This window comes from Boleophthalmus pectinirostris, unplaced genomic scaffold (genome assembly GCF_026225935.1).
Source record: "Boleophthalmus pectinirostris isolate CB_2022bp ecotype Guang Dong unplaced genomic scaffold, ASM2622593v1 HiC_scaffold_21, whole genome shotgun sequence".
In the NCBI taxonomy this organism is placed as follows: Eukaryota; Metazoa; Chordata; class Actinopteri; order Gobiiformes; family Gobiidae; genus Boleophthalmus; species Boleophthalmus pectinirostris.
This window is the reverse complement of record NW_026571175.1, coordinates 7,650,159-7,716,917: the sequence shown is the minus strand read 5'-3', so window position 1 is coordinate 7,716,917 and position 66,759 is coordinate 7,650,159. Positions and strand designations below refer to the sequence as shown.

Here is a 66,759-nt window from a genome sequence, read left to right as displayed (position 1 = left end):
CCGTCATCTCCATCACCAGCGTCCCGGGTGGAGAGTTCTCGGCCACGTCGCCATGGCAGCTGGGGGCGCAGGTGAAGATGGGGGCGTTGTCGTTGATGTCCCACACGTTGATGATGACGTCGGTGAACCCGGTAAGGCCCTCGCCGCTTTCGTCCGTGGCCAGTACGACAAAACGCCACACGGCCCGGTCCTCGCGGTTCAGAGTTCGCTGGGCGTAGATTTTCCCAGTCACCTCGTCAATTATGAATTCGCTGTCTGCACCTTGACCGTGGAGGGAGTAGCGCAGAGCCTCCTGGTCGGCATCCTTGTCCGGGTCAGAAGCGGTTACCTGCAAAGATGGATTTTTTTCTCAGTGTTGAATTATTAAAATGACAGCACATAAAGAGCATCCCTTGACTTCATTTTCAGCGCAGAGAGACTCAAAGGTACTTGGCACTGGCTCGCATCCAAGCCCCCTCAACCCCTCGTGTCTCACTCATTCACGGCACATCAGAAACAATTACGAGCCAGACAGGATAAAGATGTTCCAATTTAGAGTGGTAATTGAGGTTGATGTAGATTGAAAATGAACTTTGATTCCTCTAAAAAAACATGTTTTCAGCTTGTTCTATAAAAAAACTAATTTTCTGCACCTTAGTCTGAACTCATTTAGAAATCCAATCTAAGCAATTATTCTGACAAACAACAGGGCTGCCACAACCATTTCAATCTAAATGCCATCATATAGATCTTTATTTAAGAAATGTAAATAATCTAATGCATTAGTTAAAAGTGTTTTTGCAAAGTTAAATTTATAGTGACTTTTCTACTTTCAAATAGTGATACATAGAAGGTTAAGCATTATTTATTATGTTCAGTGTTGGGAAGGTTACTTTTGAAATGTATTCCCCTACAGATTACAGATTACATACACCAAAATGTAGTTTGTAACGGAATCCATTAAATTACTTAAAGTGAGTAACGTAATCTGAATACTTTGGATTACTTGATTTGCTGTAGAGAAGCAAAGACGAGGATACTTAACTGTATAAAACATATAATTGATAGAGGAGGAGACACGTGTGCGCAGCATGGTTTAGTCCTGTTTAGTCCTGGTTTAGTCCTGGTTTAGACCTGGTTTAGACCTGGTTTTAATCCTGGTTTTAATCCTGGTTTTTAATCCTGGTTTAGTCTTGGTTTAAACCTGGTTTAGAACTAGTTTAGACCTGGTTTTAGTCCTGGTTTAGATCTAGTTTAGACCTGGTTTAGGCCTGGTTTAGACCTGGTTTAGTTTCCAGCAATGAGTGGAATTACCAAAAAAAATAAAAAAAAATTAAATAAAAATAAAAATTATGTGAAAACAGGAAAATACTGCCATGTAATCCATTCATTTCAACAAAGTAACTGTAATCCAATTACCACTCACTGAAACAGTAACTGTAACTGAATACAGTTACTCATAATTTGTACTCTGATTACGTAACTCCAGTAAATGTAATCTGTTACTCCCCAACACTGATTATGTTATAATACGCACATTAGAGTATTAATATAACATATGCCTAGACAAGTCTATAATCCTATATAAATTTATAATCTCTATAAAGGTCCTATATTACGCAAAACTGACTCTTGTGAGTTTTTATCCATGTTGGAATGTTGTTGCCTCATCAAAAACAAACCTGGATTTGTGTTTTGTTTCATTCACACATGTTTGATTCATCTTTCATTATTAGCCTGTCAACATCTCCAAAGGTCAAAATGCTCTGTTCTACCATGTGATGTCATGTAGTGGTAGTTTTCAAATGAACAGCTACCTTTTACCTTTAGTTCAGTAGAGATCAGCAATTCCAGGGCTGAAATCATCCAAATTATTCGAGTGAAGGTGCATGGAGTTTAAAAAACACAGTGGAACTTTTCCTGTTTTACCGCATAATATCACAAGGTGGACTGTTTTCTGTTTGAAAGAAAAACTCAGTCTAAATATGCAGTCTTTGTGAGTTAAAAATATGTAACTGAAACAAAACAGAACACCAGGTATGTGTGTGATGAGGAACAGAGGTACACACTAGAGGGCATTATAAAAATGCACGTGCGTAGTGTTATTGGGATTGGATAATCTCAATTGAAACTAAAGACTGGATAGTACATGGGCATTCTTCCCACTCTAAGGTACATGTAATCACTTTCTTCGCAGTTCCTAAAAATACACTGTCTTCAATTGTTAAATTACGGTATAAGACGTTCTTGCTTTATATAGAAAAGGTATCTCCATATCTTCATCCTCATTATTATTCCATGGTACTTTATGCTATTGCTTTGGCCCGTCGTCTTCTATATGTCGGGGCTCTATTATCTGTTTAAATAATGCATGCTGATCGTCCAATCTATCTTGTTCTTAACCGTAATATCATCACATAAGCACTGAATTTGTAACTAACTTCTCATTGGTCAATTCTGAAGAGCTATCTACGGTAGCAATATAGAAATATGTTAACTTGGGGCCTACATTATATTGCAAGTTTCAGTCTAACTCCTAACAATTGGAAGCATAGTAGGGACTGGGAACTGTACTAGCCAGACATAAGCAATCAAGGATAAAGAGACAGAATACACAAAGTTCAGTCTTTAGATTGGTTGCCTAAATAACAATTGCATCCACTACGTATTCCTACTGGGGTTGCTTGAGTCTGAATGCTAATGTAAATTACAACTGCCAATGGAAAACCTGCCTGTGGTTGTTGCTGTAACTCGAGTGCCCTATTAGCTCAGTTCATAGCCTCTTTCCGTTCGTGCGAGGGTCTTCTCCTAATTGAGGCAGCTCTAGAGTGCAAACATTGTTTCGCTAACTGGTACAAGAACAGCCAAAGTTTAACTCCTGGGCCGTTTCTGTGGTAGGAGTTTGCATGTTCTATAACCGACAGGCCCTCAGTCCTCCAGCTCGTCGGGGTGTATTCCTTCGCATGGCGCAGTTTCGGTGGTACCTAAAGTAAAAATCGGTGGAAGCGCGGAGCTGATCGTTCGCTCCCTCCTCAGGTTAACGCTGTGCCATCTAGGGAGGTTCGCACGCTCGCGTTGTAGTGCTGGGGGTCCAAAAATATCTGGTCATGTTGAAGTGCACAGCACACTGACACGAGTTGTACGCTCAATATGGGCAGAAATACCTATGTTCACCACACTATTAGAAGAGCAACTCATTTAGATAATAGAGTATCCCCTCTACCATATCCCATTATTATATAAACTTGTACCTCCTTTTACTCTTTATTGTTGGGTTTTGGCTCTTGTTAGTTGGAAAAGACAAGCGAGTACCACCTGGGAAGGAGGGAGAAATTACTAATCTCTAAAAACATAGAGAATATTGAGATGTATTTTGTGTGGCAGCTGAGATGGAAAGGGTGAGGGAGGATAAAGATAGGAACAGAGGAACTCATTCAGTGGAGAAAGGATCAAACGCAAAGCAGGAAGCCGAGGGCGAAGGGAGTGGAGAACCACGGATGAAGATGAGACGCATATTCAGTTATCAACATGGGACGAACGGAGCAAAGAGCATGTGATGGTAGGGATAACAAGGTGGGTAAAGAATGCGCCATATTTGAATAATATAAGAAACGATGTTTTTTGTGAGTTAAAACCACAGGACTGTGTTCCAACCCACATAAGTATGAATAACATAAAAAACGCCTGCATTAATAATAGACTAAAATCACGGGTCCTATACATATATTACAATGCTACTCGACCAAGACTAGATCAAGATATGGAAAAGGGTCAAATGTCAACAGACACTTTTACCTACAGTGGACAGCATAAAGGTGGAACCATATGCGAATGGCACGTCATAGAGACACTGGAGAATTATACAGGCAAAAAACGACCGCAAAGACACAAACACAACTTTAAGATATTATGATCTTCTCAATGCAGGGAACAGGCATCTTATATCATGCTTTCTTACAGAAAGGCTTCAAAGTAGAGTTGGGCATATTACATGACGCCTTAGGCAAGAGATGGAAGAAACAATACAGTAATCAAAACATTAAAAATAAATGCTTTACTTTTCTTTATATGGGTTGTTTCATTTTATCATCAACTTCAGTGGGAGGTGGCCATTGCTATATCAAGTAGTTAGTAACAAAGCTAATCTAATAAATGAACTATATCCCATGTATATTCATAAGTCCACTATGGTTCTATGCAGCTTTAAAGAAAGAAAACACTCATTAGTATTTTTATAAACTGATGATATGAGCTACTTACTATGAGCTATATGTAGTGAAAGTTAATCACTTTTTTTTCTATTGGATGATGAGTTGACTGTGTCTAAATATATGCTTGTCAAAAAGTCTTTTTACATTTTAATCTCACAATATTTTATGCAGAACCATTATCAGATGTTAGCACGCTGCTCATTTATGCAAAAATCGTTCCAGGCAAATGGAAGATTAGTTATTGGATAGCCTTTAACCTTTCTAGGCTCCTCGGGTTTCCCACAAATATCTTCCGGCTCTATGATCCGAGAAACGGAACCAATTCAAGATGTGGTTTAGGTCTCAAGTTGTATCCGATGTATTTCACTGAAGAAAATCTTTGGGCGGATAGACGGGTAATTGGATACGGAGTTTTTTTGGGGGCAGGAGGTGGAGGAGTCCATGCCTCTATGAGGCCTTTTTCCAGACACTGATGGACGTGGGGACAGGGCAAAATCACGGTTGTGCCTGGCGAATCTCGCTGGCATGCATCTTCGGTCCTCTCTAGAGAGGTCAGTATTCCCTGCTTAGCTGCTTAGTCTGTCCCTTCCCATTCACCAACAGAGGTATACTACGTGTTATTTAGAGGACTCACTATCTGTTCACCTGTCAATACCTTTTCTGTGCCCACATATACTACTGAAATTACCATATCACGCAGGGTGATAGGTCTAACGACTCTGGGTATGCCTGCTCGCTCGTCTGGTGTAATGACGACTGGCTTCTCTGCTAACACGAGAACCTCGGGATTTAAGTATGTTGTCTCGATAAGAAACTGCGAGGTGACTCAGGGATCGTCACTTACCATCTAAGTTATAGTAAGTGTTATGAAATGTTATAGTGAATAATGTATTGATATAATTTCTAATCTTTTTATGTAATTATATTTGTTAATTTGATTAGATCTTTTTTCCAATTTGGCTGGATATGTTACAGACTACATTGCGGAGCCAGACAGACTAAAGACTATTTAAATATTGATATATTTATGTATCCAAATAATATAAGACGCCTGGTTCAGTTGTATTAATATCCTCCTACACTCTACGTCTTGGCAGTGGCAGAGGTGGGAGAGTTTGAGGCATCAAAGGAAAAGCTGCTGGATTACGCTCGACGCTGTTACAAAACAATGGATGAAGACACTCACTCCAAAGTCCAGACTATGAAGAAGACTCACAAGCTGCTGCCCATCTCCTACAGGTTCAGACACTGATCGCTGCAGAGAGGAGATACATAGTCCTAAATGTATTATGTTTACTGAATGTTGCTTTATTCATGTATTTTCTTTATGCCAATGGTTGATATAATAAGCACAGTTTAAAGAATATCTGATTTTGACTGAAATGTATATGGTCAAGATAAGTAATAGTTATTTATTTACTTACATCTTTATGTATTTAAGCACAAACTTGGGGGGAAAAAGAGAAAATATATTTTGTAAATTAATGTTATATAACCATAACATTAATTTACAAAATATATTTCCTCTTTCTCCCCAGGTTTGTGCTTCAAGTTATGTTTTGTTAACTTATTAACACGAGATACTTTTGATTTGTTTTGAAAATTAAAAACTGCAGCAAAAGAAATGATTTGCAAATACTTGGGTTGTATTGAATGGACCTCAGCGCCCCCCAGAGGAACTAAAATTGATTGCGCCATCAAAAATCCTTCCATCATTTATAGAACTTAATAAGTGCAATTTTCTTGCATTTTACTATTTTTTTGGCAATGGATTTGTTTCATATGAATGTAGGCTAAATTTGACAATCACTTAGCATCAATGCACTTACATCTTCAATGCTATTTTAAGTAAGACAAGACAAATTGTAGCAACAGCCGCAAGTAATAACAGGTCAGACAGCAACAGTATAATGCAGTAATGACAATAATTCAATTTGGAGATAATTTAACAATTGACAATAAACGTTGACAATTGAACGGTACTTCATTTCCCAGATCAACTTGCTGCACGCCCTTTAACCCTCCCTCTGAACCAATCAGAATTAAGAGTTTAGCGGGAAGTAGTAAAACTCGTAAGTTTTAACAGACAGTAGGGCTTGACCAATAGAAAAGCGGGAGAGGCCCTCTCTGTCCAATCAGAAGAGAGGAGGGCGGGGCTCCTGTCCAACGGGGCATCGGAGGAGGAGGTGTTCCTGGTAGCCATCTTGGATGGCGGACTGATTGTTTAGCGAGAAGAATTGACATTTTATTAAATCTAAGCTTTTATATTCACTCTCTGAAGATTTATTGCAGCCAGACCAGTAAAGAAACTGATCGGGGAAATTCAGGTAAACTACTAGTGGACATAAATGTTCCTTTATGTTTGCATGCACTGCTCTCCCTCTGCCTCTCTCTCTTTTCCAAATTGTCTCTTCCACATCAAACAGCGCAGCCGGTGGGATCTGCAGCGCCTCTCCAAACTTCACTGCTCTCTGACTCACTTAAAGCCTTCAAACTCGACATTTACAAATATTATTAGAGAAGTTAGTTTGAAAGCAAGCGCGCAGAATGCTGGTGACCACGGACTGCTGCCACGAAAGATGCCCGCATTGTTTATAAACATCCCGGGCTGTCCAGTCCGTGACACTCGGTCCTGTGGGGTCTCCCGGTGCAAGGCTCTGACCCGCTTTTACAAAAGAGACAAGAAAGTTGAAATAAATCCAGATTGATGCTCTTGTTTACATATCCCCTTACTATTGCACTGTTGCACTTGTCTCTGGGTTGTAATATTATCTAATAAAAACGGGATAGTTCTTGCATCATCTTACATGCTGATGCAGTCTAATTATCAGATTGTGTGGACAGTTTTAAATATAGAACAAGCATACGTAAGTCTGTGTGGTGAAGATGTTGCAAAGATCTCTGCAAATAAATAGATTTAAATAGATTTTTTGCATGCCCTGTAGTGAATCTTGTCCATGAGATGAAGAGGCCTTCCTTAAAATAGTGCAGGATACTCTGATGTCACTCTGCTATACAAATGATTTCCAGTTTGAACATGCATTTTACAGAACATTGCACATGCAAATATTACACCTAAACAATTTCATAATATGTACGTAAGGTCAAGGTATTAGGTGGTATTAAAGTGCTACTTAATACCAAGGTGCTGCCCAGTTAGTTTTGAAAGATAAACATTTGGCCATAAAAATGTAATTATGTCAACAGGACAACAGATTAGAGTGACAGAATTTACAGAATTGTGTTTTCTTTTTGCTATGGTACCTAAAGACTGAGGGATTATACAGAGATTTAATGTGAATGTGTTTTAAAATTTGCATTATGAACTCAGTCAGCAATACATCTAAAAGTGAAATCTTACTGCATTTGAATTAGTCAAAATTGAAATACTGTGTGCACCTCCATTTGCATGGCCATATGTACATCTGTTGATTGTGCTCTGATGTCGTGTGGATTTGTGTGCAGGTTGTTTTCCGGCCCGACCTGCTCCTGTTTGTGAGGGACAGCCTCATGTTACAGCTGCAGGCGCCTCCGCTGGCTGTGTCATAAACTCCTATTGTTATTTATGTGGAAGGCTCTGTCATAGTTTCTGGATATTATAATGATATCTATGAGTTAGTATTTGCTTGAGTTACAGCACTTTGGATCAATTAGGTCAAGTTCAAGTGTGGCTGTGTGCAATGCATTCTAAAGAATTCATAACACATGCCTTTTTCAAGCTGAAGGTTAAAAACTAAATGCATTTTTTTTTTCTCTACAAGACACATAATTTCTGATCCATAACTTGGCCTGTATGCTTGTCCCCAAGGAGATGCTTTTAATGTCATACTGAGGAATAGTCCAGGTAAAGCTATAACATCTCTATAGCTAAAAGTAGGTGGCTACTAGAAAAGTTACACAGTGAGCCTTTAAGTTCAGTGAACATGCCAGGTGTAAAGTTCAAACTAATTTTGCAGTGTTCTGGATTATGTTTAGGTAGTACAGTATTTTAAAGCAAATCTCCTGAAGCTCTATAATTTGTCTACTCTTATGCAACAGTATTTTTCCACACGTGGAAAAAATCTGAAAGATCTGAAGCCATTCAAATGCACAGAAATACTTTCTACTAGAACTTTTATATTTGTATAATTTAGTAAACTGAATGGTCAAAAACGTATAGTGACTTTTTAATAGAATTATTCAAATCACCCTTACATAGGGGACTTTTACTTTTTTCATTTTTCATACTTTCATTGACCACCATTTCTACTGTATTTCTATGCCCAAAGCCTTTTTACTGCACTCTTTTTGATTAATGTAAACAAAAACAAAACAAAAGCAAAAACAAAAAACACTGTAAGGATGCTGACAGTGCATATGGATGTTTTTTTCCTAAGAGGTGACAGGGGATATGTATCACATACAGGCACTGCTTTTGTTTACATGTTGAAACAAGTCTTTTCCCAGCATGCATAACAGCAAGTTCATTAGGAATTAACACAAAGTTTAAACTCTGTGTGTGTGTGGCCTCACTCACAGTAAAAATACATGTTTTTGATCAACAAAGACACCTGTAAATGAGTAAGTTTCATGCCATATTGTCAAACATCACAGTCAAAACAATGTTTCCATAAAGACAAAAGTTACATAGTGTTCTTTAATATATCTACGCACCAATAACAACCACCTCTTTTTTCTTTCTCTTGTGTTTCAGTGAAAGAGGCATGAAGACATCATCCTAGTCGTCAGTCATGGCCGATAAAAGGAAACTCCAAGGTGAGGGCGGCTCTGACTTTATTCAAATGAGCCATCATTTGTTGTGGTTCGATCATGTGTCTCTGGGCGAGGTTCACCACAAATTCAAACATGCTCTGTATCTTATATCAAAGTAGGCGCAGTTGTCTGGTCAAAAATATGCATCTAGATCAATGGTCCTCTTCAAACTTTTCACAACAACCACCTAGGAGAATATCTTGCTTTCAGAATCTAAACCCAGACAATGCAGAGCCTAAATATGGTCTATAATGTTTATGTTATAGGGCTGACCCATTTGGGAAAAATATGAAATTGAGATTTTTCGGACATGCATTACAATTGCGATTAGATCCTGAAGTTCACATTTTAAACACAATAAAGAAACTTGACAAAGACACTAAAATCTGAAGTGACAAACTGTACCAAATGGCAAAATTACAGGGTGGGCAGCTTTAATGCAGAGGATTTTTATAATATGATACAGATTAGAGAGTATTCTAGTATATATGGTGCAGAAGGACAGGGAACATATGGGTACAGAGGATGGACAGTGAATTTATGGGTAGATGGAAACTGAGGTTAGAGCTGCTATGAAACTAAAGACCAAAGAGAGATTTATGGATGCAGTGATAGAGGACGTGCTCAAGGTGGCAGCTGTAGTATTTGCAGTTTTAACTGTAGTAGCAGCAGTAGTACTAGAAGCAGTACTTGCAGCAGCAGTAGTAATAGTAACATTAGCATTAGTAGTTGCAGTAGCAGTAGTAGTAGCAGTAGTAGTAGTAGCAGTCTCACTCTAACTGCCAAAACAGAGATGCTCCAGTAGCCTGTTGTTGTTGTTATGAAAGCTGTCGTCCTGCCAGGTTAAGTCTTGCATAATGCTCCAGATCACATTGTGATTTTCTCTGCTGTTTTTCTGTTTGTAAAATGCTGTTTTGTGCACAATGTCACCAGTGGATTTGCTCTGAAACGGTCCACTGTCATTAGAATCAGCTTTTATGTCCACATCTGTATGTAAGAGTCCACTGTTTGATTTAACTACTGTTTTAAAGGCACGCTATGGAACTTTTGTGGTCTAGGGCTTGTCATAAAGATGTTATTGCTTTGTATGTAATGTTCCACAGTATAGCATTAAATTTAAGTATCTAGTAGTAATATAACAATAACTGAAATATCATGATATCGTATCTTCAAAAGTCTCACCATCACAATATATTGTAGTTTAATTGCTTAAATCCATTGTTATGGCACAGCAATAGCTAAAAAACAGAAGGAACTACATAGACCATGATCCTTTGCACTTTTTCAGTCAAACTACAAAATACTGAAATAATGGTTATTAAGCACTTTTAAATCTTAATTATTTGGATTATGAGGAGACAAAAGTAGCATATTCACAATTTTATTAGCCTACATAAAATATCGCAATAAATATCGTACTGTGAGATGCATATCTTGAAAATATCGTACTGAGAGAGTTGGATATTGTTACATCCATAGTATCTAACATTTATATTCAATTACAGATAGTTTTATTGTAACAGTATGCATTCTTACTAAGACTGTGGTTGCCTTTCTGCAGTTTAGGGATGCACCGATACAGCTTTTTCTATTCTAATACCGAAGTAAGTAAGTAAGAATAGTTATGAAAAAAATATATTTAAGTTCAGTATAATTTTTGGCACATTGGCCTGTAAATCTTATTAATTACACTCATGTATAGACCAGAATGAGATATTGGCTGAACTGATATCTTGGAACTGATGTCTGATCCATCACAATTTTTTGTGTTTTAACTGCTATCACATACCAGTTTTGTATCGGTCCATCCCTAGATCTGACCTGTTAATTTGTAGTTTGGACGTCACCCTTTTGACAATAACATTATCTACAAGGAGACATACTGTGGAACTAGACAAAGCAATAACATCATTCTTCATGGAGACAAATATGTAGGGACCCTCCAGCAGAAAGTTGACATGACAGAGTACTGTGTTCTTGAAAGATGCATACTATTTTGTCATACTAAGAGATGTAGACAGGAGTATTGTCATTGCATAGCTGTGATATCTGTAGTGGACACGTCAGAGCCATCAGCTGCTGACTTGGTAGAATGTGTGTGTTTCTCTGTTTGTCAGCGCTCTGCTCCTTCTGCTCTTTTCACGGTAAAATATTCAGGCCGTGCGAGCCACTAGTGAAGCTGAAGCTGACAGGACAGAGCAGAGGTGATGATGGTGCAGCTAGAACCCTCCACACTATCCACAAACGGAGCACGTAACACAAGCAGGATCTGTGCACGGGACCTAAGACCCCACATATTCACAGTCTCTCACTATGAAGCTCCTTTTGACATGGCATTTGTTACTCCACGCTGGAAAAAAAGGAAAAAGGGTTTGGATAGAATGCAGTTATGGGGATGGGTGATATGGACAAAATTCCACATCTCTGAATGTTGCGCAGAAACGTTCTGTGATATGAAGAAGAAATAATAGTAATAATAATAGAAGAAGATAATAGTACTGAAATGCTGTCCCTAATATGTTTACTATTTGAAATATGCAAAAATGTGCCTGTAAATGTCTTTGGTTGAGGTCCTAGACTGTATAAAGAAGTGGACTAAGAGAGCTTGAGTCCACCCATAGCGTTCGGCTCACAGACCGTTTATATGAGTGGACATAGCTAATGCGCTAACCGCCGCATGCCAAATAGGAACTTCGCCAGGAGGCTCTTCTGGCTCCTTCTGACCCTGGCTCCAGTTACATCCTTACATTAGGATCTCGTCACCCCTCTCTCTGTAACTGCTGCAGTGAGCCTCCTCATTTTAGTCTTAAAATGTTCGTATTAACGCGCTCTACATGATCATGAGCACTGAACGCTATACACTCGCTGAGTCCACTTTTTTTTATACAGTCTATGGTTCGGCTCCAGCCAAATGAAGCTCACTGAGGCTAGCCATTATGGAGCGAATTTGGCGCCCAGTTCCATATTAGGAATTGGAAAATAAAGGAAATTTTATGGTCAGAATAGCGAAATAAAAACACCAGGGTCATGTAGAGTGAACATTTTAAGCTAGCCTTGCTCACTTCCTATTTGGAACGCAGCATCTAGCAGGTTAGTCATGTCCATATTAGAGCTGAGTATCATTAAGAAGTTGTGGTATGGTAGAAGTACGTTTCAATAAAAATAGGTAATGGCTAAATCATGGCAAGTCTTTGTTAAACCACCATTTGTGCAAAGTGAATATGAAACACACCCATTTCAATAATCACAACAGTGAATATGTCAGTTGTGTTGCATAAGTGAATTTACTTCCACTAAACAAGCAACAAAACTCTAGCACTGTAACAAAATAATTTAGTTAAATATGCCAATATATCGATACAGCAGCCCACGATATTAGTAATGTATCATCACATTAAACGATACGATATTTCTGCATGCCCCTAGTCCATATATACACAGTTTATGGTTGAGGTTCAACAAAAGTGCAGGAATGTCACCATTCATTCCCTGATCTGTTACCTCATATTTGCTTGTACGTCACTGCCTCTCGTGCAGTCAGGTCAGCAGATCAGGCTCTCGTCCAGGTCCCGACGACCAGGAGAAAACAGAGGTGATGGTGCAGATCCTTCTGCACATTAGTTTGTCCAACTCACTCCCTCCACTCCTAAAGACTCACTTCTTGGGTGTTGCCAGTGTTTGTTATGTGTTTTATTTGTGTACTCTAGAAATAAAGTTGAGTTGAATCACCTCGGCACGCGTGGGCTGGGCACCGTTAAAAAGTGCCACAGCAGCAGCCTACTCCATGAATGATTGTAAAGTACACAATACACAAATACACACAGACACAGTATGTAATGGAATTTATGAACACTGTTATTCTGTTTTGTGGTTATAAACAATGATAAATACAGTAAGAGGTACCAAAAATACAACATCTACTGGCACTTGGTTATATTGGTACTGGCAATGGTAACAAAAAAAAAAAAGAAAGAAAAAAGGTACCCGGCCATACTTTTCGTAGCCTTTCTCAGAATTGCATTATTATTGTCCTGTCCACAATACATCGCCTAGATTGAGTCTGTGTCCATCTTTTTCTCACAAACAAACAGCTGTCAACAGAAACAAAGCTCGCATCTTTCTCCCAAGCCCGGCTCCACACGAGAGCAGATCAAACACAGTTATGTATTATTACAGAGCAGCACTTTCATCTAAAAATACCATGGCGACGCAGCGGTGTCTTCACATCACGGCTGCGGAAGGTCAGGTCCTGCCCCTGTCGTGCCTGTCGCTCCTGTTGCCCCTGTCAACACTCTCCATTCAATGTTGAGGATTTTATCACTAAGAAAGAAGCGCTTTTGTCAAAATTTGTGTTACTGACCTAATTGTTTTATTAAGATTATAAGGATTTTTAAGGGACATCAGCAGAAAGGAAGGCTTAGACCCCATTTACACTGAAACAAATCTGTGTATCACCCTATCACCGTATCGGAAACGATCTGCATCCACACACATCGTTTCTGTGTCCGCAATCCTTTCTTATCCACACAGCTTTGAGCATATTTGTTTACATTTTACAGAAACGAAACTTAAAACCGCATGCCTAATTTGCATAAACTAAGTGCTCAAAGCAGCTCGCTATTGTGCGCTAATGCGGTTCAGCTTCTGTCGGACTAAAGGACACGACTCAGTGGATTATATGTGTTCTTTCTGTGACAGAGGAGTGTTCTGCTAATGGTGAGTCTGTTCTGTGCTTCTATCTCGTTGGAGACCGTTCATGTTAAACTTTTCAGAGATTATACGTCTGCAGGTCATATGCATAGACCGTATATATGAATATATTCTAGCCTCTTAGCGCTTTGGTGGGGAATTAGCTACTTCGCAGTGGATAGACCTACATCAGTGCATCAGCGTTTTCTGCCATGCACACAGTGCTGGATCAGATCTGCACTCAGATCTTTCAATCAGATTAGTGTGGACCAACCCTGCATCTGGAACGAAAATGATTTGAATACGTACTAGTGTGGACGGGGCCTTAGTGAGTGAGTTAGCTGAAGATGTGGTATTTTTTGGTATTTATTTGTTTAAAAAAAAAAAAAAACAGGTTTAACATACATACTGAATCTGTATAAATAAATAAATAAAGAGTTGTTTTTTGCATGAACTCCCTCTGCAGGTGTAGTCTTGTGAGTTTTGGGTCAGATGCACAGTTACGTAATAGTTTTGAGAGTTTCTGCCATGCCAACTTAGTCGACCAAACGATCGGCTTTAGGCTTAAGACTTTAGTCTTTAGTCGATAAAAGCCCTACAAGAAAGTCCTGAGCCAGTAGCAGCATTCTCTCATCAAATATTATATTGTGGTTTTTGAAACTTTGTCATGGATTGTACCAAAAAGACCCATTTTAAAACTAATAATCCTGTGTAGCTCCAGGCAGAGTAATAACTTTTGAATGGGGGAAAATCTGATGGCTGCAGTGCTCACCTAAAATTTTCACAATATGCTAATTCAGGGTGCACAGTATCTGGATCGAATTGAAATTGTGATTTGAGATCTCGCGAAATTTAATGGTAGGGCGTGCGGTTAAGATAGAATGTCCTCTGCAGAGAACAAAATCTTATACATGTATTTTAGAGCTCTGCAAACGTGTTGGAAATGTAAAGATGCATTTTGATTCTTGTATTAGTTTGTCACTTCATTTTTCAATCTTCTTTATAATGTTAATGTGTCTGGAGTTGTTTACAATGTGCACTCAGGACAAAAATCCTACTTTTTAAAGGTCCTATATTAGGGATGGGCATTCGATGAAATTTTATTAATCGATCATTCGGAGAATTAACGATCAATTTTCGATGAATCATTAATGTTTTATATAATAAGTATCATCATTATTATTACTATTACTAATCTGCTTGCCTGGAAGAATCCAGACTCATATGGAGCTGTATAACAGATACAGAGAAATATCCTTGTGGATTTCCAGGCAGCTAATCTGCATAAATAAACTCAACTTTACAACATATAAACTATAAAGAGCCACATTAGCCTGTTTGAGATTAGAATGTGTTTAATGCAGCTTTACACAAGTAGAAACAAAACTTTAAACTGCATGGCAAATTTTTCTAAACTAAGCAGAGAAAAAAAAAAGCTCTTGTTCGCTGATGCGGTTCAGCTTCTGTCAGACTAAAGAACACGACTCAGTGGAATATATGTGTTCTTTCTGTGACAGAGGAATGTTGAAGATTATTATGATGATGGTGAGTCTGTTCTGTGTGTGTGTCACGTTGGAAATGGTTCATGTTTTCAAAGATCGTACGTGTGCAGGTTTAGCGCAGCTCTTTATGTTGCAGTAACCGGGATACCGCGTTTACATGCACCATGACGAAACCGGGACACAGATGTGCATGTAAACGCACTCATTGAGGGATATATTGATCTTCAAGGAGGTGCCAGAGCAGAAATATGGGACTGAGGCCGCAACTCCAGGGTTTGCGCTGTCAGACGCAGCTTCATATCTGTGCACAGAAATCTACATTCAGTTTGTCAATTAGAAACGAACGTAATCGACGAAATTCTTAATGAGCAAGTCAACTAATCATGGCCATCCCTATCCTATATTACACAAACTGGATTTCTGTCAGCGTTAAGCCATGTTTTAATGCTGTTACCACATCAAAAACATACCTGGAGTTTTAATTTGTTTCATTCACACATCTGACTAATCCTGGTGTATTAGTCTGCCTACATCTCAAAATGCTCTGTTCCACTTTGTGATGTCATGTAGTGGTAGTTTTCAAGTTAACAGCTACATTTTACCTTTAGTGTAGTAAAGATAGGCAATTCCAGGACTGAAATAATCCAAATGATTCTAAAGAAGGTGTATGGAGTTTAAAAACAGAGTGGGGCACTTCCTGTATTACCAGGATTTCAGTCTAAACATGCAGGATTTGTGTGTTAAGTTAATCAATCAACCACAACAAGTTAATTATTGAGATAATGATCAAATTCAGTAATGGAATAATCGTGTGTGGACTGTACACACACTCTGAAACGTGCCATGTGCCAAGAGAACAGGTTTTATGACTCATGCAAAGTTGCAATTACTTAAAAATGACACAGGGAACATTAAGTTTTAGAGTTTTAATGACGCTTTTGCAGTTTGAACAACTTTATTAATTGCAAGAATAATCACTAGACTAATTGATTAACAAAATAAACGTTACAGCCCAAAATTGGAATACTTGGAAAAAAACTATCATTTTATTTTTTTTTTTTAGTTTTTGCCAAAATTGTGCAGCTTTATTCCACACAAATATATAAACCCCAAAGTAAAGTGAATCCTTTTTTACACAACTACAGAACTGTGTCTAAACTATGACTCACAGTGTTACAAATGGTGTTTTTTCTGAGTCTGGCCCAAAACCGCAGCTCTCACATGATGCAACTCTTTGATTTATCATTTCATTATCACACATCCACGGCTGTCAGAGGAGCGCAGTATTTTTAGCTTTTCGGGCTAAAGCGTCGACCATTAAAAAGTCTGAGAAACACAAAAGATTAGCATCAGAAAGAGAGATACAGTGTGCGTTTGCGTCACTGCTGCTGTGTATATCCAGGTCAGAAATGATAAAACGGGACTCACATACATGCTTCCTGTTTACTTTGAGCCCATAAGTCCTCTGTGTCGCACAAATCTGGGACAAGGCTTCAAAACAGTCCACTTTGGTTCAGTTTTTACTTTGTTGCATTTTCTCAGAGACGTTTCTCCTTTTTGATCATTTGGGCGAGAGACGCACAATATTTTGTAAAAGTATCAATGTAGTAAGCAATATCTATTTAGCAAAACAAATGATTTTAACATTGAAATAGTGTCATAGTTTTCTATCTGACAGATTTTTAAAATGTTTTTGAAAATGTAAATAAAAATGTAAATAAAAAACAAGTTTCAGTCAGACTTTTCTATATAAATCCTTGTTTTGGTTTTGGTCTGTCAGGGCCTACATTATGTTTTCTGATTTATGCTGTAATGTTGTAGCCAGGCTGGTGTCACCTAGTGCCTCCACTCAGTTTCATATCTCTCTAGTGACTAGGTCAGGAATCCGAATACACTAGACGGTTCACAAAAACCCCGGAAGTGCGAGTTCGGGCCGTATAGTCTGTGTTGGCAACAATTCCCGAGATTGAGGATTTAAAGCCGGAATAAAGAGAATGTTTGGTGAATCTTGTCAAGGGGAAAGACGTTATTGCCCTTCTTCCTACGAGATTTGGGAAAAGCTTAATATACCAGTTAGCCCCGTTAGTGGCGCATTACATACGTCACAACTAAATAGCAGCAATTGGTTAAATGAAAAAAAAAAAGTACCCGCCTACCATCGAGTGATTAAATTCTAATGCTGCGAGGTCAGACTTTCACGTTGTAGAAACCATCTGATGAATCAGGCTAATAATGTTGTTTTCTCACCAAAAACATACCTGAAGTTGTGTTTTGTTTCATTCACAAATGTTTAACACACAAACCCTGCATATTTAGGCTAAGCTCTTCAGAAAGCTACCTTATGATGTCATGTGGCAAAAAAGGAAGTGCTCCCTGTGGTTTTAAACTCCATACATCTTCTCTAAAATCATTTGGATGATTTGTAGCTCTAGCTGGAATTGCAAATCTCTATTTAACAAAAGGTAAAATGTAGCTGAATGAACTGAGAATTTTGAGTTTTGGAGATGTAGACAGACTAATAATGCAAAATTACTCATGAAACAACAAGCAAAACACATGTGAATGAAACAAAACAGGCATGTGTTTGACTTAACAACATTCTAAAGCTCACGAGTCAATTTTGTGTAATATAGGACCTTTAACCCATGCATAGTTACTTTTACAATATATGCACACTCCCATTTTCTATAATAATATAATATTTTCCTCTTAATACCAATACCAAAAAAAAAGAGCTATTCAGTTTGCAGGTTTTGGGTCATAGCAGCAATAAAAAATGAAATAAAAATAACTTGTTACAAACTTGTATTGTGTATGTACATGGATCTATAGGCATGGATATTATCAAACACCTTTTAAATGTAAACTCTATTACTCTATGATTTTGACATATTTCCCATACAGAAATACGCAGATGCTTTTCTTTTGTGTTTTTTTTCCCTCTCGTCCCAGCCTGCCCCTCCCCTCCCCACGCACTAATGGAGCAGCTGCTTAAAAATGTTGGGCTTTTTGTCAAAATGAGTAAAAGAGTGAACGCCAGCTTCGGTGGTGGTGCTGCTCGTGTAAATAATGCACTTTTCCCGGCTTAAATATTTCATGATAAACAGTTAAAGTGCTCCAACCAAGGAAAGCCATTTTATAAAGTAACTTACCTGAATGTGCACAAAAACAGCTGGTTTTATATTTATTTTCCTGCTAGAGTTGAACCTTAACTGAATTTCTGTTCTTTTTTGCTTCAGGGGAAATAGATCGATGTCTGAAAAAAGTAGCGGAGGGAGTGGAACAGTTTGAAGACATTTGGCAAAAGGTAAGATCTAATATAACTTTATACAAATATATATTTTTCAGAATTAATATAAGATGTTTAATGGTTTTGTTTGATCTCCACAGCTTCACAATGCAGCTAACGCAAACCAGAAGGAAAAATATGAAGCTGATCTCAAGAAAGAGATTAAAAAACTACAGGTGATTCTGGTGGTGGATGTTTATCGAACCAGGCAAATTTTTCTGATTAAAAGGCCCATAATACGCTATTTTCTAATCTATTTTCTAGTGTTCCTCATCACAAACATACCTGGAGTTGTTTTGTTTATTTCACACATGTTTAACACACAAGCCCTGCATATCTAGGTTGAGTTCTGTTACACCTTGTGATGTCATGTGTTAAAATAGTAAATGCTACACTGTGTTTTAAGCTCCATACACCTTCACAAGAATCATTTGGTTGATCTCATCCCTGGAATTGCCAATCTCTTCTGAACTAAAGGTGAATGGTAGCCGTTAAGTTGAAAATGATCACTTCAGGACATCACAAGGCGGAACTGAGCATTTTGGCTTCGAAGAAGTAGAGAAACTAATAATGTAGGGTTATTTAAACCTGAATGAATGAAATAAAACACATCTCTAGATATATTTTTGATGAGGTAACAACATTCTAACATGGCTCATAAGCTCATAAGAATCATTTTTGTAGTAGCAAGTCATTAGTCATTTTGGGCAGTCTCATTATTATAGATGGATAAGGTTAGGGCTGGGAATCATTAAGAAATTGCCGATAAGCAGCATACCAATTATCAATACATATCTCAATACAGTGCACTTTCGAAACAATATGATGTATTCCAAATTGATTTGATATGGTTCAATAAAAAATAAAGGCTAAATCATGGCTGTGATACTAAAAGTCTTTGTTAAATTACTTTTTGTGCAAAGTTCATATGAGACAAACTCATTTTAATCATCGAAACAGTGAATATGTCAAATTTGTTGCATAAATAAGTTTCCTTTCTCTAAACAAGCAACAAAACTGTAGCACTGTAACAAAATAATTTAGTAAAATACACTACAAAATACTCTTGACGATATATCGATACAGCAGCTCGCGATGTCGATACTGTATCATCACATTAAACAATATTTCAATATTTTCACACACCCTAGATAAGGTATTATTAGATTATTATTAAGTTGGGTTATAGATAAGTAATTACTAAAGAAGATGATTTCTATCTTACATTTATCCAATTACAGTTATTTTATTGCTTAAAAAAGTGTAACTATAGGCGAGTGTCCGTTTCCACAGACCTGACCTGTAACTAGATTTGGTTGGCATCACCTCCTTTTCTCCATGGAGTATTTACTGCCATATTTCAAGCAAAATAACATTGCTGTAGAAAAGTTAAATAGGGTACATTTAAACCAAATAAAACTTCTGCTTTTTCGCCAACCGCCATTACCGTAATTATGTTATTGATATCAAAAGGAGAACTATGAAATGGTCTTTTTTGATTCTGAATTTGATAAATGAGCTCAGACCATTGAACTGCCCACTGGTCAATATGTGTTTATGTTTGGGTCTATCATATTTCAGCCAGTCAGCCTCCTGCAGCCTCCAGCGGGGACCAAACCAAGCCAAAAACACTCACATCATCTAAACTGCTTTAACAAGTCCACACTGGCTCCCCTGCCTGATGTATCTGATGTGTCTGTATTTTTCTTTCTCTTTCTTATCATCGTGTTGCTCATGGTCGGGTCCTGCAGCGTCTCCGAGACCAGATCAAAACGTGGGTGGCATCTAACGAGATCAAAGACAAACGGCAGCTAGTGGAGAACCGCAAACTTATAGAGACGGTGAGTAACTGCACAGAAAGGAGCGATAAAGAGCAGGAGGAGGAGAGAGAAAGAAGGAGAGACAGAGAAACAGAGACTGATTCTGGCCCTTGTCCCTCGTTCCACTTATTTAGAAAATGTCCCACTTTTACATTGATGCCACATGAATTATAAAAAAGTGAGATTTCCATAGAAAGCACGATAATATATTTTGTATTTTTGTAAACTATAGAGTAGCAGTTAAAACTCTTTCTTCTTCTTCTCCTTTCATGTTTTTAAAATCACGTAACCTAGTGAGTGAGAGTAAGAAATGGTTTGGGGTAGCTACTATGCAAGAAAGAGTAAGAGCTGTAATGTTTTATCTATAATATGAAGTCATTTGTAGGATTAAATGATCCACCGATACATACAGTACTGGTATCGGATCTGGATATCGCCTCTGATCCTGGTGGATTTGCTGGATTTCCTCAAAGCTTTGAGCAAAGCTTTTCAGTAGTAGTCATTAGTGTGGACTAAATGACAGGGACACATCACAGTTAGGTCCATTTTGTAACAATTCAAATGTGTTTGGATAATATCTGAAGGAGCAATACAAGAAACATTTCATATTGTCAATGTCAATATAAAGCTTTGGTTATTTGTACACTTACTCACAGTGGGAAGAGGAACCAAAACTTTTCCTTGAGTAAGAGTACTTACTGTTCTAGCCTGATTCATCAGCTGGTTTCACTTCATAGAAACCTTCTGACCTCACAGTTTTAGAATTTGTTCGCTCGACCAATCGCTGCTATTTGATCGTGAAGTATGTAATGCGCCGCTAACAGGGCTAACTGGTATATTAAGCTTTTCCCAAATTCATTAGGAAGACAATAATTTGCAATTTCCCCTTGATAAAATTCACCAAACATTCTCTTTATTCCAGCTTTAAATCCTCCATCTCGGGAACTGTTGCCAACACAGAATATATGGCTCTTTGCTGATTGGCTGGTGCCTGAACTTGCACTTCCAGGGTTCTTGCAAACAAACCGTCTAGTGTATTCCAATTCCTGACCTAGTCACTGGAGAGAAATGAAATTGAGCGGAGGTACTAGGTGGCTCCAGTCTGGCTAGTACTGTTCCACTGTAAAATATATTCCGTAAGTAGGAGTAAAGGCATAGTATGGTTCTGAACTGCTAATTCCTTGTAGACTGTAATAGGCTGACTTTACATAGTCCATGACAACAGTCCAGAAGCATTTCCTCCTCTGGCTGTCTGCTTAAACCCCTGAGCTCACAGACACACAGTCGTGGATGTGGTGGATTTACAGCACTTGTCCTCTGCACCTGTCCCTCCCCTGTGTTAGAGACATTCCATTTCTGTGCTGTGTTGAGGGCACTCACTGCCAACTCTGCCCTGTCTGACACTTTTTTACAATGTTTTTGAGAATTTAAATACAAAAATCTGGACTTAGTCATGACTTTCTGTTGCTGGGTTTCAGATCACGTCACAATATTCTATGGGCCTATAATATTTAATACAGAAAGTGGCAGGTAAAATTATTATTATATGAATACAGTGAGTTCTTGGGTCTAGTTGCAAATAGAAATGATCAGGTTCAACATTTGTGCATTTAGCTTTTGTATATTTCTTATGATAATACAGTGTAATCAGTAGCGAAAACTGGCCCTTGCTCTGCTTCTAAGAGAATAACAGTGTGAAAATCACCATTATTGTGTCCTAATTTAGCCTCGTTTTTGTTTTGGTCTTTTCATTTAACGATCAATCAATTTTAAAAAAATCATCCTCGCTGTATTTTGATAATCGTAATCAGTATCTGGGCTACTCACATGAAAAGAACATTTTATTACAAAGACAAAGACAGTGGCATTATTAAATCAAAGTGTCAAAAACAGCAAACAATTTCTCCTTTTCATCAATAATAGTTTATTCACAGAACAAATCTCTTGCTTGAAGCCTTCAGTCGCATATTTCAACCTTTATTTGGTTGATAATGCATTTGAAAAGTCTCAGTGTACTTTGCAGCCGATGTCATCTACATTCCCTGGGGGTGTGATGCTAACAAAAGGCACTGCACTGTCAGAAGCTCTATTAGACTTTGATGTGAGCTTTAATATAACAAAATATAACCAGAAAGAGCTGACTAACTTGAAACTACAGCAGTTGAGATTAGGTTTGATTAAAATTTCTTAATCGATCGTCAGGAGAATTAGACATCGATTATCGATTAATCATTAAAGTTTTTATATTAAAATTATCATCATTATTATTACTATCTGCACTACTAATCTGCATAAATAAATTCAACTTTACAACATATAAACCATAACCACTATAGAACCACATCAGTCCGTTTGAGATTATAATGTGTTTAATGCAGTTTTGCGCAACTCTTACAGAAACTAAACTTAAAACCGCATGGCTAATTTACATAAACTAAGCGAAGAAAAAAACAGCTCTTGTGGCTGATGCGGTCAACTTCTGTCAGACTAAAGGACACGACTCAGTGGAATATAGGTTAGGGTGACCATATTTGCTTTTGTCAAAATCAGGACACCGTACGGGAGGTGGGAGGTGGGGCCTCGTAATCGACATTGAGCGACTCTCACCTGGCGAAGCTTTTTAATGTTTTTGGTGTCCTGGTGAGCTTTGAGGTCCCTGGCACTGCCACTGGACACCGAACCATATGTGCCTGCTTTGTACACTGTCCACATGGCCTCCCACTTGTCCCGACTGGGATGGAAAGCGCGGAATTTCTTGTGCAAGTCATCTTTAAATGTGCGTTTGCGCTTCGGCATGTTACAGACTGACCAACTTTGTGTCTGCTCGCTCCTTCTGAGTGCAGAGAGCTACGAGAGACGCTCAGTTTAATGGCCCAAGGAAAGATCATGAAAACCCGGACATTTCCATCACTTTATAAAAAAATAAAAATAAAAACCCGGACGGCCAGGACAGGATGTGGAAAACGGACATGTCCGGGGGAAAATGGACGTTTGGTCACGCTACACACAGCAACCTAGATTTGGTTTGTCGATTAAAAATTAACGTAATCGATGAAATTCTTAATGATGAATTATCGATTAATTGACTAATCATGCCCATCCCTAGTTGAGATGATTTGTTTCAATCAAATAATCAAACTCTGAAACACTTATTCATCAGTCCCGAAAATGTGTTGTTTAAATCCATTTCTTTTTTTTTTTTGAGTTTTCACACCATCTAAAAACTTTCTTAATAGCGTTTGCTAATGTGTACATTGTGTCTCCATGGTAACTGCTGAACATTCCACCACAGAGATGCATGTAAAACACCCCCATTCTGATGTCACTGTAAGGTATCAATAGAAATAATAGTTTGACCAGTCAACTAATGTGAAAATGAATCACTGACTAAGAGCCCTAACGCTTTCTGATGATCTTTTCTGTAACAATATGTATCGTACATCTTAATGTATTGTCGACCTAGTCCTAAGCACCCATCCAAAGCACCCATAAACACCCATCCCGCTGCGGCTCTCTGGCCTTTGATGAGTCCCATTGAGCTGCCGTGAATACCCAGCCACCTGCCCCACAATGCACCAGCTCTGATCCTCCCTCCGCTCCGCTCCTCCTGATCCAAACGTTTCCTGTGGTTTTGGGACGGACTGCCCTGAAATTACATGAAGCCTTTGAGGAAGTGGACTCTTGAGGGCAGCTTGGAGATTCAGAGAGAGAGAGAGAGGGGGGTAGAGAGGGAGAGATGTTCAGCTCTACTTCAAATCAGAAAAGTATTTAGTTGCATTTTTTCAGGCAAATGTTGCACTTTGATTTTTGATGTACGTAACTTTTATCAAAACAAAGGTTCTCTTAATAGTGCACATTTTAAACCTGTCCAAAAGCACTGAGCAACAGCTAAACTTATCTGAGAATCTTATGTAGTGCTGATTTAATAGCAATTTTTTCAGACTAAATATTGCAGTTAGATCAGTAGTGCTCAAACTTTTCACACTACGTACTGGTACTTCCAAACAGAGCTCATTTTTAACAAATCCAGTATACTGACTTGAAGACTCAACAATTTAGGAACAAATGAAGATTCCATTGCATTGGTGATATATTTTTAAGTAGATTCATTCCTAATTAGACTTACCAGTGTTAATATTCGAGAGAAAGTATTAAAAACTGCTAAAAACTGATTGAATACAATAAACTGTAGAGATCCAAACTTACAGGGTTAGTGGGTTTTGTACAGAATAAACCATCATAGAGACAAGATATTTTGTTCTCTGCAAAATACCTTAATTAGTAATTAATAAAGCACTTTCCATATAGTTTTTCAGTTGTTTTCAGTCAGCTTTAGCTTGAAACGTTGATCAGAGGAGCACATGGAGCACTGGGGTCTGGCCGGGCTCTGAATAGATTAAATGTGTGAAAACTGTAAAGTGACACACAATATGGCCGCTGTTCTGAGCTGGCACAGAGACATGGCCGATTGTCTGTGCCATCTGTGATCACACTCTGTCCATCCTCTCATTCTCTCAAATCTGACACAACATGTACAAACCAAGAGCTGTTTACATGCACCACAGGAGGACCAAAAGTATATTGTTATTTTAGCCAAATGTTGCAAAGTACACTTGATGGCATACTGTATTCCACTGTTCAAAGACATTCATACATTTGGAGAACTTGTTAAAGTTGGAAATAGTTGAATGACTCACTAAATTGGGCAACCAAGGAAAAGACTTGAAAACTAGGATTGTAGGGGTGGGTCGATATGGATTTTTTTTTAGCAGATATGTTATTCGTTATTTGGCCTACTGCGATAGTAGATAACCATTATCTGCAGATACCAGAATTTTCACTTTCAAAATCAATATCAAGGATCACAAATGTATCTCAAGTTGAAGTAAAGACCACAAAAACAAAAACACATCTTTTGAGTTATTTACATTAACTCTTGACTTTGGCTTGACTTGACTATTTAGGTGAAATCTAGAGAGAGCCATTTACCTAGGAGGACTTTTAGCGTGACCTTAACTTTGCACTACTTAGTAATTGCTAGTCCTGCTGTTTATTGTTTTATGCCAAACTCTTTCCTAAAAAGTTGAAAGCTTGTATTTATAATGACCCAGAGTCCCAGACTGGTTTTCTATTGAGGCTGCCCAGCGTCTAATAATACTTTTGGTGTTGTTTGATGTCTGCAGCAAATGGAGCGGTTCAAGATCGTAGAGAGAGAAACTAAGACCAAAGCGTACTCTAAAGAGGGGCTCGGCCTGGCCCAGAAAGTGGACCCGGCGCAGAGGGAGAAGGAGGAAGTCGGCACGTGGCTAACGGTCAGTACACTCTCATTTGTGTTTTTGGGCAAGACATTATATCCACTTTGGCTTCTGTGTCTGCCTAAAATAGTATGTGCATTGTGTGCTTTGAATTACTTTGTGAATGAATTGTGCTATACAGAATGCCTTGCCTTGCATATATTATGAATTTAAAGGGCCCATATCATATTTTCTAATCTATGCTGTAATGTTGTTTCCTCATTACAAAATACCTGGAGTTGTGTTTTGTTTCATTCACACAAACCCTGCATGTTTAGGCTGAGTTCTCATCTCAGACAGAAAACATTCTATTCAATGTCATATGGTAATACAGGAAGTGCTCCATTGTGCTTTTACACTCATTTGAATGATTTAAGCCCTGAAATTGCCCATCTCTAACTAAACAAGCACAATCAGAGAGAGCAACCTGGTCCCCCGTGAGACATTGGTGGGGGCAGTTCTTCACCATGGAAGCCAGATTATGAGGAGCCCAGTCCATATTACATGATCATTATATCCACAATGCAATGTGTGTATCTGTAAAGTGCCCATGAACATTTGTGTGATATTGGTCACACATGAGAATGTCTGTGTTTACTTTTTCTGAGATTTTGACACCACTCTCGTTGCTCTAGCTCGATCCTTCGCGGAGTTATGACCAAAAACACATATTTGACCTTGGTTACCTTGACCAGTTTCAACCTGCAACATCCAGTGTACCCCGGTTATGTGTGTGCCAACTTGTGTGATGATTGGGTGAATATTTTATACCGCAGATTGTTCAGAAATTGCCGAAATTGCCTATCCTTTATAATTTTTTCGGCATTGGGCATGGGGGCTTGACCCACATACCAAATTTGGTGACAATCGGTCCATGAATGGCGGAATTATCGCAGGTGGACAGACACACAGACACAGACACACACACACAGGGTGAATACAAAACCTGGTCAACCCTTCGGGGACCAGGTAACTAAAAGTTAAAGGGAACTGTCAATTTGAAAACTACCACTACATGACATCACAAGGTGGAACGGAGCATTTTGAGCTTTGGAGACAACGTAATAATGCAGGTTTACACAACTCGACACACACATTACAACATGACTTTAAGGTCACAAGAGTCAGTTCTGCATAATGTACTGTAAAGTATAATCTGTGGGCTTTACATTGCATTTTTAACTGTTCAACTAAAGTCCACTCAGGCACATTGCTACTAAGAATCATGGGAAACCAACTACCTGACACTTGACTCTCTGCCATGGTGCATTTCTAAGGGTGACAATAAATCAAACAGTTGGCAGAGATTGGAGAACTATGTAAACAACCACATGACACTGCCCGAGACAGTGTTTTCTCTGTCATGTTGCAATATCACATCAACAGGAAGGACTAAGGGTAAAAGTTCAAACTAAAACATGCTCCTGAGTCATGGTTTAAAATCAGATACAGGCCCTCAAAACCTACCATCTGTAAATATATTTTCTCATTCTCTATTCTCGCTTCCTTCTCTTTGATTCCTCTCCTCGATCCTCCATTTTTCAGCCGTCAATCAAATGTGTCATATTAAGTGATGTCCCAAAGAAAAACACGTCAGGAAGGAGTAAACATGAGGGAGGCTTCAAGATACAGACATCAGATAAAATAATCAAACTTTATTGTCTCAGTGAGGAGTTTATATCCTCTCTTCTCCCTGTGTCTTCTGTGGTTGGGACTTCCCCACCGACTTCCTGCAGATTCGAGAAAAGAGAAATGAGACGTGGCCCTTGTCAGACCAAAGCTGGTGCACTGTCAGACAGCAGTAACGTAGATAGCATCTAGTGGTGATTTGTGACAATAAATAAAACAAACGGGTACAAATTGTGACTTACTGTTGAACTTTAAAAGGCTGAAATGTTATATTTTGAAGTTGATGTTATATTTTTTTGTATTTTTTTTGCTGTAGAATACGATAGACACGCTAAACATGCAGGTGGACCAGTTTGAGAGCGAAGTGGAGTCTTTATCGGTCCAAACCAGGAAAAAGAAAGGCGACAAAGAGGTGAGTGCCCACAATGCACCTGTCCTGCCTCCGTCTGCTCCTCTGTGGTCCTCAACACTATCTCATCTCTGCTATCTGCTGCTCTGCTCTCCAACAGAAAGGTTAGAGGATACAGCTTTAGAATTCATCTCATGTCAAGTAATGATAACCTCACTGACCTCGTCCTATCAGAAAATCTATTATGTGCCCAGGTTGAGATGGTTTGACATGGACAGAGGAAGGACAGTGAATGTGGGACAGAGGAGGGAGAGTGAACATGTGGTCATTTTTGTTTCATTTGATTTTTTTACTTACTTTTTGTTAAATTAAATTACATGTTTCTTAAATCAAGTTAGAATAAAATTATTAGAACTCTGTCTTCTGGAAGAGCAACCCAAGACATGCGTTTTCTCTTCTCTTCTCTCTGTATTATTCATGTGGCCTTCATAATCGGATCAGACTTTACCATGATACGATGATTAAGTTATAACATGGCTCAGGCCTGTGTGCGTGCATGTGTTTCCTGCATTAGCACGTGTGGTCAGAGTCATGCCACCACACACACTCGGGCATTATTGTGTTAATATTGACGCAAATGAAACGCATTACATGGTCACATCTCACTAATGCAGCTGCTGGTACACATGTCCACAGCACAGGGGTTTTATAATGTCATATTGACAACATGATAACAACACAGAACAATACGAGCCAATTTGTGCCTAAAATTGTTCTCCATGTGACGTATGTAGCCTATAGGATGTTTGTGTAGTTATCTTGAAACGGTTACATTTCTTGATTTACTTGGGAAAACCAAAGATAAAGGTGCAGTATGTACGGTAACTTCTAAAGTGGAAGGTCCGTTACTTGCTTGTCTTCATGGAGATGGCCTAGAATGTTCCAACTAGGGCATTAAATATATCTGCCTTGCATTTGTAAATTACAGGTGTTTTATTAGCCAGGCTGGCACCATCTAGTGCCTCCGCTCAATTTCATTTTCTCTCCAGCGACTAGGTCAGGAATGAAAATACAATAGATGGTTTGCAAACACCCTGGAAGTGCAAGTTCGGGCACCAGACTATCAGCGAAGAGCCATATATTGAGTGGTGTCAACGATTCCCGAGATCGAGGATTTAAAGCCGGGATAGAGAGAATGTTTGGTGAATTTTATCAAGGGGAAAGACGTTATTGCCCTTCTTCCTACTGGATTTGGGAAAAGCTTAATATACCAGTTAGCCCCATTAGCAGCGTATAACATACATCACGACCAAATAGCAGCGATTGGTTAAATAAAAAAAAAGTACCCGCCTACCGTCAAGCGAACGAATTCCAATGCTGCAAGGTCATGTTATTGAAGTGAAACAAAGTAAAACCGGCTGATGAATCAGGCTAGTGTTTTATAGCTCAAAACCTTAACAAACACAAATTCTTACCATGTGCAGACTTGTTTTTCCATAGATCTAATCGTTAACCCATCTCCAGTGTGATTAACCAGGTTATGAAAAAGTTACGTTGTGCACTATGTAACTTTTCTGGTTGGGGGCCTTGTCTCCTCTGAATCTGTTTTGCAATTATTCAGTTATGGATGTTTTTATAGCTCACAAATATGTATAAATTATGAATTGGCTATTGTGAGTGGGGTCATCTCTCCACAGATCTGGCCTGTAACTTGGCCTCATGGTGTCAGTTGCTAGTCACCATGAAAATAGATGAGTTTAATGCCATACTGTGGATAGCCATAACATCTCCATGGAGAGAAGCAGATGATGAACCCTCCTTCAAAAAAGTTACCGAGTGCATCTTTAATAAAACAAATAAAGAGAATGTAATGGTTTAACATTGCATTTTATATAGACCTTAGTGTTGTGATGACTCTAAAATTTGAAACTTGATTTCTGCTAAGGAATCGTTTTGGTACCACTTGAATACTAGGATAAAAAACATTCTCTTTAGACAAGAGAAAATGATTAACGAAAACATTAAATAATAGTTAAATCATGACTTTCTATTATATTTCCATGTGGTATCTGTGTAATCCTTCAGTCGTCCAGGGAAAGGTTCCATAGTGGTCCATGGGTGTATAGTAGTCTATGTGATCACATACTTGTTCTGATACAGCTCAAGACCATTCTAAAGCTATTCATGAAAAGTCAATATCTAATTTTGATACTAAAGCTAATATGTTATTTCCAGTACTTTTGACAACCCTAATAGGCCTTGCGTCACCTATAGACCTGATTAAGCCTGGCTTTAATCCTGGTGGAACTTGTTCAAACACATATTTCATGAGTTGGTACTTGGCATGACAAGTTTAAGCCACTGGTATTAAACATAAACAAAAGCATGTATTTGTGCTGTTTAAAGTGCTATAGGAAATGTATGAAGGTTTATTAAATATTGAAGTCAGGAGTGGCTGTGACTGTGCATTAGTCCATTAGCGGTACACCTGCTCCTATGCTGCTGTACCTCACCTGTTTAAACTTTAACACCTGTGTTTTTGAGCTGTCGGAAGCCTCCTCACGATGAATAATTTCCTCTTTAATTATTGATGTCCAGTGTGTTATGTGTCCCTGTGCCCCCAGAGTGTTAGAAATTACAATTACATAATATTAGTACTACATAAGTAATGTTATTATAGAGGGAACACTGCTCTCTGGACATTGAGCATGAAATATGAATACTTAAAGGAGACATAGTGATGCTATGTAGTTATAATCTGTGACACCCATGGATTATGTTATAATTTGGACATTTTGAATCACAGTATTCATCTGAAATAACTTTGTAAAAGAAGCATTACTTAACTAATGAAACAAATCCACTGACTGCATTGCAAAACTGTGGTGCCCAATGAGAGCTGACCTTGCTGTAAATGTTATTATAACAAAGAGCTGTGCAGTTGTCAGTACCTCCTATGGATAACTGCAGAATTCTTCATGTATGACTTTGAATGGAGAAAGATGTAAAGAGCAGTGGGTGTATACTGATGGTGGTCAAAATGGGGGTAGATCAGAGCAATGACGTCTTGAATACAGGAGAATAAGGATTACTCAAAAATGCTTGAATCGCTTTAAAAACAGCTTTGAGGGTAAATGAGAAGGGAAACAACCATAACAGTTAAATGCTCTGAAAAGTTGATTTTGCATAATAGGTCTGCTTTAAGTCTAACTGTCTGTTAAGTTTATCTATAATGCTTTTTTGAGAGATCTGACTGACTGAAGACTGAAATTAACTGTTGAAACATTACAAAAATCACTTGCCTTTGAAAGAATGCAATAAACACTTTTCATTTTGTCATGTTTGTTCTTTATTTTCACTGAATGTTGAATGGTATTAGATGGTATAGATGAGTAATGACCTTTCCTTTTTGCAGAAACAGGACAGAATCGAGGAGCTGAAGAAGTTCATCGAGAAGCACCGGTATCACATCCGAATGTTGGAGACGATTCTGAGGATGTTGGATAATGACTCGGTGCAGGTGGACGCCATCAGGAAAATCAAGGTACTTCAGATGTCATTGGTTAAAGGGAACATACTGTGGGCTTTAGTTTATGCTACAACTGTGTTCCGTTATCACGAGTCTACCATCTTACAGGTTCTTGGTGTATTTTTTATTCTGAATCCTACATTTGAGGCTTGAGTACTCAGAAAATTTGAGCTTTCATAATAGATTGTATGAAGAAGAGGACTAAGGGAGTGTGGTGTCATCCCTAGTGTTCATCTGCAACCAAAGGAATCTTTGGTTTTCACCTATCTCCCATTCCCACACACATCTCTACTTAAAACTTTTAAAACATTCAAACTCACTTTAAAGGTACACTGCAACTTTGACCTACGTGTCTCCATGGAGATTGCGTTGCCTGGAATGTCCCATGGTATGACATTAAATATATACATCTAGTATTTATTTATTCTTTACAGGTGTTTCTATTGCTCAAAAATACAATCATTTCCTCTGTGAATAGGGGCGACTCTCCACAGATCTGCATTGTAACGGAGCCTAGTGCTGTAATCTGCTTGTCTCCCTTATGACAGACAAATTTAATCTAGATGAAACAGTAGCATTAACACGGAGACAAGCAGGTGTCGGACCCTCCATTAAAAATACTACACAGTGCACCTTTATGGCTAAATGTAGTTTTTTATGTTGTGTTCTTTAAAGCTATTGTTCATATTGACTCTTTCTCAGAATAGATTCATGTATCTCAGTAGATCAGGTTGTGCAGGTTTTGTATTTGTTCCTGTTCTAAGCTCCTCTCTCTCTCTTTTTGTAAGGATGATGTGGAGTATTACATCGACTCTTCGCAGGAGCCCGACTTTGAAGAGAATGAGTTTCTTTATGACGACATCGATCTGGAAGACATTCGTAAGTGCAATATGAGTGAAATAATCAACACTGCTTTACAATTACAATTACATTTTCGTGGGCGATAAAGTTAAAGAGTTAAAGAGCAATGTGTGTGTGTGTGTGTGTGTGTGTGTTTTTTTTTTTTTTAACACAACTTATTTTCCTGATTTCAAATTTCAGAATAATTTCAGAATAAAAACTATAATCATCACTAAAAAATATAATTATTATTTGAACATGCATACTTGAAATGTGGGACAGCTTTCATCTGTTGGATTGTCTGTTGCAGCTCCGTCGTTGATGGCTACGTCTCCTCCAGGACACTCGCACTTAGAGGACGAGATCTTCCAGCACTCGAGCAGCACCCCCACCTCCACCACCTCCTCCTCCCCCATCCCTCCTTCACCTGCTACATGCACTACAGTAAGTACACGCTAGACTCATGCACTACAGTAAGTACACGCTAGACTCATGCACTACAGTAAGTACAGTAAGTACACGCTAGACTCATGCACTACAGTAAGTACACGCTAGACTCATGCACTACAGTAAGTACACGCTAGACTCATGCACTACAGTAAGTACACGCTAGACTCATGCACTACAGTAACTACAGTACGTACACGTTAGACTCATGCACTACAGTAACTACAGTAAGTACACGCTAGACTCATGCACTACAGTAAGTAGAGTAAGTACACGCTAGACTCATGCACTACAGTAAGTACACGATAGACTCAAGCACTACAGTAAGTACAATAAGTACACGTTAGACTCAAGCACTACAGTAAGTACACGCTAGACTCTTGCACTACAGTAAGTACACGCTCGACTCATGCACTACAGTAAGTAGAGTAAGTACACGCTAGACTCATGCACTACAGTAAGTAGAGTAAGTACACGCTAGACTCATGCACTACAGTAAGTACACGATAGACTCAAGCACTACAGTAAGTACAATAAGTACACGTTAGACTCAAGCACTACAGTACGTACACGCTACACTCTTGCACTACAGTAAGTACAGTCTAGCCTAGGCATCAACTTTAAATATCTGCTGATACCCGATATCAACCAATACCAGTGCAGAGACTGATAACAGTATTTATTTTCTGTAAACTAAAATAAAATGAGACATAACTGCTCACTGCTGGTTTTATTACATCAATTCATATCTCCAACAAGGATATTGACTGAAAGGATATTTGAAAGCCGATATCCGATCCAGTGCATTTTTCAGTAAATGTGGCGATATCTGATACCAGTATCAGATCATTGCATCCCTCATGTAGAATTTATTCTTCTCCTCTTAGAGTTTAAACAGAGGCTATCCTTAAAATCCTTACTGTGTTGTTTTCAAAGTTACAAAAGTACTTGAAAATACTTTTCATTGTCAGTGATAGGGTGTGCTGTAGGTTGAGTTAACTTGACAGCTCAACATTATTAATGTCTGTGTAATTACTAATTATCTATCTCAAACAAAAACTGGCAAAAGTTCAACATCTTCTTTATGGGCACCAATAAACAATGGCTTCACACGTTGGTGCCATTACACAACAAATAATGACAGACAAAAACATAAAATAAATGTATAGAGTCCAAACTCAGCTCCAAACCACATGCTTGTGACAGAGCATTGGCTGTAGTCCTGTCCATTATTAAGACGAAACACCACTGACCATTAGACATGCTTGGATCTATACCTCTATTTAGACTTGATGAATGGCACAGCCCTACATTATACACTTCAAAGGTCTTCCAAACAGCCGTGTCTTTTGCCCCCTCTGTATCATGTCTCATAATCTTGACAGTGTAATATTAGTAGTTGAGTGAACCGGAGCTCTGTGTGGAGCCAGGTCAAACCGTTCTTTAACTCTGTGTGGGATAATTGCACATATTGTCACGGCCTATTGCCTTTATGTCACCTGCTCTTGAGTGCCCGCCCACACGCACACAGACTGAAGAGGTGTTATAGCTGCGATGACAAAGAGGAGGAGGTGGGATGGGGTTCAAGTTAAACTCTGCTTTAAAACTAGTTTAAGTCTTCAGGCATTCATTACATTGTACCATAAGTTAGTTAGATAATAAAGGACTCTGGACAACCAATATTTAAAGGGGCACACTTTAATGTTTCTGTTGGAAAGTCTGTTACCTGCTTGTCTCCACAGCAATCATATTGCTTTGTCTAAATTATTCCATATGTTTGGCATCAAACTTGTCTAGCTATTTAATTACAGATGTTTTTATTGCTAGGTTTATTTACATGGAGTTAGATAAGTTCATGCAATATTGTGGAACATTCAGCACAAAGCTAGAACATCTTCATGGGGACAGCAGCACCTAAAACATATAGTACTATATAAATATAGTGCCCCTTTAAAAAAAAAATCCAAGGCCATGTCCACAAATTGAAGTACATTTTTAAAATCCCCTGATGTAACTGATCTCTAATGCTTTTATACATTTTGCTTACCTGTTTCTTTCTGCAGCATTTTGTTATCAAAATAAAAGACAATTTCAAGATTGTCTTGGTTAAAAGGAATAGCAATCATTTAAAAGTAAATTCTGTTGAAACTATGTTATATTTTCTCAGTCTAGTTTTTGCTCATATTCACAGAATTGTGTGAGTTCAGAAAGTGAAACAATAATTTAGTTGCAAGTTTATGTATTATTTATGATTACACATTCCATGTAATAAACAATTTGGCTGCATATTTGTCTGGAAGCTGGAAACTAAACAGACCTTGATGCAATTTGTAGAAAGGAATTGATATTAGCTGAGGTTAGACACTGATAACAAAGCAGCCAAAAATATATCATCACTATTATTATTTATTAGCGATAGGACAAGGTCTCATTCCACAAGACTGTACATGAGAAAAATTATCTTGTGAGATTTTTGTCCCATGTATTTATATGTTGATGTTCAGTTACATCTCTTATACTTCCAAAAGCAGTAGAATAAAGGCAAAAATATTAAATAAAATAATAATTCAAAATTCAAAATTATGAGGCCAAATCTGGAAACTGATTGATTTATTATAAATCATGTTAAAATCTCATCTTGTCTCCTTCTTGTGAACCAGATTTCATGTTGAGGAGATTGTGTGTGGTCCTGCCCTTAGTATTTATGAATTATGGATTTAAAAAAGAATGTATTAATCCATGTTGTTTATTTGTCTCTAGGAAAACTCTGAAGATGACAAAAAGAGAGGCCGATCAACAGATAGTGAAGTTAGTCAGGTGAGTTTGGTGATTTTTGCTGCTACTCAACTGTCAGTTATGGAGAATTTACCATAATCCTGTGACAGAGCAAGACCCAAATGCAGAATCAACTATGAGAACAAAAACACTTTTTTTAAAATATAATTTAAGATTAAATATGGCTATAAAACTTTTTGCTGACTACCACTTGACTTGTTATCCACTTTTGAATACTTAAAAAATCTGTTCATTTTCTTCAATGATTCTGTCATTGTCCATTTGCAAAAATATGTTTCAAGTGACAACCCAAGTCTCAGTTAAAAGCTGCTGGTTTCCTTATTCTTCTTTTCTTTTTGTGATAATTTGTGATAATTCTCTTCTGGAATTATCACAAATGTATTTATTTTTACTGCTCAGTAATTGATCATAATAGCCTTATTCTAGATTATTTTAAGTCTAAAGTCTGGGTTGCACGAAGTTGGAGGACAATTATTTCAAGAGCAATATGAAAAACACATTTAAATTATGTTTTTTTGTTTTGTTTTTTTAAATCAAACTTTTATTAAACCATATTGTAGTTGTTTAGCCTAAAAGATTTTTTGCACATTTATTTTCGGACTCCCTAAATTATATAAGACAAATACACTGAAGGTTTGTGTATTAAACATGTTTGAATGAAACAAAAGTCTGTGTATGTTTTCAGTGTGGAAACAACATTATAACATAAAATAAATCAGTATGAATAAACCTGATTACTAATATTCTGTCCCTGTCCCGTTTGCAGTCTCCTGTGAAAAACGGAAACCCGTCGCTGCTCTCCTCCTCTTCCTCCTCGTCATCCTCCGTCTCGGGTCTTACCTCTTCCTCGTTCGTCTCCATGGCGACCATCTCAGGGGGCGTGGCCAACAGCAGCAGCGTCAGCGTCATCAATAACAGCCTCAGTAACAGCAGCCACTCCCCCTCAGTCCACCTCTCCAACAACACCTCAGCGGGCAGCTACAGCAACGCCACGCAGCAACCGCCGCACCCTTTGACACAACCGCAAAGTATCCTGCCCAAAAATTCAAACTCCACTGCCTCTGCGCCAAGCACCAACAACCACCCAGCGTCTTCGGGGCCGTCCCCACCCAACGCTAGCATTCAGGGTCCAATCACGCCCTCGTCCCAGCCTCCCATAGGGTCGACTTCCAATAGTTTAGGGTTGAATTTGGGGCTGTCTCTCAGTAAAGCGCCCGGTTCCATAGCGACTAGCCCAATGTCCAGCAGTCTTGGTTTATCAGGGATGCCGGCGTCCCTTAGTTCGTTATCAGGCTTATTATCAAGTTCAACCCCGACTCCGTACGCCCAAGCTGCAGCGATAGGAACTACTTCTGGTCTTCCTGGGTCGCTAGGCGGAGTTAGCACATCTTTAAGTTCAGTTACAGTAGGCGGTCCCACGTCCAGTTCGGTGGTAGGGGGCGCTATCGGGGCAGGGATTTTGGGTTTGGGGTCTTCAGGTTCCTCCGCGGTGCAGGGGTCTTCGTTGCTCTCTCAAAGCCCAGGAGGGAATCTGGCGCCGGGCAGCGGAGTGGGCGTCATCGGGAGCAACGGAGCCAGCTCAGGGTCCAACAGCACAGGGAGCAACGCACTGTCCATCAGGCCGCCCAGCCAGCAGAAGCAGAACGGGAGCTCCAGTGAGTAGCAAAGAGCACGGGGAGTAACACTTTATAATAGCTTTAATAGCTGCACTAATTTAGTCATAATAAATCAAGAACAAAGACTTCTACAATGAACAAAGTAGTAATAATGTTAGTAACAAAGTAGTAACATTAACCCCTGAAATTAAGTATCACTAAGCCTGAATCATTCTTAAAGGGACAGTTCAGAATTTTAGACATAGGGCTTCATTTCCTAGTGAGCCAGAGTGTTGGAGACGTGTGGAGACACTTTTTTAAATATTCCATCCAGTCCTTGTATTTGCAGAGCTCACTGGTGCTAGGCTAGTGCATGTCAATGGCCATAGTTATCCTGCCACTAAAAACAGTCTTACCCACTCCACAAAACACCTGAAGCAAATCTATTATTACACCAGACTATTGATTTTAATGTATGTGTGGATAGAATAATTTTAGAAGTAAAACCAACCAATTTGAAGGATTTATGTCTGAGCAGCAGCGAGTTGTACTTCTTGATAGAAAGCTTGGCAGCGGCGGACTGATATATGAGAAAATAGTCCTTCAATGTGCGACAATTCATGTGATGCAAGGTTAGTTTTATTTCAAACATTATTCTAACAACACAGACATTTACATTCTACAGTCTAGTGTAATAATAGTTTAGCTTTGGGTGTTTTGTGGAGTGGGTAAGAGTGTTTTTAGTGGCAGGCTAACTATGGCCATTGACATGCTCTAGCCTAGCACCAGCGACCTCTGCACATACAAGGACTGGATGCAATATTTTAAAAAGTGTCTCCATACGTTTCCAACACTCTTGCTCACTAGGAAATGAGGCCCTATGTCCAAAATTCCAAACTGTCCCTTTAATAAACAATGTGTCCTTTATGAATTATGTCTTTGTTCATTCTTTATAAGACTGTAAATAGTGTAGTTATAGTAAAGCGTTAAGGCTAAATGTTTCAGAAAATTACATGTTTTTACTATTCAAATTTTCAAGCAAGTGGGTTAAGTAAAATTTTGTATGGTTTTAATTATTAATGGCAACAATTTAAGTAGTGGGTTATAAAAGAAACAATTAACCATCTCAGCAAGACCTGTTATTATTAAAATTCCCTCTAATTTATAATGTGCGCTAAGAACTTTTTAGATGTCTGGTGCACAACCAGCTTTAGCTTTCCATGGAGATGGTATTGGTTTGCCTGGAATATTCCACAGTATGGCTTTAAAATTATCTATCTCCATCGAGACAAGGAGGTAGGGCTTACTTGTCAGATCTGTGGAGAGTAAGAATGTATGTTGTTCAAGGTGTTTTTGAGCACTGAAAAAAAAAAAACTAAATATGTTAAGTATCATGCTGTTGAACATTCCAGGCAAAGTCTCCATTGATACAAGCAAGTAGACAACCCCTCACCAAAAAGTTACATAGTGCACCTTTAAACGTGCTTGAATATGTTAATCAAGCTCTGTACATTTGCATTGCTCTTTCACACTGTTTAACTTATAACGGTGTACATGTGTGATTCACTTGGAGGAGGAGCAATTCAATCAGCTGTCACAAAATAACAGAAAAAAACTGGCATACTGATGGAAATAAGTGTGAACGTGAAGTTTTTAAAAACATGGTTCACCTCCAGATGTCAAGGTTTGAGAAAAAAAAAGTTCTCACCCTTAAAACAAAAGCTAAAATGTCAGTTAAGCATAATATAAGACCCTTAATTACTTGTCTTTGTAAACCTACACAGTTCCCAACCCGCTCTGAATAATGATAATGATCTTAATCATCTTTACCTCCACAGTTACACTCCCAAAGCTCTTTAAGTGCCTTTGTTATCGCACAGGAATCTCAGAACAGAGCCACGCACAGCCAGCAAATAATTCATTAGCGACACGTTATCAAGAGAAAAGCAGGCCCTGTTTCCGCTCCAGACAGACTGCGCATCACACTTAGAGCTCACTAATAGTTAATCACATCAGCTAAACCATACAGCAAGTACAGAAGGCCTGGGAGCTCTTTATTCTTGAAGCCAGGCTGTAACAGAGTGGATTACACAGAGGATGTATGGAAAGTTATTTAAAGATGCGCTACGTAAATGTTTTGGTAGAGGCTCCGTCACCTCTTTGACTCCGTGTACATGTTATTGTTTTTCCTGGAATGCGTTACAGTATGACATTTCTTTTAACTACGTTCATGGAGAAAAGCAGGCCAAGTCGCAGGTCAGATCTGTGGAGAAGTTGGCCCGCTCTCTCTCTCTTTGGGGTAGTTTTTGAGAAATAAATGCCCCTGTAAATGAATAAATAGAGATAAAGAAACAATGACATCACCATGAAACAAGCAGATGGCTGATCCTCCACCAGAAGAGTTACAAAATGTACAACTTTGAAAACAACATTTGCCATACGGGATTAGTTTTAGAGCTGCACGATTTTCAGTTTTTCAATTGTATTTAGATTTTTGATGAAAAAGCAGGATTCTAGGTGCATTAACATTTGAGAAACAGTCAGAAATGCGAACTGAGATAAACTAATACAACAGTACCCATGGAGTTTCTGTATAAAAACAGGATATTTTGTTCTTTGCAGATGGCATTCTAATATGAAAATAATTACAGTGCCATTTGATAATTGTGCAAACTCTAATTGCGTTTGATTGCGTTATACTCTGATGTTCTAATTAGTTTATTGGTAGATTAAAATTGTATTATTAGGATTAGAAGGATGTGAAGAATCAGAAAAAAAGCCAAAATTGCGTTGTACTGTGTAATTACAATGTGCACAAAGATGATTCCTGTGTAAAATGTCTAGAATTTTCATCCAAATTAAAGCTTTATTATTGTTTTGTTTCACCAGGTTACAGTGCTGTGGTGGCCGACAGCACAACAGACTCCGCCCTCAACAGTGCCAGCCAATCACAGAACAGCCAATCCTCATCTCTCTCCTCTACAGCCAATCAGCCGTGAGTGAAATCAGATTAGTCAGATTTTGTTTTTGTTTGTTTAAAGATGTGTTCACGCTTATGCTGGTTTGGTCCATATTGTAGCCTATTTTAGTCCTGGTGTAGATTTGGTTTGGTCCTGTCTTAGTCCTGTCTTAGTCCTGTCTTAGTCCTGTCTTAGTCCTGGTTTAGCCCTGGTTTAGTTCTGGCCTAGTCCTGGCCTAGTCCAGATTTAGTTCTCGGTTAGTTAAGTCCCAATTTAGATTTTTGTTGTGTGAACATATCTTTATCTATGTTATTTGGGACCTGCTAGTCTGGTAGTTTACTCCTAATTAATATTTCAATCCCCTCTTAAATGTAATAGCTCATGAATGTGTTAAAAATAAGCACTTTGAACTCATTGTACATTTTAAACATAAATCACAAATCTAACTTTTATCTTATAATCGTAATTCTTGATCATGTTTGTATTATGACAGATTTTCATTTATTTTTTACGTCTTTTGTATCTGTCTCCTCAGTAAAGACAGTGGCCCCAGTCTTCTGGCGTCCATGAGTTTCTCGTCCAGCTCGCCGTCGCCCGCCTCCTTCAGTGAAGCCAAAACAGGAAGTGGGTCTCTGCTGAATGGACCAATGTCGTACTCTCAGCCCGGAGACAGCATCAAGGTCAGAGGTCACACACCGTCAGGGACAGACATGTTTATTTAAAATATTTACACGTAACCGGTATTTGAGCTTTCTGTCATCTTTATATAAGGTTTGTAAGTGCAGCACTCCGAATTGAGTTCTATAAATTAATCTATTTGAATCTGATTGGTCTTATTGTGAAGTGTCACAACAGCAGAACAATCCGCAAAATCAAACTTTTGTTACATTCAGAGAAAATCGCAGCCATCTTTCTGGTTTGCAAACACACAAAGCACTTCCCTTTGCACATTTTCGAAACCAAAATTCCATTCTCTAAGATCATTTCCAACTAGGTATCCAGACCCAACCTAGCCCAAGATCTGGAGATGGGTCCCCGGGTGCTGCATTTAGTCACCCACTGCTCCTGACAGGGTGCCACAGCAGTATTGAAGCATGGGTCAAATGCAGAGGACAAATTTCCCGAACATACCTCATATTTTGCGAAGTGCATCAGAGAGTCCATAAAAACAGGGCCCAGTGCCAGCTTGCCTGCGTTTTGTAATCTGTTAGTGATGTTTTTGTGTTTGTTTGTGCCCCAGGAGCCTCTGAGCAGCCTGAAGTCGATGGCCGAACGCGCCGCACACAGCTCAGGGTTAGAGGGGGACGTGTCCTCACTGCACCTGCCCACAGGTACAAAGCACGAACACTCAGGTTTGACCATATAAGGGCACGAGAGGAACACAGCAAATGACATTATATAAGTAGTAGTAGTAATAGGATACAGATAATAAAGTGTATAGTCATTTAAGGCTATGTCTTCTTCTTCTTCTATTGAGTAGAAAAATAAAATGCTGAATTGGATAGTAGTGGATGTAACCATTGTGATGCAGGTAATAAAAAAATACATTTGAAAAAAAAAAGAAAGAGTTAGTAAATATTGATTATTTTTAAAACAAAATGTTCAGTTCAGTAGGCCTAAAATGGAGGTAGAGAAATGAGAGTTTTGTGGTCTCTAGTGTGTAAGTACACTGGTCTATGAATGTGAGGGAATGGGTGAGTGCTTCCTTGATGCAAAGAGCTTTGAGTGATTTGAAGGTGGAAAAGCTCTGTATAAAAATGTCACCGTTTACCATCTCATTTAATCTGGTTAAATCATGTCCCTATTATATATTTCTTATGATTATAGTTGTAGAATTGGCATTGAAGTATGACTAATAAGATTAAAATCACTGAAACAGCAGTTGTTTATACAGTAATAATATATTTGGTACAACTTTTGGTACCAACTTTTAAGGTAGTTTAAAAAAAAAAAAAAAGGATTGTGGTTTAATAATAATAATAATGATGCTTGTGAACCCAGGCCTGTGGTGTTAACTGTGGCTGTCCACTCTCTCCACAGACATGTTCCCCAGCTCCACGGCCCCCTCCGGCCCCCCCTCGGCCCCTCAGCCCTCTCTGTCAGAGGTGAACATCCCGCCCTCTCTGGGGGTCTGTCCTCTGGGCCCCGTTCCTCTGTCCAAAGACCAGGTTTACCAGCAGGCCATGGAGGAGGCTGCCTGGACGCACATGCCCCACCCGTCTGACTCTGAGAGAATCAGGTTTTAGCTATTTTACCATTTTACATCGTGTTAAAGCCGCTGTGGCTGATTTTACTGTCTAAAAAAACACAAAAAACTGAAAGAGTTGATTTTAAACGGTTTGCAATAGTCCAAAGTTATTCCTCATTTATTTTATGCATTCCAACCATCCTAATTATTCCTTGCAGTGAGTTTAGAAGCATAACTTTCAGAGAGAGTTTTCAACAACTAGTATGGCAACTTCCTGCACTCTACTTCCTGATTATCGGAGAATAAGCACATGAATCATTAATCAGCCAATGTTCTCTGTGAATTCTGAAGGCTCTGAGCTTTCACGTTTGGCATGGTCTGTCCATATCTTGAGAAAAACTTGTATCTTGTAACTTGTAGCCCTCTATATGCAGGTTCAGTTGCATAGGGCAGGCCACATACCCTCCCTTTAATAGATTGTCATTTACTACTTTATCCCAGGCTAGTTTTTAATGGATTCCCCGAAATCCCACACTCCCACATTTAGATGGAAACAGGCCTGCTAAAACACATTAAGTCAGATGGCGTGCACTTTTTTGGCCTTGTGGGTTGGGACTCTCCTTTAAAACCAACGTGAAACAATAGAAACTGTGCAACAAGAGGATTTAAGTGAGTGCCTTTAAATGTCAATGGTGTCTGTGTGGGCTGAAAGCAGAGCACCAGCAGGTCCACAGCGCTAATGCAGCTCTGTTTGTGTTCAGGTAAAAGCAGACTGAATACATCAATATTACATACAAGCATAATTACGTACCAGCGTCATTAGGAGTTGTTTTAATTAGGCCATGATTTTATATTCGCTACATTAAAGGTGTAATATGTAACTTTGGGGCACCTGCTTGTCACCATGGCGATCTCATTGTCCTCTGTGCCTGGAATGTTCCATTGTGTGGCACGAAACTATCTTGAAAAACATTTTTACATACCAGACTAATCATAGAATGTATAAAGAAGTGGACTAGGCGAGTGTGACATCACCCATAGCGTTCGGCTCCAATCAAATGAAGCACACGATGCTCACGGTTACAGGAGTGCACTTGGACCCAGGCTTTATATTAGGAATAGTATTTTTTTTAACAGACAAAATAGCGGAAAAAAACAGGATTAATACGAACATTTTAAGACCAAAATGACAAGGCTCACAGCAGCAGTTACAGAGGAAAGGGCCACAATATTCCAACATAAGTCAATGGGATTCTGGGTAAGGAGCTGGAAGAGCCGCATTTGAACTTCCTGTTTAGAACATGGCGGCTAGCACGTTGGCTATGTCCATTTATAGATACAGTCTATGAGCCTAATACATACAAACCAGTGTTAGAAATACAGTGTAGCCCCAGGGTCTTAAAAGTCTTAAAAAGGTCTTAAATTGCATGTTCCTAAATTAAGGCCTTAAAAAGTCAAATTATGATGACCAAGTCTTACTTTTTTTTCACAAAGGTCTTAAATTTCATTACACATTTTTTTTGTATACTCAATCAGGCTACAGTCTAATGTTAAATGGAGGAAGGAAAAACAATGTGAAATCATGTAACCTGAATGAATATCTAATTAAAAGGTTTTTTTGTTATTTAAAGCAGTGAGTAATGGTCATTATTAGAATTGGATTTGGTGTTTTTCACCCGCAAAAACACCAGATCCAATATTGGTCTTAATTTGCATTTAAGTGGTCTTAAAAAGGTCTTAAAAAGTCTTAAATTTGGTAGTCAAACCTGGGGATACCCTGAATTAGGAGTTAATTGTTTTAATTAGCCCATGAAACAAAATATTATATGTTTTGAATGGGAATGGGAAAAAGTCTTGAATATATCGTATTTCTTCAGTTACCAATGTTTTTTATAGCTCAGACATACATTTTTATTTTGAGTTGCCTCTCCTCTCCACAGTTCCGACCAGTAACTTAGCCTAGTTACATCATGTAGTAGCATCACCTGCTTGTTTTCACGGAGACAGTTCATGTTGATCTTTTGCTGTGGACCATTTGTAAGCAAAGCCATCGCATCTTCCCCTAGAAAAGTTACACAGTGCACCTTTAAAATGGTGCAGTCAGTTAAGCCTTAAACACACTCACAGTGATAATCACAGATGGAGTTAATGCTGGTTCTGGTTCTGAGTCAGTTCATATTCAAAAGCAGTCCAATATTGTCAATTCAAATAGCATGTTTTTTTCACACAGAGTATAAACAGTAGCGCAGTTCATTGGTCCTATTGTCGTGTGATTGTGATTGTGATTGTTGGCAGCAGTTTTGGTGACTAACATCCAAATGCCTGATAGAAACAGAGCAGATAATGTGGGATTGTCTAAAAATACTCTGTTTGTGGAAAAGTGCATCTGGTGACTGAACTTTCCCACTTTGTTGGATCCATTTGGGATATCGATCTATTCAGGTCAATAACTTCACCGAATCTAGTGCAGTGTCCCCAAAAATCTCACCAAGCACAGCCTCCACTAGAACCAGTTGTAATTTGTCCCTTTTATACTCATTCGTGTTATACTTCTGACAGTATAGTTCTTTTTTGTGTTCTGGAAAGTGTTTAATGCATTAAGCACTCTGAATTACCATCTTTACCCAGTGCTCAAATATGAATTAAGAGTTAGAGTTAGTTACTAGTTACTGTGTCAAAATAAGACCAAAATAAGACCAAAACTAGAAAAGCACTCAGAGAGCGCAGACCTCCGCCAAAGACTACCCCCATTTTTTATATAAATTGCGATAAAATCAGTCTTCTGGATCAGATCCGGATCAGCCTTTGGAATATGAAAGAGGATCCCATTGTCCATCCCTGAGTCAAATTTCATGGGGTTTGGTCAATAATTAACCGAGATATTGAGAAACAAAATTATTGGCCCCATTTACCACAATGTTAACTAAAATTTCAAAGTGATCCAGAATCCAGGATTTCTTCCGGATCACCCCCAAAATGAAATCAGTTCTTCCTTTTCACATTTCCAACAAATCCTGAAAATTTCATCAAAATCGGTCCATAACTTTTTGAGTTATGTTGCTAACAGACAAACAAACAAACAAACAAACAGACAAACGCCAGCAAAAACATAACCTCCTTGGCAGAGGTAACAACACTAAATTTGGACTTAAAGGTCCTATACTATGCAAAACTGACTCTTGTGAGCTTTAAGTCATGGTAGTCTGTTGTTACTTCATCCAAAACAGACCTGAAGTTGTGTTTTGCTTGATTCACACATGTTTGAGTAACCCTTCATTGTTATGTTCTGTTTCTGTTGAATTCCCCTGTACTAATAGTTTCCTTGTGTGTGTGTTACAGACAGTACCTGATGAGGAACCCCTGTCCCACGCTGCCTTTCCACCACCAGGTGCCACCACCGCACTCAGACACTGTCGAGTTCTACCAGAGACTGTCCACGGAGACGCTCTTCTTCATCTTCTACTACCTGGAGGTCAGTGAAATGCTTTGCTTTGTCTCAATGGAGGTGTCGTATTTTGTTTCATTAATCATGTTTATGTCGTTTTTCATTGAGCATTGCAATTTTCCCTAGATTGTGAACAAAATAGAAAGTAAACCTGGACGTCTCATTTAGTTTTATAAATCCATAAACCATCATTGGATTTCTTCTGACCATTTCTGCGCCCAAATATTGTTCATAACAAAGAACTAAATAGCTCCTAAAAACTTTTTTGTTCATAGTTCATGCCTATTGCAGTCAGCAGAAGGAGCTCCAACTCGAATCACTTGGAAATAGAGGCGTCGCTTACTAAAGTCAGTGTTCTGAACACATGTTGAAAAGTTTCAGAAAGGCAAAAATAATGCGTGATCGGTCCGCTTTAATACAAACATTTTTATACCATCCTGAAATTATGTCCACCTTTTTCTCACACCAACCAAACTTCTCTCTGCACAGGGCACTAAGGCCCAGTATCTGGCAGCCAAAGCCCTGAAGAAGCAGTCGTGGAGGTTTCACACAAAGTACATGATGTGGTTCCAGAGACACGAGGAGCCTAAGACCATCACCGACGAATTTGAGCAGGTGAGACGAAACCAACAATCTACAAAACTGTTCAACCAGCACATTTTAAGGGGTTAGGCAATAGGCGATACGTAATTTAGTCTTAAAAAATATTACTTTCAAACAACATAACATAAACATAACATTCTTTCAACATAACTGAACTCTGCTCCTCCAAATCCCTTGGCAGAGGCCCAAGTGATTTGAAACAGTTGGATTTGTTTTCAATTAAAATGTGATTAATTGCCGCACTAGACTTTGTCTTTGTGCAAATAGACAAAGTGGTGTTAATGCATGCTGCTGTGTGAATGTGCATTTCTTTACAATATGTATTTCATATGAATTCACTTCACCAAAAAATTCATAATATTATAATTTTAGAATAATTTTCTTTTTTTGTTTTTGAAGGGACTACACCAACTTTATTTTCATGTAATACAGATACAGATATTGTATAAGCATTCAGTCATTTTTATTGTCTGTGAACCAGGAAATCATGCTTTTATTCTGTTAGCATGCTAGTAGAGAGCAGAAAACGTTTCATAGTTTTGAGCTGAAATTGTGTATGCTTCATTCCAGGGAACATACATTTACTTTGACTATGAGAAATGGGGCCAGAGGAAGAAGGAGGGATTCACGTTCGAGTATCGGTATCTGGAGGACAGGGACTTACAGTGACCCCGCCTCCTCAGCGGGACGGTCCCAGGGACACATGCACCCCCTCACCAGCAGGGGGCACACTCACAGAGAGAGGGGGGTCCGACCTGATTCCAGCCCACATTCCTCTGCTCTGCTCGGGACAGGCCTGGACGGGACAGGGGCAAACACGGACACTTTTTCCAGCCCTTCCCAAAAAGTCCTGCTGCTGTCCTCCTCACCAGGCACTACACGTCTCAACTGGATTTGTTTTAGCTTTCCCATCTCTGTCAGTTTGTTTGGCTTTAAAAATAATTTGTTTTTTTTACTTTTATTAACCCCCTTAAGAACCAAAGAAACTGGTTTAGTCCCATTTTTAGTGTGAAAAAGGCAGCTAGACTAGAAGCTTCTAACAACATCCCTCCCTTTGACTTGGCTGACTCAGACAGTGGCAGTTCTGCAGCGGTGGGGCAAGAAATGATGGTCAAATGTGACTTTTTCACAGAATTTTGAGGTTTATTATAAAATCATGTTTTTACTATTTTATAAAATCAAATTCAGAAAAGACAGTGATGTTTTAAACATTTTGTTGTAAAATATATAAAGGCCACTTTTTGCTTTTATTGTGAATTTTCAGTTTTTTCACTAACTTTGAAAACTATTAACACATAAACATAAGTCATTTTTCCATAAATTCTGCATCAGTCAGTTTATTCTAGTCACTCAAATCATTTTCAGGCAAAGATTTCATATACAAATGAAACATTTCTAGCTCATATTTGAGAATACTAATATTATTTAGTGTGATGAGAAACAAAAATCTTGTACAACAGCAGCAGTAGCAAATTATACACATTTACTGAAATGCAGATTTTATTAGTTTAACCAGGAAGATCCTTTCACTTCATACAAGGTGTGAAATGGATTGAAACTACTACTATTATGCCAACTCAAAAACATTAAATGTTTTTTTTCCTGTTATTACCCAATGGCATTAACCATGAAACTACACAACAACTCCCAAATTAGTTTCCTTAATGTAAGTATTGATCCATTAGGCAAACACCCCACAAGATTTCGAGTCATACTAGTAACCCCACTTCAATCAAAACTGTTAACACTAAAAAGTGAAGATAACATCACAGATATTCTTAAGTTCTTGCCCCTCTGCTGCCTCCATAGGGCTGTGGATCCTTGTCTCATCAGAGGACATAAACAGGTGAATGCAGTCCGTAGGTGTGCACTTTGCTCTGGTTCTTCTCTCACATGAAGAGGTCCTGCTGCCATTGTGGAGTGGATTTAAAAATACATCCACTGGCCCACTCGATCGCCCCGGGCCGGAGGAGTGAGAGAGAGCGCACGGGCGTCATGGTGATAGTCAGTACCTGGTGGGCAGGTGCACATCGCGGCTGCCTTTTAAGGACTTTTATATGAATGGAGAGATGACATAATGTATCCAGACTGAAATGATTATACAGGGAGCTAAACAAACAGTGGCAGCTTCTCTTAAAGGGACTATGGAACTTTTCTGGTGTTGGGTCTGCTACCTAGCATGATACATCAGCCGGTTTCACTTCGTAGAAACCGTCTGACCTCGCAGGTACTTTTTATCATTTAACCAATCGCAGCTATTTGGTAGTTACGTATGTACTGGTATATTAAGCTTTTCCCAAATCCTGTAGGAGGAAGAGCAATAACGTTCTCTTTATTCCGGCTTTAAATCCTCGATCTCGGGAGTCGTTGACAACACAGAATATATGGCTCTTCCCTGATTGGCTGGTGCCCAAACTCGCACTTCCGGGGTTTTTGCGAACCGACTCTAGTGTATTGTGATTCCTGACCTAGTTGCTGGAGAGAAATAAAATTGAGCGGAGGCACTAGGTGGCGCCACTCTGGCTATGTGCTACCTGCTTGTGTCCATGGAGATGTTTACTGCTTTGCCCTAAATGCTCCACAATATAATATTCAAATGTATCTTGAGCTGCATTTATTCACTTAGAGGTATTTGCAATGCTCAAAATATCCAAGTGGGGGCGCCTCACCTGAAACCTGACCTCAGAGTGTGCTTGTCTCCATGGAGATTGATTAGTATACATTTAATACCATACTATGGAACATTCACAGCAGAGAAGCGACATCGCTGTGGTGGCAGACTCTTATCAGAAAAGTTACAGTTGAAGTTAGTTGAAGTTGAGATAAAAAAAATATATATATATATATATATATATATATATATATATATATTGCAAAAACCACAAAGCAGCATTTTCTAAACGAACCACGATATTAGTAAATCTTCAGATGCAATAATTAAATGAAGTAATATTTGTAATGTTATATAAATATAGCCATTACTATGTTATAATTGAAAAAAGCTTATTTACAAAAAAGACATTGTTTCCCACTGGTTCAAAAAGTAATTATTGTGACAGGCCTTGTAGACTTTTTTCAACCATTTAATATTTATCTTATTTTTTAGTTTCAAATAGACGGAATTTGGTTTGGCCTTGGGATCAGAATATTTGCCAAACAAAAACACAGATTTGTACCTACATTATCAAACTTGTATTGTGTTTTGAAGACAATAGCTCTGCAGTCCTTCAAATGAAATTGTCAGTTCACTCGACTTCACACTTCACAAAGAAATATATTGTATCACCGTTTTTTTATTTACAACAAATTCTAACCGTGTTTTATTATCTTTTTTATTTGTATCTCGTTGGGAGGGCATCTGACGTTTAAAAAAAATTACAGCGTGACCTATAGGGTGATTTGCTGTGGTAACATATGTACGACAAAGGGAGCAAAGTTTTATAAGATTTTTAATTTTATACATTTTTAGGTTTTGTATTTTGGGTTTTTAAATTTACCGCAGCAAACCATCTGCCCTATTTAAACCAGATGCCCTCCCTTTTTCTACATTCATCCAGGCTATCGGCTTGATTTTTGATACCATGATGTAACATTCCTAATCCGTGAGTTTTCAAAGTGTTTTTACCTTAGCTAACTTTGTCCCCTGTTTAGTTTTTCAACTTTTAGCTTATGCATGAGTGTTGTGCTTTTAAATAATGGATACTTTAATGTGGTTGGACAAAGTGAGATTGGCAGTGGAGTTCTTGTTGTACCTCGAGTGAACTGGCTTTTTCACATTGGAGCTGGTTAGGAAAAATATTGACGAAAATGGCTCAATATATTTTTATCTAACGGTAATTATTATTATATTTTTACAATCAGGAATGTGCCTATAATTACTCCCATAAAGTGTGAATTCACTGACAAATTTTAACATAAGAGAGCAGTAATATATTTGAATGCACTTGATTGAAAGATTACACTGCAAGTAGCCATGGACAATTAAAAAATAAATAAATAAAAGTCTCATTAAAGGTCCATATTATGCTATTTTCTGATCTATGTTATAATGTTGTTTCCTCGTCAAAAACGTACTCGGAGTTTTGTTTTGTTTCATTCAAACAGAAAACACTGTTCCACCTTGTGATGTCATGTGGTAATACAGGAAGTTCTCCATTGTGTTTTTAAACTCCATGCACTTTCACTTGAATCATTTGGATAATTTCAGTTCTGGAATTGTCAATCTCTGCTGAACTAAAGGTACAACATACTAACTGTTAACTTGAAAATGACCACTTCATGACCTCACAAGGTGGAGTACTTTGAGCTTTTAATAATGTGAATGTGTGAATGAAACCAAACACAACTTGCTTATGTTTTTGAGGAGTTAACAACATTCTAATGTGACTTAAAGCTCATGAGAGTCAAGTTTGCGTAATATAGGACCTTTAAAGTCGCACTATGTAACTTTGATGTTTAGGGATCTGTAGATCTAACCCGATTCATCAGTTGGTTTCACTTCGTAGAAACCGTCTGACCTCGCAGCGTTAGAATTTGTTCGCTCGATGGTAGGCGGGTACTTTTAATCATTTAAACAATCACTGATATTTGGTCATGACGAATGCAATGGTATATTTAAGCTTTTCCCAAATCCCGTAGGAAGAAGGGCAATAACGTCTTTCCCCTTTGATAAAATTCACCAAACATTCTCTTTGTTCCGCCTTTAAATCCTCGATCTCATGAATCGTTGCCAACACAGAATATATGTATATATATATCTTCGTTGATTGGCTGGTGCCCAAACTCGCACTTCTGAGGTTCTTGCAAACCGTCTAGTGTATTTTGATTCCTGACCTAGTCGCTGGAGAGAAATGAAATTGAGCGGAGGCACTAGGTGACACCAGCCTGGCTACCATAGATCTGGTGTTCATAGGCATGTTATTGTTAGAATATTCCACAGTATGGCATTAAACTGATTTGAAACATTGCTTCTCCACCAATATTGATTCATGTCTTGGCCTAGTGGTGTCAGGTGTCCATAGATACAGACACATTTAAAGCCATATTGTGGAAAATTACTGGCAAAGCAATGACATCTCCATGGAGACAGGGAAGAGGCAGACTCTAACAGAAAAGTTACATAGTGCACCTTTAAATTATATCAGACAAAGGACAAAGAACTAGACAGTTTCTTTCCAAATTGCTCACCAAAGTGCAGTTTGGTTAAAAAAATATATACAGTCAAAGTTGGCCTTATTTCAGCTTTATTAGATTAATATATGTATAGGTTTTGTAAATAATAAACAAAATACCTGATATTGTAATTCAGCATATCTTTAAAACAACATTCACAATACTATCAGCAATTTTTATTTAAGTTTTTGCAGGTTTTGGCACTTTCTGATATCCTAATTGGTATAACAAACTAACAAATATATGCCCATCTATAGTCAACAGCTGGATACATTATGTCTTCTCCTCTCTTGTTTCTCCTCCTCTGAGCTCTAGAATCATCCACGCTCACCCCAAGCCCACACAAAAAACACTGTCCACTGTCTGAGTTTCGCTTCGATCACCCTGCCGACCCCAGGATCCTCAGAAGTCACACAAGTGTCTCAAACTGGTCTGCAACGCTACAATATTTAACTCCTATCCATGTGTGTTACAATGATAAAACAGCATCGTTGCCATAGTAATTAACGATTTAAAACAACAATATATCCTTTGAATACATGCATCAAGAATTTCGGACTTCTGGTCATTGCGATTGGGATGGATTGTCCAAAAAAGTGAGCATCAAACCACCATGTTTTTTTTCCCTGTGGGATGCTTCTATTGTCAAAGCTGATCTTTTCTAGTCTTTTGAACCATATCGTTTTTGTTTCTGGTTCTGATATTGTCATATTTTAGTTTTGGGATTTGGACATCATAATTATGTGGTTGATGGATGTCCTAACAGCGGAAAACTGCTTGATAAATGGGCTTCAGAAGTTTGCGAAATCCATAACTGCAAAAGGGAATCAGATGTGTGTGACTGCAAACCTCCGTTCAAACTGTTTACCTTTCCTAACGGAATTGAAAAATAGTGAAAGGCAAAGGCAATGGGCAGGATTGATACACAGGAAGGACGAAAAAGGAAACCTTTGGCTGCCTAAGCAACCATCCCGGGTTTGCAGCGAACATTTTGTATGTGGAGCGCCATCAAAGTGGGATCCTGTTTGTTAAGCGAGAGGTACAGAAGACAAACAGGCTGAGCTGCACTTTCTTGTTCTTGTGGTTTTACAGCAACATCATGTCTTGGTCGCTTTGCAGTGGAAGGTGTTTCTTGGTGAACAGCTGTTGCCTTTCACTTTGGTGTTGACTTTTTAAATTCGTAACCGAGGTTGAGCGCTCCACATACAAAATGTTCCCTGAAAACTCGGGATGATTTCTTAGGCAGTTTCCTTTTTTGTCCTTCCTGAGTGTCAATACTGCCCATAGCCTTCGCCTTTCACTATTTTTCAATTTCGTTGGCAAGGGAAACAGTTTGAACGGAGGTTTCACAAAGATTCACACAGATCTGATTCCCTTTTGCAGTTATGGATTTCGCAAACTTCCGAAGCCCATTTCTTGAGCCGTTTTCCGGGGTTAGGATCCAACAACCACACAATTACAATGTTCAAATCCCAAAACTAAAATATGACAATATCAGAACCAGAAACAAAAGCGATATGGTTCAAAACACTTGAAAAGATCGGCTCTGACAATAGACGCATCCCACTGGGAAAACAAACATGGCAGTTTGCTGCTGACTTTTTCAGAAAATCCTTCTCGGTGTGCATTGCGCAATGACCGGAAGTCTGAAATTCGTGATGCATGTATGGGAAGAGTCCTTAATGTTGCATATAACACGAAACCAAAATCAGACAATAACATTCTATTCCTGTTTTTCAGCTTCTGTTTATGGGTGATATTTTGAGGACTTTACATAATATTTTGTTTTGCTATGGCAACAGTCCTAATGGTTCCATTCCAAAAGCCATGGATTGCTGGGGATGTTAAACGAGATGAGATGGGGTAAACATAATTACTACCAGTACTGCTCATATTTTGGTTAATGGACCTTATGACGAATACAAACAATCTGGTTCAACAATTCGTGGATTTTATATTTGAGTATTTCTCCAATATACAACACAACAATTCTAATATACAACCCAAAGCTATTTTCGTCTTGTGAGCTGTACTTGGTGTTAATAATTGATATTTTTAGATAACTTTGACTTTTTTTACCCAAAGAAATATAAATTTAAGCAATACTCGTTTTTGTTTTTTCTTCGGTGGCCAAATCTGAAAGGGTAGCTACAAAACGTAATCTTCGTTTTAGAAGAATTGATTTAAATGTTCACAAATCTAGTTCTGTCTTGAGGATTGTTTAGTTTTATCAGTTGAATTCCTGCTATAACCATTTTTGAACACGTTTCTAGCAGTGCGTTTTTCCCCCCAAATACTACCTTGATCACATTCAATAAAAAATACACCTTTGTTAACGTATAACAGACCAGTTTGAGGTGCTTTTGTGAATCTTGGACTATTTTTCTTCCACATTTTTTTTTTCTTTTAGTGGCCGCTCCTCTCGTGTCCAGGTAGAAATTTCCTTGTTTCTCAGGAAGTATCTTTTCAGAGGAAATTGCCAGCAGCTTAGAACAACTTTCTACAATCACATCTGTGTTTCACCAAAGGGTCGCGCTCTCTACACCAGTGACCCCCGTTCATTTCAAACCTTTTATTTCCAAACCGCACCTGAACGTACCACCGTATATTCCGTTTGTGTTGGATTCACTGTCATAGATTGTATATTTTTCTTTTTTTTCAGAAATGGGGAAAGCATTTTAAACGTGTTTTTAAAATGGCTCACTTCTGATGGGACTGTGGGGTTTTGTAGCCAAACACATTTGACTGACAGCTCTGATTTAAACCCTTCGTTTACCTTTGAGCGACGAGAGGAAAAACCAGCTGAAATGTGAATCTCTCTCCTCTAGTGTTGTATAGAGTGGTTTAGTTTTGTCATCCAGACAGTATGGAATTATGACACTTTCAAAGTGGCAACGCAAACCTAATAATGACATAACCATGAATAAAGGATTGTAAAATATTAATAAAAGAATTACTTTTCAGAAAATTGACCTGGTTTGTGGTTTATAAACATGTATTGTGTTGCATGCTTCACCCTGCCCTACAATTTAAAGCTCCTATATTACGCAAAATTGACTCTTGTGAGCTTTAAGCCATGTTAGAATGTTGTTACCTCCTCAAAAACATACTCGTAGTCGTCTTATGTTTCATTCCACATCTACAGTCATACCTGCTTCTCAAAGACTGATCTGCTCAAATCTCAGAAGCTAAGCAGGGCCGAGCCTGGTTAGTACTTGGATGGGAGACCACTGGACATACCAGTCGCCAAAACTGATGTTGTGTCCTCAAGCAAGACACTTTACTGCACTGTAAACTGCTTTGGTTGTCTTGAAAGGTGCTATATAAATATTATGATGCAGTGTTATAAATTCTAACTCAACATGAAGACTCAGGAGATCAGGAATAGTTTTAGTTTCTTGGTAATAATAAGGAAGCACGGCTGGTCCCCATGGTGAAGTTAGAATTTCACCTAAAATACTTCACAATCATCATCAGCATCATCTTTATTCCGGACTCATGGTCCATTTTTAAAACAGACAAGGACAGTGACATTACAAAACAACAAACATGTATGTTTTTAAAAGACAACCACACAATTGTCTCCACATATTAGATTGATATTTTGTTGCACTGAATCTCATATTTGTGAGTGACATTATTATTTCATTGTCTGATTTGTTCAGTCTGCAAATAAAACTGTACATTAAAATTCGAAGTGCAGCTTGCAAAGTGTTCACTCGTGCAGTAACAAACATCTCAGTTGCACTCGTCCATCGTCCACAATATTTATCTATCTCCATGGAGACAACCTGCAAGTGACGCTGCCAGGCCAAGTTAAAACATTCTAACTTAAAGCTCACAAGGGTCAGATTTGTGTAATACACTACACATATGCAGTGTTGGGAAGGTGACTTTTAAAATGTATTCCCCTACAGATTACAGACCCCAAAATGTAGTTTGTAACGTAATCCATTAAATTACTTAAAGTGAGTAACGAAATCTGAATACTTTAGATTACTTGATTTGCTGTAGAGAAGCAAAGACGAGGAAATCTTCACATAAGAAGTTTTGTCTGCAAAAAGAAAATAAAAAGCCCAGACTTTACTGAACCAAATTAAAAATATTATCGATAGAAGAGGAGGAGACATGGTTTAGTCCTGTTAAGTCCTGGTTTAGTCCTGGTTTAGACCTGGTTTAGACCTGGTTTATTCCTGGTTTAGACCTGGTTTAGCCCAAAATGTGAAAACAGGAAAATATCACAGTGTAATCCATTTATTTCAACAAAGTAACTCCGATTACCACCCAGTGAAACAGTAACTGTAACTGAATACAGTTACTCATAATTTGTACTCTGATTACGTAACTCCAGTACATGTAATCTGTTACTCCCCAACACTGCACATACGACCTTTAAGCTCCAATCCTATACATTTTACTAATACTACGTCAGCTCATATGAATCTTGACTTTCTTACTTTTTCAGCTCTGAACAGCTCAAGTTTGTGAACCCTCTGACCAAATACATTTATATAAACATGTGAAACTGCAAAAAAAAAAAAAAAAAGTGCAGTGCTAATGTATGTGTCCCTAAAAGCTTCAGCGCTCTGTACTGAAATAATGCAGTCCCGGGCAAAAGGCTTCTAAAGGTCCATAATGCTCAGGTGAGGAGAGCGGCGGGTGACGCTAATGTAGTACAACCACTCCAACCACTCCTGATCTCGAGTGTGTCGCGTACAAGTACAGCAACACAATACAACTGCGAGTACTGTGGCCCTGTTACTGTTATGTAAGTACTGCAGGGCTGATCACATATTCAGCTTATAGCATAAAGTTGCTCTGCGTCACTTTTATGGCGGGGTTTGAAGTGACGGTAATCTTACTTGAGCACTTTGGTTTGTTTTTTTTTTATTACGCACAACTGGGTGCATAAACTTGATACAACAAACATGGCTGTGTGTCGTCAGCAGTTACGTGCCAGGAAGAGGGAACATAAACACAACATATTATACAGTAACAGAACAATACAATATAATAAAACGAAAAAAGTGCATTTAGGGCGAGAAAAGGATAATAGCAACATATGTAGGAACACACTTTTTGAGCTTTAGGTCCATTCATATATTTCAGAGCTTTTATATATAATTTGAGTTCATTTTTAAAACAAGCTAAGTTAGGGAAACACTTCTGAATTTTACATTTGTGGATGTAAAATTTGGCAAGACATAATATTAAGGTTGCACAGAGTTCTTTTTTATTTTGTAGTAGTACACCAAAAATGATCATCTCTGTTTAAAAAGACTGGTAAGGAAGAAAATATGGAATTCATCCAGTGTTGCATTTCAGACCAAAAGGATTAGATTGTAGCACAAAAGAAAAAAAGATGATCGGTGCTTTCAATCTCCTTTTCACTAAAAGTACTGTATTTTCAGCATCACAGGGCATGCTCAAAAGCCTCCAACCCCATCAAAAAACGACCGCACCCACAAGTCAGAGCGCCCTACACACGAATCCACTCAGGTGTCCCAGCACGACTTCAGTAAACTACAAAGCCGCAGCACCCACAGCGCACGCAAACACACACGGAGCAGACAGCGACCGCGCAGTGAAAAACACCCGCAGACACACTCATCACTCCACACCGACGAGGAATGGAACAGAGGAACGAACCAAAAAAGCGAGTGCAATGTGCCACTTCAAGCCGCAATTGAACAACTGAGTCACTGTGAGCACGCCAACAATCCAGCGGTCCCAGACACACCCTCCCTACACGCCACAACTGAACAAAGCCCAGAGTCACCGTGAACGTAACAAACAAAGTCCCACTGACCCATCCAACTGTTGTGTTTCGTTTATAGTCCGGTGTGGTTTCTTTGTGAAAAAAGTTTGAAAATAGACCATTTAATGACAGTGCGTTTTATAATCCAGAGCGCCCTATAGTGCAGAAAATATGGTACAAATATTTTCTACTTGAACACAGTGTTGGCTGTTGAGAGTTTGCAGCTGATGTCATAAACTTTCCCTGTGGGTGTGATGTTAACTGTAGACACTGCTCTGTCTCAACTTCAGTTACTCAAGTTATTCGCTTTAATCTGAGCTTTGTTTTAACACAGTCTGACCATAAAGAACTGACTTGGTTGAGATGATTCGTGCTCTTCAAAAAAGTCTCGCAAACATAAAATTTTTAGTTCCAAATTTGCTTTTTCAGTTAGTCACTCTCACCAAACTCCTAAACAGGACCATGAATTCTTCTCGTATTGAGCACAGGCTTCTGAAAATGTGTCCTTTTTTTTCAGACTATTTAAAAACTTTTCTATTTTTCTTTGCGAATGTGTGCGTTGTGTCACCATGGAAACTGCTGAACATTCCACTATAGAGATACATGTAGAACACCCACAGATTAGGATGGCATTGTCAGGCAAGTTTTTCAGTGCTCTATCTCGGCAAATCTCAGAAGCTCAGAAGTAAATCAGGGTCTGGTCACAGTGGGAGTCACTGGTTTTAGATAAATGTGCTGGGCCAGGGGACACAGGGCTCAAAACTGCCCCAGGTAAAAAGTGACATCTGGTCACCCTACATCTTGCCTGATTCATCAGCCAGTTTCATTTTGTGGAAACCGTCTGACCTCGCAGCATTGGGATTCGTTCGCTCGACAGTAGGCGGGTACTTTTTTTTATTTAACCGCTGCTATTTGGTCATGACGTATGTAATGCACCAAATCCTGTAGGAAGAAGGGCAATAACGTCTTTCCCCTTGATAAAATTCACTAAACATTCTCTTTGTTCCGGCTTTAAATCCTCAATCTCGGGAATCGTTGCCAACATAGAATGTCTGTCTTTATCTACATCCATCTCGACCACTTTGTTTACTGTTGTGTTGTACCACAAAACCCAGACCCAGACAGGAGCTTGAGTTTGACGTCATGGCTTTACGGCTCTTCTCTGATTGGCCGGTGCGCAATCTACAACTTCAGGGGTTCTGGCAAACCATTTAGTGTATTCTGATTCCTGACCTAGACGCTGGAGAGAAATGAAATTGAGCGGAGGCACTAGATGGCACCAGCCTGACTACCCTACATCAGCTGCAAAGTATGAATTCATTTTAGCTGCCCCCATCTGTATTATACTGTATACTGACCTATAGAATGTGGTGACGTCATACCAGGTGTCGAAAAAGGGGGGGCCGTGACTCTCGTGCAGAAATGATGTTGTGTCCTTAAGCAAACATCCACATTGCCTCGTATGAAAATGTTGTGTGCGTGAGTGAAGCAGCAGTATCTTAACACCACATTATGGAGTGAATGAATAATGCACTGTAAAGCTCTTTGGGTGTCATGACAGGCGCTACTGATACTTTGCAGTGACATCGTGCTCGGGGTGTTCCGCGTGCATCTCTATGGTGCAATTTAAAGTTATGAATGTGCAATTACCGTGGTGACACAATGCACACAAGGGCAGACACTTGAAAAAGTTTGAAAATAATCTGGAAAAATAAAAAATTTATTTAAGCAACTCATTTTCAGGAGCGTGTGATGAATACGAGCGTTCATGGTCCTGTAAAAGACTTTGATTTTCAACAAAAAAAAAACTGAAAAACAGAAAACCAACCATAGAATGTATAAAGAACTGGACAAAGGAAGTGTGACGTCACCAATAGTGTTCGGCGCCATTCAAATGAAGCTCACAAACTACAAAAAGTGATAAAATAGTGAAATAAAAACACCAGGATCGTGTAGAGCGAGTTAATACAAACATTTTAAGACCAAAATGACGAGGCTCACAGTGGCAGTTACAGAGAGAGAAGCCACAATTTTTCAAAGTAAAAGTCAGTTGGAGCCAGATTTAATGAAGCCAGAAGCGCCCCCATGAACACTTCCTCTCTGGAACATGGCGACCACCGGGTTAGCTATGCCCATCTATATATTTGCAGTCTATGGATCCAACTAAACCTACTCTTTCTGGTCAGATTGTGTTAAAACAAAGTTCAGATCGAAGTCTACTAGACCTTTTGAGCCCTACAAAGACAGAACGCCGTAACATCATTTTTGGTCAAATATGAGTGTCGTGGATTTTATCTGTAAAATAATACCAAAACATACAAGAAGACTAGTCCAATGAGATTCATTTGGTCTTCCGATATTCTATGTTATTAGGTTCTTTTTTCTTTTTTCAGACCTAGAGTGTTATTTCATACCTGACAGTTTCGACTGCTCACAAGCGTCTTCCTCAGAGTGGTCACGTGATGTTGCTGTGACGTGTCACTCAGCTGATTTAAACAGGTTTTGGCGCCGTCTTCCTACCGGTGGAGGCAGGACGACAGCGCCATCTGCAGTCCAACTTCCTCAGGACAGTATCCAGGGTGTGTGAGAGTAAAAAAGCCCCCTCGTCCCGGTTTACAGTCCTGTGGGCACGTTTCCGTATTTCGATTGCTTCTTTAATCCAGCGGTGATGTTTGTTTTCCTCTGTCCCAATGATCTTTGCTCCATTCCAATCCATGATGTGGTTCTCTCTTTTTACAATGGTCAGAAATGGCCGATTTGAGTTGTTCCTGTTCTGCTTTGTGTTTTGTTGCTCGTGTGCACGCCTTCGCTGTTTCCTTCTCGCATTCTGTTCTATGTTTCTTTTTTCGTGTACTGAACATCACGTGACCACTCTGAGGAAGAGGCTAGTGAACAGTCGAAACTGTCAGGTATGAAATAACACTCTAGGTCTGAAAAAAGAACCTAATAACATACAAGAAGACTGTCTGTGTTGGTTTATTTATTTTTATTTTTTTTAAATTGGATCATTTGCAGCAAACAAAACAAAACATAAATCACAACTACGTGGGTCATGACAGAAGAGTCCAAGCTGAAACAAAAGGTACCAAACACATGCACAACAAATTTGCATTCACAACTCCACAACTAGGACTAAAACAGGAGTAAACCAGGACTAAACCAGAACTGAAACAGGACTCACTGTCGGGATGGGCTTGGGGGTGAAAGGAAAGGAGAAAGGACCCGCGCAGAGCTCCACACCTCACTGGTTTAGTCCCGACGCAGCCATGTGCAATTACTACCCGCCTGTAATACGCAATATGCATTCATACACTGTAAAAAAAAGCATGCAAAATTGCACACAAAAAATCCACGAAACAGCGAGATCTTGAAAGGTGAACCGGGATATAGCGAGGTCAAATTTTGGGAGTCCTACCTATCATACTTTTGTCTGAACAAAAGAGAAACTCATTTTTAAAAGTCATTTTTAGAATAGTGCCTCCAGTTAGCATAAAATATCAATATAAATCCGGTGCATTATAATGACTTCACAAACAGGTCGCTCACAGTTCTGCTCCTCTGTGACTGAAATAGCAGAGAAAACATGACTTTTCCTTGAGGTCCAATGACACACATAGAGCAGCGTCAGACCCAGAAAGTCGGACGCCCCGCCGGCCCTCCGCTCACCCCACATCTGGAGCTCTGTCCTGGGGTGAGCCAGCACCGATCTGCCCTACATTCAGCCGATCTGGAGCCAAACAGCACAACAACAGCATATGGACCCACGCCTCTCTCCATATGCTGCGGTAGGGGCAGGGGCGCAGGGGCAGGGGCAGGGGCAGGGGGCAGGGAGGGGGGCAGGTGCACGGCAGGGGCAACAGCTGCACAGATCAAGGGCATGGGTAGAGGCAGGGCAGAGGTAAAAGGGGAGGGGAGAGGAGAGAGGACGTGAAAGTGAACTAAACTCGTTTAAGAATAACTATCTGACATAACATCTGCTATATCATTTGAAACTAAAGATCCCATTTTTTACTGTTTTTTACGCTTGACTTCTTCTCTCAAACAGAAAACACTCTGTTCCACCTTCTGATGTCATGTTGTAATACAAGAAAAGTGAATGAAACGAAACACAACTTCAGGTGTGTTTCTGATAAGGTAAAAACATTCTAACATGACTCAAAGCTCACAATTCAAGTCAATTTCGTGTAATATAAATGATTTTTTTAAAGGACTCCCCTGAAAATGTGTAAGAACTAAATGATGTCTGAAGAAGAGGTGCAAGGAAATCACACACAAATCACTTAAGATTGCTGACACTTGCTTTTTAGCCTGATTCAAATTCTGGTTTCACTTGGAAACTTGAACCTCGCAGCATTAGGAGTCGTTCACTTGACGATAGGCGTTTTTTTATTTTTTTATTTAACCAATCGTTGCTATTTGGTCGTGACATATGTAATGCACCGGAACGCTCAGTGGTGTTGTGTAATTGGTGACACAACAGCAAACAAAGCAGAGAGTGAACATGTCTGTCAAAGATCATTGTCATTTCTGCGAGATGAACTTGCGAATTAAAGGTGCAATAAAAAATGTGAAGTTTGTATTTGACAAAGGAAGTAGAAAGGAGGATAGTGTATGCAGTCTGCTGTCGCAACTCGGGTTGGTTCAGCTCTTCGCTGATGGATTGGTGGTGGTCTGCAACCTCCGGGGTTCTTGCAAACCGTCTAGTGCAGGGGTGTTCAAACTTTTTTCATCAAGGGCCACATAACTAAACACAGATGAAGCAGAGGGCTGATCGAGGGCCGTAGACTGATGCTCATTACAGTGAATAATTTAAATATGTGCATGTTTAACACTTTAGAATGAGCCATCAGTCTTTATTCATGCTAAGATCCTCAAAACCACACACTAAATATTAAAAAAGAGCTTTATCAAGGTAGATTTTCAAAAAACTTGCATTAAAAAGTAAATTTTTAATTGAAATTGAGAGAAATGAAATTAAGTGGAGGCACTAGTAGGTGGCACCAGCCCAGGTACTTACTTGTATTTATGGAGAAAGATTGGGTTAATGCCATAATGTTCCATGCAAATGTGTATGTTCATCTATTTTTGGCAGAAAAGTGACATATTGTGGCTTTAACAAAAACATTCAATAAAATCATCTTTCTTTTCACTGATTTAGTCCACATTTGAATACAATGTTTGTTTGTTTTTTTCTGAACAGTGGGCATTTCTGTGACGCACTTCTGTTTGACCCCAGGCGTCTGACTCATGTGTGACTGGACTCGGGTCTCTGGTCTTGGGATGAGACCCACGTCAGACCCCCCGAAGTCACCAGGAACCACCCCCTCTGTGTGGGTAACCTCCGCACGCACCAGCCGGACCTGCTCTTCTGCCCCAGGGTACTGGTACAATGTGATGATGTCATGCACCCAGATCAGAATCAAGAGACAGTTTTTCCTATTGATTACATTCTACTTTGCCCTGAAATAGTCAGAAAGTATTGACCAGTGTTGAATCTGATCATTTCTATTTGTCTCTAGATCCAAGAACTCACTGTATTACAACAAATATCTGCATTTTAACAATATGAATTTTAGCTGACCCAACTGGAATTCAGTTTTATGGGCCTATTGTAGCCCCAGTGGAGAAGCTTGGAGTAGAGCTGCTACTCACACATATGGAGAGGAGTCAACTGAGGGGAGGGGATCTGTTCTGGATGATTCCTGGATGCTATTTTGGGGAGGTGTTTTGGGCACATTCAGGCCCAGGGGGAGACCAATTCCTGAGGTTTCAAAATGGCCGGTCATTCAAGTCAGTGGGCTGAGCTCAATGGCGCTTGACTCCAGATTCTCCTTTAGCCCGGCAAGGTACTTCCGGTCTCTGTGGGCCGACCAAGCATGCGCAGTAGTGCTCTTTTCTTCCGCAGACACACACACGGAGCGCGGGGGTCTCTTGTATCACGTGATCACTTTGACCAGTCAGAGCGAGAAGAGCTAGAGTGGAGCCGGAGCGAAGCAGAGCTAACGACTATAAAGCGTTTTTTAAGACAACTGAAGGATTTTAGGCTGAGAAAAAGTTTATGATATAAAAATAGGTAAAAATCGCCACAAAATCCAACACTTTTGAAAGTTGTAGGTGCCCTGTCAGATGAACACGAGCAGTTTGTGTTTACATTGAACTCTATGAGAAAAATCTTGTCTTGGCCCAGGGGATTTTTTCCGCTGAAGTTCCAGTGAGTGTCACTACATCAACTGGAGGCAGCTACAAGCAGCAACACCCTGTCCACTTATTTTAATAGATCCATGGGGAAAACCCAGGACACACTGGAGGGACTGTCTCTCAGCTGACCTGGGAACACCTTGGGGGAGCTGCAGGAAGTGTCTGGGGTGCAAGAAAGTCTGGGAGTCCCTGCTCAGACTGCTGCTTCTGCGACCTGACCCAGAATGAAAATAAATGGATGGATGACCTAATGCAACCATATACAACCAGACCTGACCAGTGCAGAAATACAAAATACAGAACTGCCAATGATACTTTCTATTTTGTTTTACTTTTATGCAGTACTGGAGCAAAACTAATCTTCCCCCCAGTACTCAAATATATGGCAAAAAATCTGGTACAGTGGTGTTAATATGTGGTCTTTAGGCTGACCAAACTGTTGTAGTAATGAGTCCAAAGGCAAAGCTCTAAGACGGTCAATCCATCTCTCACCTGTGACCACCTGGACTTGCAAATCTCAAATGTGAAATGAACTATTCAAATCTATAAAGTAAAGGTCGCTCATGTAGTGAACACAAGGGGCAGTAAGTAACACAAGTAAGTCTCAAGTCTTTGACCTCAAGTCCGAGTCAAGTCCCAAGTCAAATACAGGCAAGTCCAAGTTCAGTCCCGAGTCATTGGCCCATAAGTCCAAGTCAAATCCAAGTCGTCTGCTTTGAGCTTCAAGTCATTTCAAGTCTTTAAAACAAAGTACCAAATATAGTTTACATTTTAGAATTTTATATGAATTAATTTATACGAATTTTAAGATAAACTGTACTTAAAAATCATAGTATATTTACAGTATTTATAGAGTATGTAAGAGTTGTAGAAATGTTCAATTTTTCCTTTTTAAATGTCTTGACAAGATGTTAGTGTGAATCATTACAGTCAGAATAGAAAGCAATTTAGATTTAAAAATGCTTTTCGGGTCTTCTGAAGTCACAGTCCAAGTCAAGTCCCAAGTCATTGAGCATCAAGTCCAAGTTGAGTCCTGAGTGTTAATCAAGTCTCAAGTCCTAAAAAGAGTGACTCAAGTCTGATTTCAATCCAGGTCACGACTTGCAAGTCCCAACCTCTGGGCACAGGTAACACTTATTTAAAAACTTTGATTTAATACTTACTACTACTATCCTGTCTTTGTTAAATGAGGCCACTGTAGTAGTATTTCTATTAATAAGAAACACTACAACCTCCAAACGTAAAGAACATAATATAATCCTACAGGACAAAGTTTATGCAAATGCTTCCATATCTGGATTAGTGCCGTGTGCAGATACTACACACTTTCCCTGGAGAGACACACAAGCAGGGGGAAAAAAAAAAAACGTGACTTTTTGATTCATTTATTTATTTTTCTTTCTTGTTTTCATTTTGTGCGACTTTTGAAGAAGATTCCTCTCGGTCGGTTTCATGCTCGTACCTCAGAGCGAGCGGACGCCATCTTTGCTCTGACCTAGATTCCGGTTTGATGCTTATCCGTTCATACATGTAACTATAGCGACGGGCTACGGAGGCGGGGAAATGCCCTCTGGAACATTTCACAAGTTTCCTGATTTTTCGCTCATTTTGAAAAGACGGGGGTGAAAAGGTGGCTCGGGTATTTAGTGGAGCTCGGATTTTTGGTGATTCAAATGAAATGCCTTGGTTTTGGAATGAGATTGGACTAGCACATGCAAACAGCCTGCAGGGGAAGCTAAACTATGAGTCAAAGCCAAAGCGACCAATCAGAGCGGAGATAGAGGAGAGCAACAAGCTGTAGCACCGTCACCACACTCACTATAGAAGCACAGTATCTGAGAAGGTACAATGTGTTCAAGCCACAAAGAACACTGATTTACCACTTCAGAATTTATACTTTGCACATTCACTGTTTGTGTCCGACAGAGCAGTGATTCAATCTGACCCGAGGCCCATAGGTATTAAGATATCTGTGTCCGAATCTGACCACACCCGACACCATTTCACAGGCCGACTAATGAAACACGGAGGATATTGTTTGTGTCGCCTCCAACAGACACAGAGATGCAAAATACAAACTTGGGATAAAGCGAAAATAATAAGACTTTATTACTCACCTCTTGTAAAGTGGTCAATTTAAAGTGCAGCATTTCATCCACGTTATCCATAGACATTATCCTCCACAAATAATGACATCCAGTCCACAAAACTGTGCTGTTAATCCAGTCTGAGGTGTTCTTTGAAAGTAAAAAAGCAAAAGTTCCTCACATTTGTCTGGTTACATCCACACAGCGTGCAGTTCAAGGTGAAGCTGCAGATTAGCAACTGAGACTCTACTTCCTGTGGACTTTATCGCCAGTCTTTTATGCTTTAAAAATCTAAACTAGAAGTGCAGCGCTCTCATCTTTTGGACCCTTAAGAGTCTCAAAGCGAGTGTTTTTTCTGTAGACAGGAAACAGCTGAAGTGATCATTCTCACAAATGTATAGTCTGTAGTTCGCAGACATATCCCGCTGCAGCCTTTAAGTTTTATAAGATTCTCCTCGTGTCTGTGGTGTGCACTTTTTGTAGCACGTTTAAAAATCGTTTAAGACTGAAAATCCTGTAGTGTGTCTCAGCCTTAAGATGTTTTTAATTTTACATTTCAAAAGTTTTATCTCGCCGATGTGTCCGTGTCCGACCCAAGTCCGAACATAAGGTCTAAATAAGCCCAAAATATTCACTTTGTCTTTTGTCAAGTTCAAACGTTGGATCAGGAAGGCCACTGAAATCAGGAAATGAGGCACGAACACCGTTAACTGTGATGACAGAGCGTTCCTCCTTTAACACACCTGGGACACCCTCCTCCAGAGAAAATTGGGCGATGGGAGGCGTGGTCAGTCTGAGCGACAACAAGGTAAGGTCAACAAGGTAAATACACTTTACTGTACTGTCTTTAAAAAGAACCCAAGAAGTTATAAGCTCTAAATATTTGTCCGAGTCCAACCAAGCTTGTCAGGTTCCGTTGGACTTTGGTCGGGTTTCCACGCTCTAATTCACCGGGGATGTGATGCTAACCAACCAACAATTTTTTATTGAAAGTCAAACTCCCAAACATGACCATGAACACTTGATATTTCTTCTTGAGTTTTCAGACGATCCTAAAAATGTTCCTTTGTATCTGCCAATGTGTCACTATGATAACTGCTGAACATTCCGCCAATAGAAAAGTAGAACACCCCCATTGTGATGTCACTGCAAAGTATCAATAATTATAGTTTCAATAGCCTTTATTAAGCATGAACCCACACCTATTTCATGATTTACAAATAAATTAATCGGATCAAACTGATTCTGTTCCATGTATTTGCACAAAATCTGTCTTGCCCCAGTGCAAATATGATATTGTATAAGCAGTTCTTGAGATCAAAATAAGTCTGCTGTGTGTTGTCAGTATTTAATTAGAACATGTTTAATTTTCCATTAATCAGGAAATGCGCGTTAGCATGCAAGTTAACTCTGCACTGGCCTCTGAAATTTTTGAAAAGAGCTTATTTCATTATGGTAGGGCTGGGTATCATGAAGAAGTTGCCGATACGATACATACCTCGATACACAGGCCACGATACGATACATATCTCGATACAGTGCACTTTCGATTCGATATGATATATTTCAAATTGATTCGATACGGTTCAATAAAAAATAAAGGCTATATCGTGGCTGTGATACTAAA

The 66,759-nt window shown here is 39.0% G+C and overlaps 1 protein-coding gene across 2 annotated transcripts; it reads left to right on the top strand.

Annotated features, from left to right (window-relative positions):
* Positions 1 to 6,352: 6,352 nt before the first annotated feature.
* On the top strand, positions 6,353 to 47,167 carry LOC110175556 (CCR4-NOT transcription complex subunit 3-like). 2 transcript variants are annotated; one of them, XM_055157234.1, is made up of 19 exons: positions 6,353 to 6,517; positions 8,884 to 8,945; positions 18,373 to 18,440; positions 18,524 to 18,598; positions 20,174 to 20,263; positions 25,426 to 25,554; positions 27,482 to 27,577; positions 30,930 to 31,058; positions 31,832 to 31,922; positions 32,194 to 32,327; positions 35,091 to 35,147; positions 35,893 to 36,781; positions 39,611 to 39,716; positions 40,217 to 40,361; positions 40,922 to 41,012; positions 41,722 to 41,920; positions 45,209 to 45,341; positions 45,804 to 45,929; positions 46,488 to 47,167. In XM_055157234.1, exons 2-19 carry the CDS (start codon positions 8,921 to 8,923, stop codon positions 46,584 to 46,586), a joined length of 2,682 nt encoding a protein of 893 aa, XP_055013209.1. In that variant the 5' UTR covers positions 6,353 to 6,517; positions 8,884 to 8,920; the 3' UTR covers positions 46,587 to 47,167. The 2 variants fall into 2 exon arrangements, with proteins under 2 accessions (XP_055013209.1, XP_055013208.1); XM_055157233.1 differs by having other exon boundaries at positions 41,722 to 41,923.
* The last annotated feature ends 19,592 nt before the right edge of the window (positions 47,168 to 66,759 follow it).

What these genes read in the sequence shown, in the direction of transcription:
- LOC110175556 (XM_055157233.1), top strand. Translation starts at nt 8,921, where the DNA reads ATGGCCGATAAAAGGAAACTCCAAG. An exon ending in AAGTCGGCACGTGGCTAACG is followed by an intron (nt 25,555 to 27,481) that starts GTCAGTACACTC and finishes TTTTTGCTGTAG; the next exon opens with AATACGATAGACACGCTAAA. An exon ending in TCCTCTACAGCCAATCAGCC is followed by an intron (nt 39,717 to 40,216) that starts GTGAGTGAAATC and finishes CTGTCTCCTCAG; the next exon opens with TAAAGACAGTGGCCCCAGTC.